This window comes from Hyaena hyaena, unplaced genomic scaffold (genome assembly GCF_003009895.1).
Source record: "Hyaena hyaena isolate Hyena2069 unplaced genomic scaffold, ASM300989v1 scaffold_1401, whole genome shotgun sequence".
Lineage (NCBI taxonomy): Eukaryota > Metazoa > Chordata > Mammalia > Carnivora > Hyaenidae > Hyaena > Hyaena hyaena.
Genome location: NW_024082034.1, coordinates 295,044 through 366,316, shown reverse-complemented (window position 1 = coordinate 366,316; position 71,273 = coordinate 295,044). Strand labels below are relative to the sequence as shown.

Below are 71,273 nucleotides of genomic sequence, written 5' to 3'. Positions count from 1 at the left end.
GACAACAGTATGGAGAGTCCTCAAAAATTTAACAGTAGAACTGCCCTATGATCCAGCATTTACACTACTGGGTATTTACCCCAAAATTACAAAAACACTAATTCAAAGGAATACACACACCCCTATGTTTATAGCAGCATTATTTACAATAGCCAAACTGTGGAAGCAGCCCAAGTGGCCACTGACTGATGAATGGATAAAGAAGAGGTGGTATATATACATACAATGGAATACTACTCAGTCATAAAGAAGAAAGATCTTGCCATTTGCAACATGAATAGAGCTAGGGAGTATAATGCTAAATGAAATAAGTTAGACGTTTATCATATGATCTTACTTATATGTGGGATTTAAGAAACAAAACAAATGAGCAAAGGAAAACAAAAGAGACTGAGAGAGAGAGAGAGAGAAACCAAGAAAGGGACTCAACTATAGAAAACAAACTGATGGTTACCAGAGGGAGGTTGATGTCCATATGGGGGAAATAAGTGTTAGGGATTAAAGAATGCACTTGTGGCGATGAAAAAATAAAGTAAAATAAAATGAAAAACTACAACAACAATCAGAACAAAAAGCAAGAGCAAAAAATAATTTCTGTTTTGCTCTAATGTTTGCTGAAATATTTCCTATAAGCTGCAAGCCAGAATTTGTGTTTTTAATAAAGAAAGTCATAGAGCCTTGTAGAAAAAGGTACTTCCAAATACAGACCTTTAAAAGAATTAACTCTTGGATAGAAGCATCTGAGCTGGAATCACTTAGGCAACTTTTAGACCACATCAGGAGACTAAGTCAGGATTTCCAGAACCCTTTTTAGTTGGGAAACAGATGGCTTCATCAGATTATGAATCCAGGATATGGAATGGAATAAGAATTAATTATATAGAACTGAATGAAATGATGAGAAAAAAATTTATTATGGTTGTTTGGAATATTGCTGATGTTGGGTTTTTTTTTTTATTAAAAACTTTCTTTTAATGTTTATTTTTGAGAGAGAGAGAGAGACAGAGACAGAGTGTGAGTAGGGGAGGGGAAGAGAGAGAGGAAGACCTAGAATCTGAAGAAGGCCCTAGGCTCTGAGTTGTCAGCACAGAGCCCGATGTGGGGCTCGAACCTACGAACCACGAGATCATGACCTGAGCCGAAGTAGGACACTCAACTGACTGAGCCACACAGGTTCCCTGCTGATGTTATTGTAATGCACTATTTTCCAGATATATTAGGAAGCCCTTTCTATTTCTCTTTATGCTCTAAGTGACCCATGGCAATTGGGTAGACTCATAAACTAAAATGAAACTTAGAAGTGATATCAAGATTCATGAACTCCTATGATTCAGAAATTCGGAGTCTCTTTTTCATGGCAATACAGTTATTTGCACAGGTGTAATAAGAATCTGTCTTCCTTTCTACCATAACCTAATTAAACAAATTGATCAAACAACCAAGGCCTTTCTGGAGTATCATGGTTGAGAACAATGTTTTTTCCATCAGGCATGACAAGCCACTGTGAAGGAACAAAGTTTGGTTGTGCTTGTGGAACCATTACTTACTATGACCTCCCTGGACAACTGGCCAAAGTGCCTGGTTTACAGGGTTCAGCCTCACCATTGGTCAGGAAGGTCACTTCCTTGCAGGCCAGAAAACGTAAGTCATTTTGGGAACCTTGAGAAAAGAAGAATTCATCTACATTTGCAATTAAAACGTTTAGAGTTTTTTATGCTCATTTCTTAGGGAAGAGCAAATAGACATTTTAAAACGTCCAATCTGAAAAACCTTATGAAAACTTTCAGATGGAAGTTAATTTTATAATCGTTCAATATTGTGTTACTCTAGATAGCACAAAACAAATTTAAAGAAACGCTCTTGACGCTCTTACTGCACCTATGCACATAATCAGGCCAAAGACTGTTCTGAGAACAGTCTTATTTTGTGATCAAGAATAATCTTTATTGAGATTATTATGATGACAGGTTGGGGAGACTGTCAGGGAAAATTATAAAACACTTGAACTGGGCAAAATGATATTAGTGGGTGTCCTGTCTAGCCTACCCATGTCAGTTTTCTTTGACCAGGCTCTTTTCTTTTTCCATTAAGCTTATTTATTTTTGAGAGGGGTGGGGAAGACAGAGAGGGAGGGAGACAGAGGATACAAAGCAGCCTCTGTGCTAACAGCAGAGAGCCTGATGCGGGGCTCAAACTTAGGAATCGTGAGATCATGACCTGAGCCGAAGTAGGATGCTTAACTGATTGAGCCTCCCGGGTAGCCCTTAAGTTTTTATTTTAAGTCCAGTTGGTTAACATACAGTGTAATATGAGTTTTAGATGTACAATATAGTGAGTCAACAATTCCATACATCAGCCAATACTCGTCGTGATAAGTGTGCTCCTTAATCCCTGTGAACTCTGCTCTGGTACCGTCAGTTTATTCTCTATAGTCAAGGGTCTGTTTCTTGGCTTCTCTCTCTCATATTCCCTTTGTTCATTTGTTTTGTTTCTTAAATTCTGCATATGGTATTTGTCTTTCTCTGCTAACTTATTTCACTGAGCATTATATTCCCTAGCTCCATCCATGTCATTGCAAATGGCAAGGTTTCATTCTTTCTTATGGCTGAGTAATATTCCATGGTGTATATATACCGCCTCTTCTTTATCCATTCATCTATCAAAGTATATTTGGGCTGCTTCCACAGCTTGGCTATTGTAAATAATGCTGCTATAAACATAGGGGTGTGTGCATTCCTTTGAATTAGTGTTTTTGTAATTTTGGGGTAAATACCCAGTAGTGTAATTGTTGGATCATAGGGTAGTTTTATTGTTAACTTTTTGAGGAACCTTCATACTGTCTTCCACAGTAGCCACACCAATTTGCATTCCCATCAACAGTGCATGAGGGTTCCTTTTTCTCTACATTTTCATCAACATCTGTTGTTTCTTATATTGTTGATTCTAGCCATTCTGACAGGTGTGAAGTGATATTTCATTGTAGTTTTGATTTTCATTTCCTGATGATGAGTGATGTGGAGCATCTTTTCATGTGTCTGTTGATCATCTGGATGTCTTTGGAGAAATGTCTGTTCATGTCTTCTGCCCATTTTTAAATTGGATTATTTGTTTTTGAGGTGTTGAGTTTTATAAATTCTTTATACATTTTGGATATTAACCCTTTATTGGATATGTCATTTGCAAATATCTTCTCCCATTCCATCAGTTGCCTTTTAGCCTTGTTGATTGTTTCTGAGTAGTCTATTTTCCAACTCTGTGAAAGTTAACTTATAAAACTGATAATACAAATGTTTCCAGTCTATAGCTCTGAAAATGATGTCTAATATTGGCAATGCAAGTAGACATTGTTAGTAGGTGATATAAATCTCTTAAGTCAAATCCTCCTTATAAGGATATTAATGTAATATCTTAGTGGTTCTTTTATTAATAAATTAAATAAAATCTTTGCCAAGTATTTCATATTTGTATGAAGGTCATGATTAATCATCTTTTAAAAAATTGTCCTTTAACATCTTTATTGTCATTGTAATGAAATTTTGGGAAAGAGCAGCAATAAATTCATGTATTTAATCTACATTTTAAAAATTTATTTATTATTTTTTTAACGTTTATTTCTTTAGTTTTTTTAATGTTTTATCTATTTCTGAGAGCGAGAAAGAGGGCTTTCTTGACACGGGACTTGAACTCAGAAGCCATGGGATTATGACTTGAGCTGAAGTTGGATGCTTAACCAACTGAGCCACCCAGGCGCCCCTCTAATCAACATTTTAAAACTGAAAGTTCTGTGCAGGAATTTTAGTTTATAGGTACTTAAAGTTATCAAACTTTTTCTTCATTGGTTCAAAGGTTTATGTCATACAAAGGTCTTCCTGACCCTAAGATTAATTTAAAAAATAAAAAGAAAACCTCATGTAGTTACTTCTAGAAACTTTACACTTACATTTTTAAGCCTATAAACTTTTTGATTTGGCTTAATTATTTCCACAAATGTTTCACTGATTGTCCCAGCACCATTTCAAATCATTTCCCCACTAATTTAAAATTCCATTTTGCTATGAAAATGGGAAAATGGGGGTTCCTGGATGGCCCATTTGGTTAAATGTCTGACTCTTGATTTCAGCTCAGGTCATGATCTCATTGTTCGTGAGTTTGAGACCCATATCGGGCTCTGCGCTCACAATGCAGGGCCTGTTTAGGATTCTCTCTCTCTGCCCCTCCCCAGCTTGTGCCCTTGTATACACTCTCTAAATAAATAAACATATAAAAAAGAGAGAAAGTGGGAAAATGTTCACATTCACTTTATATATAAACTTAGGAAGAATGGATATTTTTATAATGTTGAGTTCTCCTGTATAAGAACTGTGTAGGATTTTCCATTAATCCAAGTATTATCTCATATATGAGTTTAGTGGATATCTATGTCTTATTCTTGATTTTAGTAGAAATACTTTTAATGTTTTGTCAATAACTGATTAGTTTTTAGTCTAATATATCTTGCTAAGAAGTCAGCCACCTAAGTTGATTTTGCTGAGTCTTTAAGTTAGCATCAGAAATGGTAGGACATGATGAAATATATAACATCATTTGCATAAACTAAGAATATAGTGCCAGAAAACAATGCACATGTTGCAAAAATATGTTTACACTAAGCTTATTAAAATGGGAGCTTATGGAGGAAAGGGAATGAGAATACAAAGATTGAAAGGAAAAATATATTCATACCAAAAACCTAACCCATGAAACTTTGAAAGAAAAAAAGTACAAGTTTTGTTCCTTTAGTATTTAATTAAAATTGCCTGTGAAATCATCTGGGCCTATAGCTTTTATGAGAAAGGGAGTTTCTTTAGACAACTTCCTTAATTTCAACCAAAGCCATTGGTTTCTCTAGATTTCAGTCTGTTCTGTGATAAGTTTTGATTTCTAATATTTTACCTAAAAATCTTCCATTTCTTGAAGAAATAATCATACTTTTATTTCCTCTAAGTCACTAGCTATTTCCTCATTCTAATTTTAATTTTGTATATGTATGCATTCTTAATTCTTCTTTATTTCATTAGCTGGTGGTTTCTCTGTTTTATTTTAAAGCTCCAATACTGTATTTATTTATTTATTTATTTATTTATTTATTTATTTATTTATTTAACGTTTATTAATTTATTTTTGAGGAGCAGAAGCACAGGGAAAGAGGGAGAGAGAGAATCCCAAGCAGGCTCCACAGTCAGCACAGAGCCCAGCTACCATGAGATCATGAATTCAGCTGAGTCACAAGCTCAGCTAACTGAGCCACCATGTGCCCACCAACCCTTTATTTATTAAGAAGTTTTTAAATGTTTATTTATTTTAGAGAGAGAGAGAGAGAGAGACAGACAGACAGAGCACTAGCAGGGGAGGGGCAGACGCAGACACACACACACACACACACACACACACACACACTCACACACACACACACACTCTGAAGCAGGCTCCAGGCTCTGAACTGTCAGCACAGAGCCTGACACAGGGCTTGAACCCACAACAGTGAGATCATGACATGAGCTGAAATTGGACACTTAACCAACTGAGACACCCAGGCGCCCCTCCAACCTTATATTTTTAAAGATTTGCTCTATTTATTTTCAATGACAATAATTTCTGTTTCTGCTTTGTCAGTTCCTTCTTCCTATTATTTTTATCCTTATTTTGCTATTTTTTCTAACATTTAAATTCTTAATTACTTCTACACCTTGTTGAATAATCATAATTATTAATTTACATATTAATTATATTTTACATATTTATTAATTACTTAAGGATATGAATATTTTCTTTGAGCTCTGTTTTAATCATATCCCTTAGGATTTTGTACGTAGTGTTATTAAAAATATTTTTCTAATTGTGATATAATTATAGATGCATGAGTTGCAAAAATAGTACAGAGAGGTCCCGAGTACCCATCACCTAGCTTCTCCCACTGGTGACATCACCTGTAACTATAGAGCATTCTCAAAATCAGGTAACTGGTTATCACAATATATACCATTGACTACAAATCTTCCTTGGATTTCACCATTTGTTGCATACCCTCTCATTTGTATGTCTTTGTGTAAAGTTCTGTGTTATTTAATCACATGTATAGATTCATACAACCACTGTGACAGTCAAGACATGGGCTGTTCTATCTCCACAAAAAGACTCTCTCATATTGTCCCTTTATAGTCACATCGTCCTGCTCCTTCCTAACCTCTGGCAACCATTGATGTGTCCTCCACCTCCATAATTTTGTCATTTAGATAATGCCATATAGATGGAACCATGTAATATTTTTGTTCCATGCAACTTTTGAGACTGCTTTTTTTCACTTAGCTTAATGCCCTAAGATCCATCCAATCATTTTGAGTATGAACAGTTTTTTTCTTTAGTTGCTGGCTAGCATTCTGTTGTATGAATGTACCAGAGTTTGTTTAACCCTTCATCTGTTGAAGGTCATTGGGATTTTTTTAGCCTTTGGCTATTAGAAATAAAGCAGCTATGAACATTCGTGTACGGTTTTTGTGTGAATATAAGGTTCCATTTCTCTGGGAAAAAATACCTAGGAGGGTGATTACTGGATCGTATGATAAGTGTATGTTTAATTTTTTAAGAAGCTGCCAGACTCGTTTCCAGAGTGGCTCTACCATTTTATATTTCCACCAAAAATGTGCAAGTGATCTAGTATCTCCAGAGGGTTGTCCATACTTGGTATTATCAGATTTTTAATTTTAGCCATACTAACAAGTATATTAGCATACTTTTTGAGCAGATTATTACTATGATTAAAATTGCATTTTCCCAGTGGCTAGTGATCCTGAACATCTTTTAATGTGTTTATTGGTAAAGGGTCTATTCAAGTTTTTCACCCATTTTCTAGCTAGACTGTTGAGTGTAGAGAATCCTTTCCATATTTTGTATATGAGTCTTTGCTGGGATATATGATTTGCAAAAGTTTTCTACCATGTAGTCATTATATTATCATCATTGTCTAACCATTTTGCTACTTCAGTTTTGATTTACTGTTTGCTCAAAAAAATTTTTTAAGAGAGTTAATGTACCAGAAAAAGAATGGAATTTATAATGATACACTGTCAGTCAGGAGACCAGTCCTCCAGTTATCCGGGGCTGATAAGGAAGGTGTCTTGCTTCAGTAGGGCCTTTAGCTGAGTCTTCAAGAATAGGTAGGGCTTGGGGGGAAATATCTGTAGTGATTACAGCAACCTTGAGGATTATCAATTAGGGGCTATAAAACAGTGAGAGTCCCAAAGTGCACAATAGCAGAAATTTTCTGAAGACATACTCAGGCATTATCTTGATATCCTAAATTAGGTGTTGCAATGCCCACATCATCTGAGGAGCAGCACCCTTGCAGAGGTGGCCTCTTCTGTGGGCCAAAGGTCTCTAGCTATTGCTGTGTGGCAGGAATATTTCTTAACGCTGGCTGGAGGTCTCCTTAGAAGGGCCATAAATGAAAGCATGGTCAAGGCGGGGCTGATAACTGTGGTGTGTGAAGTTCAGAGTAGTAATTACCTTACTTGCACAGCTCAGTAACTCAGAGAACATAGTGTGAAGTGAAGAGGGAAAGGAGAACAGCATGAGACCAGATCCTACCAGGCTGGAGAAAGTCTGATGGAGGCCACGTGGTCATCAAAGAAGAATGAGCTCCTGGAATGTGCAACCTGACTTGACCCCTCACTTCCAACATCACAACAGCACCACGCCAATCAAAATTGAGCAGAATTAGTTAGGAAAGAGTCAGTAAAGCAGGCTTTTTGGAGGACCGACTTGGAGAAGTTCATAAGAATTTTCTAGTAAGGGAAGTACTACGCATTTATTTTCAGTGAAAACGGGAAGAACAATAGTGTAGTTCAGTATAGTCACTGAGATACTGGCAGTCTGCACGGAGGCCACCCTGGTTATGTGTTTGAGAGCTCTTTATTGGTTATCTATTGCTGAATTACAAATCACCCCATAACTTAGTGGCTTTAAGCAACATAAACTTCTATTATCTCATAGTTTTTATGGGTCTATGGGTCAGGAGCTTGAGAGGGACTTAAGGACTGAAGGGACTTAAGGTTCAGTCCTTAGCTGGACTGAAGGACCTGCTTTCCCATCCAAGTACTAACCAGGCCCGACCCTGCTTAGCTTCCGAGATCAGACGAGATCGGGCGCGTTCAGGGTGGTATGGCCGTAGACTGAAGGACCTGCTTTCAAAGGTGGCTCACCGGCTGCTGGTAAAAGGCCTCAGTTGCTTTCCATGTGGACCTCTCCACAGGGCCACTCAAGTGTCCTTGTGACATAGCGACTGGTTTTCCTCAGATTGAGTCATCCAAGAGAGAACCCAAGGAGGCAATTGTAATGTACCCTTGTAGGACCTACCTTCAGAAGTCACATACCCCCACCTCTGCTACCAGTCCACGTTCAAGGGGAGGGAAATTAGGCTTTGGAAGGAAGGTATGTCAAAGGATTTGCCAAAGGATTTAAAAACCACCACAGCTTTCTTTTCTGCTAGGTCTCCATCCTTCTTCTTCTCTGTCTTCATCTATGTGGTCTTATTACTACTCTGTTGCCTTACCCTGTACCCTTACTCCCAGAGTCCAGGATCTCTGCCAGAGTGGTGTGTGTGTGTGTGTGTGTGTGTGTGTGTGTGTGTGTGTGGGCATGCGCGTGTGTGCTCGTTGTGTCTCACACTAGTTAGAGAAAACAAAGGATTTAATTGGCTGATAAATAAAAAGCCCAAGGTTAGGACTGATGTCAGGCAGGGCTGGATCCTGACAACAAACAGTGGAGCATCTCTTCATCTCTTGCCTCTGCTTTCCTCCATGTAGGCTTCATTTCAGTAAGACTCCCTCAATGTGACGGCTCTCAGCAACTCCAGGCTGACATTCTACCCCTTGAGTATCCCCAAAGGGTAGAGAGCCTCTCTTTCTCAGTAGCTTAAATGAAAACCCCAAGATTATGCATTTGTGTCAGGTCTAATGACCTTGGGTTTGTTTGGCCAGGCCTGTGCTGTATGCCAACCCTGGAACTGACTGGGGATGAGGGAGGTAAGAACTGTCTGAAGCACATGGACTAAGTATTATTATCAGAAGAAAGGGGACCAGACTTGGAACAAGCAAAGTGGCAGTGATGTGCTACACTGATAGTGAAGACTGAAGGAGATAAAGTATATAAACTGCCTGGCACTTGATGGAAATTTTTTTCTGGATTCTTCTATTTTTCCCTCTGTCTGTATTTAATCATTTGATAAGTCCCACAGATTTTCCTTTAGCATTGCTGGTTGCCACATCCCCTCCTCCTCCTCCAAAGCACTGCCTTGCTATGGCCTCTCACTGCTGCTCTCATGGACCAGGCTGGAGCACCATCCCTCTGACCCTGCCTCCATCTCTCTCAGAGCATAGAACTTCACTTGGGCGATCCTGGGAGATCCATCATTTCCATACACTTTCCAATGTCTGCTTGGCTACAGAAGAACATGCAGATAGTTTATAGCAGAGAAAGCTGGCTGCCAGTGGGTGGTAGAGCTAGCTAGCTGGGATGGAGTGGAGATGCATGGTGGCCATGGAACTGGACTCCATGGTTCTCAATGCAGCCCTGGGGACTAGAGCATCTATGATCTGAAGGAGACCAGATGACCAGAGTGTACAAGAGCTTCTCAGCTTCCACATTCAAGCAGCTCCATCCTCCATTTCCCCCCAGAGGAGAAACAATGGCTTCCATTCTTTGATCTAAAATGGAAAGTGCCTGGCTAACCTTCCCAGGGTCTCCACAAGATATCATCTCTGAAAGGGTATTCATAGTTAAGCTAGATGGAGTTTGATTTTGCGCAGGATCATTTGTTTAAATTTTTCCACTTTTAAACTAGTTTTTTTTTTTTAAATTTTTAAATCATGGAATATGTCAAACATCTATGGAAGTAGCAAGGATAGTTGAATGACCATCACCCGGCTTCAGGATTTGTTAGGTCATGCCTCGTCTTATTTTGTCTCCATTCCTATAGTTCCTCACCTCTCCAATTAGCTTGAAGCAAAAGCCAGATAGTATGTACTTTCTCCATAAATATTTCAGTGTGTATTTTTAAAAGATAAGAACTCTTAAAATACATGACCATAATGCCATAGTCACACCTAAAAGTTTAATAGGATTTCTGGCAATATCAAATGTTGTCAGTGCGAATTTCCCTAGTTATCTCATATGCTTCTCTGTTTGTTCTAGTTTATTTTGTTTTTACAGTTTATTTGAATTAGGATTCAAAGGAAGGCCATATAGCATAATTAGCTGGTATGTCTTCTGAGTTTCTTTTAGGCTACAGTTTCCCTCTGTCTGCCTTTTTTGTTCCTTGCAATTTATTTGTTGAGGAAACTGGGCTGTTTGTCCTGCAGTTCCTTATAGTCTGGGGTTTTGCTGATTGCATCCCTCAAATGTCTAACATGTCCCTCTGCCCCTACGTGTCCTGTAAATATGTAGTTAGATCCAGAGACTTGACTAGATTCTATGCGGATCTTTTGGTGAGGTCACTTGATAGGTGGGTTGTGTTTTGTACCCACTGCCAGCATGCATAGCGCTTATGACACTGGACACTGGGAACTAGAAGTCTGCCACTGGTGTCACCCCAAGCTGATTCCTCCATTGCTACCATTTCAAAAAATGGAACTTGCATTATCCATCTTTCTCACCTAGTTCCCTTTCCAGATCTCTTTACTTGGTCTAATTGAGGGAATCTTGGTCTCATACCTGGAGCTTGCATGCAAGGTAGGCTGGGGAAGCTATTTCTTTCTTCTATGAATACCTGGGAGAGATGGAATTCCCAATGCAGGAATTCCCTAAATTTGGGAGCCTTGTTCATAAGGTGGCAGACAGCCACAGATGTGATGGAGGTGCACGGGGGCATCTAACACAATGGTAAGACTGAGCCCTAAATGGTGGGGGTTCAAAAAGGACCTCCCCTGGGGTGTGTGGTTTGGGGGGGATGGGACTGGTTGGACTTAGACCTCATATTCGTGGGCTTTTCAACTTTTGACACTATTACTGAGTGAAGTTACAGAGAGACGTGGGACAGAATGGAGTTCGTTCTCTACCTTTAAACCTGTGCACCACGACTGGCCCAGACTGCCCCAGGTACACTCTGAATTTGGAAATTTTATAAATGCTAAAGTTATCCTGGAACTAGCACTACATAATTATATTGTATTTTTGTGTACTAACCTATTTGTTATCTGCAGCCCTTTAAAATAAACTGCAACTGGGGTGCCTGGGTGGCTTAGTCGGTTGAGTGTCCGACTTTCGCTTAGGTCATGATCTCGTGGTTCGTGGATTCGAGCCCCGCGTCGGGCTCTGTGCTGACTGCCAGCTCAGAGCCTGGAGCCTGTTTTGGTCTGTGACTCCCTCTCTCTCTGACCCTCCCCTGTTCACGCTGTCTCTCTCTCTCTCTCTCCTAGAAATAAAATAAATAAATAAATAAAATAAACTGCAACTTTTGTTAATTTAGAACTGGTGTTTTTCTATTGAGGCATCTTAAGAAGAAATGGCCAGGATAGCCTTTAAGAGGCTCAGTACACATGGAGGAGGACACTTGTGGGGATGAGCACTGGGTGTTATGTGGAAACCAATTTGACAATAAACTATTTGTAAAAAAAAAAAAAAAAAAGAGGCTCAGTACTCAAAGAAGGGGGGATTTTGTGGGTTGTGGACGGGGGTAGAGAGGGCCGTAAATTTTGTGTCTGAAGGATTGGTCGGGTTTTGATTATTCTGAAGAGAATGGGCGATATCACCATGGATGTGTCCCTCCCAGAGTGAATCAAGTCCCTTTTCTCAAAGGGACACTTATCCCTTTCCTTGTCCCCACTGTCCCTGAAAGGAAAGCCACTTCTGTGACATGGGTGATCAGCACGTCCCCACCACCTGCACTGGCTCAGTCCTGCAGGTTCCCGCTCAGGGTGGGATGTGGGGCTGGGGCTCCACCTGAGATTAGGAAAGACTCAGCTCTGTCGATGGAAGCAGGCTGGGGCCACTATTCCTGTCAGTGTTGGTGTGGACAGGGGACATTTAGGGGAATGAAGCAATGTTTAATTGCAGGGCAGTGTTGAGCTGTTTCATTTGCACCTGAAAAGAACAATAATGCTGTCCTAATTAATTGAGACAGAAGTTATAAATCAGGGCTTCCAGAGAGGTCCCTGGGGTTCACCTTGTCAGGATTTTCTTACAGGAGGGTTTTGGAGGCTGCCCAAAGAATGACATTTTGGGGGCTTTGGGGGTTTAGAGTCTGAAGTCCATCCACCTGCCAGCCCTGGGATGACAGGTCATTGTGTCGTAGACTCCGGGTTCTCAATCAGTACCGCGTGCATGTGTGTGTGTGTGTGAGAGAGAGAGACAGAGAGAGAGAATCTGCACTTGGGTTTCCACCCCCAAAATATCAGAGGGGCTCTGCTATAGCTCCTCCCTCTGCCACGTAGTGCTCCATGGCTTTCTGCCATAGCTGAGTCACCCTTCCTAATTTCTGTTAAATGCTTCCTAATGACCCCTGAACTTCAGCTTCTTCTGTTTCTCTGTCACCCACACTATGTCAGCAATGAAGTCATGTTGATTCCACTCCTGAGGTGACTCTCAGAGCTCTGTTTTTATTAACCCACATATAAATTGGTTTCTTATATGCCAGACACTGTTCAAATCTCTTTGTAAAAGTAATATATACAGTAATCCTCTTTATCCGTGGGGGATATGTTCCAATACCCCGAGTGGATGCCTGAAATCACGTGTAGTACTGAACCCTATATAGATAAGGCTTTTCTCCTATATGTACAATACTTAGGATAAAGTTTAATTCATAAATTGGGCACAGTAAGACATTAACAGTAACTAATAATAAAATAGAACCATTTATAACATACTGTAATAAAAGTTATGTGAATGTGATCTCTCCAAATACTGTATTATACTGTACTCACCCCTCGTCATGATGTGAGACGATAAAAAGCCTCCATGATGACTCGGCCTGAAGAGACTGACACGGGCACCCTGATGTAGCGTTAAGCTACTATTGACCTGCAGATTCTTCAGGAGGAAGAGTCTTCTGCTTCTGGCGGGTAACTGAAACCTCAGAAAGTGAAACTACGGATAAAGAGGACTACTGTATCTCTTCTAAGGATGCCAATTAGATGGATTAGATTCATTTAAGCCTCACAAAAAGTCTATGATGAAATGTCAGCCCTGATTTGCAGAGGAGTAAAGTGAGGCACAGAGAAGTTGTACAAGTTGTCTTAACCTCACAGAACTAGGGAGTAGCATAGATGGGAACTGAACCCAGGCCACGTGGCTCCAGAGCTTGGGAGCTCAGCCACTCACCCCACTGCCTCTCCTCAGGAAGAGCCTAGACTCGGCCTCAGCACTTCCTGCCTGAGTCCCTGCACGTGGCCAGCGGAACTTTTGAAAACGTGTAGTTACGTAACACAAACACGTTAATAAGGTGTATTACTGTAGAGTGTATTTTGAAATACTGTAACCCTCCAGGTCGAAAACCATAGAAAGCAAAAAAAAAAAAAAACCAAAAAAAACCCCAACCTTTTCAAGTTGGTTGGCCCAGGGAATTGCAAGATGTAGTGAAGCTATTTCCATAGCTCAGTGGCACCAGGTGAGCTCGTAAATAGATAACCTCCCTCCTTTTTCAATCCCGTGGGGCTCTCAGGGTTGTTGAAACGCTTTGGAAATTCAGTGAGTGAGTCTGTTGCTAGTGCCCCGTTCTGTTAACAGGCACTGTTGTTAGAGATGAGAGTCATTTTCACATCCCGTAACAATGGCATCCGAGAGTCAGTTAAGTGGCAAAGCTTGCAGTAGCGTTCCAAAAATGGAACAGACGTCAATAGCTTCGGACTGGAGGTGAGAGGTGCTAAAATGCCATAAAGAAGGCTGAATAAGCACCGGGATACACGCCGCTGCCCACTTAGAAGCAAGCCCTCTGCAAAACAGCGGAGATGGTGCCCAGAAAGGAAAACTGGCTGAAGCCAAAAGCCTGCTTCTCAGGTTACAGATTTATGCAGAGTAAGGAACCCTCCCATTTTACATAGACTTCTTTGGGAAGATTAGGCTTGTACATGTTAATTTCTAATTGAAGGTGACTGCCCTGTGGTCAGCTCCAATGGGTGTTTTTCATTCTTTTCTCTTCTTACCACTGAGAGAATGGCTTTCAGATTAGTTCTGCTAACAGGCTGATCCTGCCCCTATAAGGCTCACAAACCTCATGCGGCTCCTCATGAGGTTCTGGTGGTCAAGCTCTTCAATCAGAACGGGGCTGAGTCTCCCCATGAGACCAGAGACACCCAAGGTGGGGGACCTGACTCCTCCTCATGCACTCACACCAGCGGGGCCACACTTCGAGTCCCCATCAGAATCTAACCATTGGGTGAGGCATTTATGTATTGGGAGTGGACATCATCTGTAGGGGTCCCAGTACCTGGGATGGGTTAGGATGGGAGCTCCTGGATGCCCAACAGGTATCTTGCTAGTTCTGTGCTTCATTAAACGTTTATGTGATGGATGAGTGAACAGCCCTTATAAGGTTCTTTGCCTTTGACTTCTCTATTCTCAGGACCAGACTCCAAGGCAAAGGCGAAAAGGTCTCTAAAATCTCAGGCAGTACTGGGTTTCATTGCCTTGGTCTAGACCAGGCAAATGACCTGGGTAATAAAAAAAAATCCATTAAACATTTCTTATATTTGTCTGAGGCAGAGTTTCTCAACTTTGTCACTGTCGACATATTGTGTGCTGGATAATTCTTCTGTGTGTGGGAGCTGTCCTGTGCATTGCAGGGTGTTAGGCAGCAGCCCTGGCCTGCAGTCGCCAGTAGCACCCCTGAGTCAAGTTATTAAATCAAACATGTCTCCAGACATCGCCAAATGCCTCCGGGCAGGGGCTAGATTACCTTCAGGTTAGAGATAATGGTCTAGGGCAGGGAGTCCCAGCTCCGGTGGCTTATTAGATTCAGGTGGGGAGCTTTACAAACTGATGCCTGGGTCCCACCTGGACACACTTGGGCGTAACTGGTTCTGAGGAGCGGCCTGGGTAGAGGGACTTCTGTGAGCTCCGCAGGGGGTTCTAATGCTTAGCCAGGTCTGAGAGCCACTGATCTGGTCCTCGGCAGTCTACAAATTTTATACGCATTACAAGCTTCACAGCACACCTGGGCGGGAGGTGAGGTAGATTGCTAGTGGGGCTTTTCTGACGTGAGAAGTGAGATCCAGAGGCCTGTGGTATTGCCCTGTGAGTGGTGGAGTGAGAACTGGAGCTCAGCTCCTCTGGCTCCTAACCCAGTCACTCTTCCAAGGGGCAGGGCACAGCCTAAGGGGAATTGATGTTGAAGGGGGTCCTAGATGGAAGACTTCCGTTTTGCAGTGGTTTTCCCCTATCCTGGTGTCTCATCTGCTCACCCGCCTTTCAGCTTTCCTGAGTGTCTCTATATAAAGGCACACTAGCAGTCATTTACACTTTAGGGCAAACATGAGGCTGCTTTCCCTCTTCTAGACGGTTCTGCAAGTTATGCCTCATCGATCATAGTGAAAAAGAAGGCTTTACATCAGCTCATAAATGAGGTGGGAATGGCTTTGAGGTGTTAACCTGTGTGCTCATGACACCTCTGAAATCAAGTCCAACTGGTAATTGCCTTGGATTAAGGTTCACCTCATTCTAACTTTGGTTTACAATTCTATCCAGTTCCGTCTCATTCATGAGTCATTTTTAGAGCATCTCCTATGTGTACAGTATGGAGATGGAGATCGCTGGTGGTCGGATCTCCTTAACTTGGCTTTAAGTTCCCAGGGTGGAGGGCATCTTTTCCTGCTTGTGGCATTCACTACATTTTGGTCCTAACTGGACATGTAATAGGCAAGATACTTAATACAAGGATAATCAAATGTCAGCTCACATGTCCTGAACCCACAGGCCTGGGCCCCTGGGGAAAGACCTCACAGGTGCGAGGTCAGGACTAAATCTGCAGGTTTGTGGATGATATTCCTCCCTCAGCCCGGGGGGTGGCAGCAGGAGACGCTGGCTTCAGAAGCCACCGAGAAAGCGTTGAGCACAGTAGAGTTTTAAAGCTTCTTCAGAACAGATATACTGAGCAGAAATCACTTTTATTGGGATGGCTTCGTTTTAAGAAAAAGAAAAGAGACAAAGCCAAGAGAGAGACTGCTAACAGATGCCCAGGAGTGGCTGGACATTTCTGCCCCATGCTGTGCAGAGAAGGGGATTCTGGCCCACACGTCCATGCCACTCATTCCTCAAGATCAAGGTCTGCTCAGGCGTCAGTGCACTTTCTTGAATACTTGCTTGCAGACCACACCCTGCACTCTCATCTCCTGAAACAAAAGCAGATGCTTGTCATTGGCCAGAGCAAGGTCACACCTGGGGCTCAGTGAATGCAGGGGCAGGAACTTCGAAAATACTCAGTGCCTGTTATTTTTCCTCAAGAGTAGGTTCGAACTAACCAATTCCTTAGAAAGTCAGTTAAACTGGATCAGTGGAGATTGGGCCCTGCTATGCCCTGTAGGCAGAGCTGGCTGGGAAACAAATGTGGCTCAAAGCTGGCCAGCAGGACCCTCTGATGCCTCCCTTCCCCCTACTACAAGGGGCCAAAAGGCTTTAAGAACCTCAGTCCTGAGCCCAGGACAGAGTCTGTGCCCAAGCTTGGAAGAAATCAGGCCCAGACACATGGGGATTCAGTTGGTCGCCACAGGCCGAAGCTGCAAACTGTGGAATTCTAAGCTTCAGCTGCGTATTAGAATACCTGAGGAGTCTGAAAAATGCCTGAGTCCCAGGCTAGCCCAGTAACTCAATGTTTTATCAATGTCTCAGTGGGTGGAGCCTTGGAATTGCTATTAGTAAAAGCTCCCAGGTAGTACTAAAATGCAGCCCAGGAAGCCCATGCCTCGCTTACAGGACAGCCCCTGCTGAGTGGCCGGGGGAATGACAGCACAATGTCACCACACATTCCAAGTTCTTGTTTTGTTGCATTTTGTGTTTTGAAGGAGGCTGGAAATCTGAATACTTATGTGACATCTCCTCATTTTTAAACTGTTGCCTGAAGAAGTCTGAAGCTCACTGATGGCCAAATAAAAGAGGCCCGAGGCCCCTCCCCACATTCGCAATCTCTGGCACAGAGTCACAGAACTCCTGAGCTGAAAGAGCCAGTGGAGATCACATAATCTACCTTCGTTGCTCTGCAGTTGAGGAAATAGAGGCCCAGGGAGAAGGCTGGCGCAAGGTCAGGCGTGGCAGCCCAGGCTCTCCCTCTGCCTTAGCCTAAGCTGCCTCTGAAAGTAACGCCCTCGCGCCTCTTCTCAGCACTCACATGGACCCGGATCTTCGCTGAAAACCTAAGTGGTAGGATGGCATTTTGCAGATGAGGCTCAGGGAAGGAAGGTACTTACTCAGAGGTACCCAGTGAATCAGGAGTTGAACCCAGGTCACCTGGACCAGGTTCTTTTCTCAGAAGGAAGGTAGTCGGGGAGTTCCAAGGGGACAGGAGTGATGGCAGGTCTCCTTTTGGGGGACATGTTAACAGTTATTTTAGCTCTATAGGTGCTAAGCCTCTTACTCTGGACTTGTGAGTGCTTTTCCCAGACAATGGATGGAGTAGAAATAGCTTTGACCAGAGTTCCCAGGCCAGAGGCCCCCACCTGAACTGAGAAAGGCTTCTCTTCCCCTGACCTAGACCGTTGAGATCATGTCTTAGAGAAGCTTAAAGAATTCTCCTTGATTCTAGCCTGCCACAGCTTGGCATGGTGAACACAGACATCGTTTGGGAGCAAATTTCAGTTCTTCCATTTTCTAGCTGTGTAATTTGGCTGTGAGACTCCATGTTCTCATCCCCAAAATAGGACCCCTAATAGTACTTGACCCATAGGGCTACTGGAAGAACAGAAAGAGATACGGAATACGAAAGAGTTTAGCTCCATTTTTTTTTTTTAAATTTTTACTGTTTTATTTATTTTTGAGAGAGAGATAGAGACAGCGTGAGCAGGGGAGGGTCAGAGAAAGAGGGAGACACAGAATTAGAAGCAGGCTCCAGGCTCTGTCAGCTCTGAGCTGTCAGCACAGAGCCCGACGTGGGGCCCGAACCCACGAGCCATGAGATCATGACCTGAGCCGAAGTCGGATGCTTAACCGACTGAGCCATCCAGGTGCCCCTAGCTCCATTTTTGATGCTTAGCAGACGCATTTCTCACTTCATGTCTGTCTCTGACTGGACAGCTGAGTCAGCCTAGACCTTGAAAACTCAGTGCTCAGGTTTTTGTTTTTTTTAAATTTTTTTTAAAAAATTTATTTATTTTTGAGAGAGAGATAGAGTGTGAGCAGGGGAGGAGGAGAGAGAGGGAGACAAAGAATCCGAAGCAGGCTCCAGGCTCTGAGCTGTCAGCACACAGCCTGATGTGGGGCTCGAACTCATGAGACATGAGATCATGGCCTGAGCCGAAGTCAGATGCTCAACCGACTGAGCCACCCAGGTGCCCCAGTGCTCAGTTTTTCAAAAGCCACTCAAGGGTCTCCTCCAGGCCCTTGGAAGAGAAGCTTCAGAGCAGAACCAAGGCCTAGCCACAGGGTATTCTTCCAAGATTGACTGGACCTCACCAGTGATTAAGCCTCTGGGCCCAGCTCTGCCCCCCTCTCCCCACCAGCAACCTACCAGGTGCAGCTCGTCACCCTCAATCCACTGGGTCCAGCCACGTCCCTCCTTTTCACCCTTCTGCACACACTCGAGCTTGTCCCCATCCCAGCTCACCGTGGTCTGCCAAGCAAAGGAACATAGTTGTCAGTCTTGAGCAAGCAGCCCCGACCTTGATAACCCAGGGTATGCTCAAGTCAATTTCATTACGGAACATTTGCAGCCGAACTCTGTCCACCATGTGTCTTATTACAATATGCAAATAAGTTTTATTATTATTTTTTTAATGTTTATTTATTTTTGAGAGAAAGACAGACTGTGAGTGGGGGAGGGATAGAGAGAGAAGGAGACACGAATCCGAAGCAGGCTACAGGCTCTGAGGTGTCAGCACAAAGCCCCATGCGGGGCTTGAACTCACTAACTGTGAGATCATGATCTGAGCCAGAGTTGGAAGCTGAACCGAATGAGACACCCAGGCATCCCTATTTTATCATTTTTTAAAGTATTTATTTATTTTGGAGAGAGAGAGAATGTGTGTGCGCATGCGAGGAGGTTAGGGGCAGAGAGAGACAGTGAGAATCCCAAGCAGACTCTATGCTATCAGTGCAGAGCCCGACATGAAGCTTGATCTAACAACAGTGAGATCATGACCTGAGCTGAAATCAAGAGTCGGATGCTTAACCAACTGAACCACCTAGGTGCCCTTGCCAATCAGTTTTAAAATTTACAAAAACTTCCCTAAATTTCACTTAAAGGGGTAATTAGGAGAGAAAACGTTATTAGGGTGGGGCTCTCGGAGCTGGGGCTGAGTAAGGGGCTGCGAAAGGAGGAGAGGCTTCCGAGGGTTGAGTGCACATCAGGTGGGCAGAGAGAGGCTATAGTCCTGAATCTTGCAGGCGAGGTTGACTTCTTCGAGTACCCTGCCTGTTTCCAGACCTTACTACCTTCCTTTTTTCCTTCCTCTCTTCCTCCCTTCCTCCCTTCCCTTATTTCAACACTTGCAAGGTCTTAGAACACCTAAAAACCTCGAGCCCTGCCCTCAAAGAGCTTTTCATCTTCTGGAGAATGACCTTAGCTATAAATAACCAACTGTAGGTACAAATGGCAGCTCTTCTAGGTACTCTCTGTGTGGTCACTAAATCCTCAGGACTGTCCATTTGGAGCATGGATTAGCTGCTCTGATTTCCAGGGCAGGTTAAGGGACTGGCCAGGTTCACCCAGATGGTCAACGGTAGAGCCAGGTCAGAATACAGATGGGCCTCTGAAGCCCTCCTCCCCACCTAGACTACACTGTTTCCCTAGGTGCCCAGTGTCACCAGACGTACAGGCCAGATACTGTGGGGTCCCAGATGAGAGCCAGGGAAGAGGAAGGTCTGGGAGGAGGTAGCACCAGGGCTGGGCCTTGAAGGAGAGGAGAATGAAGCTGGAGTGGAAGAAAGGGGGTGCTGGGGGATCACCAGAGGATGAAGGCACTGAGATGGGACAGCCTCAGGCATGTTCAGGAGGCTCCTCAGGCAGGTTCCTGGGAACCATGGGGGAATGAGGCAGCTCCCACTGCCCTGCCGGTGCTCATTGCCACCCGACTCCCCACCGCTGAACCCTCGCATCTTCCTTAAGCCCTCTGTGCCCTTCCCAGGTGCTGGGCATGCTGAAGGGGATTCAGACAGCAGGAGGAGGGGAGCCACAGGGCTTAATCTAGGCCCACGAGAAACTTCACAGTCCTACTGGAGTGGCAAAGGCTCACTCAGAAATATAGGGCTTAAGTTTTGGAATTTATTTTTTTTAAATATTTATTTATTTTGGTGACAGCACAAGCTGGGGAGAGGCAGAGAAAGGCGGGCAGAGGATCTGAAGCGGGCTCTGCGCTGACAGGCTGATAGCAGTGAACCTGATGTGGGGCTCAAACTCACAAACTATGAGATCATGACTTGAGCCGAAGTCGGACACTCAACCAACTGAGCCACCCACGTGCCCCAATTTTAGGAATTTAGAAGCATTAGACTCACAGTCTAGGCTGGGATCTGTGTGCAGGCACAGTGGGCACCTCCCATATTTGCAGCTACCCACCTCCCCTTGCACAGCCTTTCCATATGTGGCAATCCCGCATTATGAGCCCTGCCTCCCCACTGCTGCTTTTAAAACTCCATTTTCCCCTTGTTCACTGTAGGGCTCAAGGCAATTCTGTCCCATCACTGGGCCCCTGTGTTCCCATCTGTCATAGGAAAGGGTCAGAGGCCATTAACTCACAGGCCTTGGCTTTACAGAGGCAAGTTTCTAGGATTCATGTGTTCCTGGCCACGTTCAGCTGTCCAGCTGATAGTCAGGACAGTCAGCAACAGCCCGATAAGGATTTAGGAGAGAAGTCTGGGAGATGGGTATGGAGTGAGCAGGGCCACTTTCTATAGGAGGATCACTTCCTCCTTCTCCACACCCCTAGTCATCCCCCGCAGGCTCACTGATGACTGCTGCCCTCTGCTGTCAGGATGAAGCCTGCAATGCAACACAGGCACAGGGGGACAGGTGGTGCCAGCTGTGTGCAGGAATAAATATGATGTTCTGTCCTGGAGGCTGTTTCCAGAGGGAGACGGAGCACTGGAGAACCTGGGGTGGGAACGTTCCTTTCTGGGGTCTAGAGATCATTCAGGGCACATGTCCAGCCAAAGAGAAGCTCCCACCTTCAAATCAGAACATAATGAAGTTGAAGTCTGATGAGGCGCGTCATGGGCAAAGACTACTAATGAATAACCCAAGTCACAAGACAAGATGCTCGTTCACTGGGCACCCTGTCCATGCCAGGCTTGTGAAGGGAAATGGGGATGGAGAAATCAGAGATTCCTCGACTTCCAGGAGCTCATAAGACTACTTGGCTTCCTCATCAACTGAACTTCTCTTTGTGTGTTTATCTAGATGTCTACTCAGCATACTAAAGGCTCCGGACTCAATCTGAGGCTAAGAAAAGATTGCTGGTTTCCAGTTACAATACACACACTTCTGCCTCTGCCAGATATATTAGAGTCAATAAGCACATTCAGGCCCTCTGTGCTGGAAAATACAGAAATGCTCAAAGGAGAACACAGTAATAAAAAGAATACCTATAATCTTGCTTCCTCAGAGGTAATTACTCTAACATTTTGGTGTTAGATATAATACATGTATATATTTCTGTTTTTAAAAAATTAGGATTGCATCGTTTATGGTTTTATACCCTAGTTTCTTCATTTAATAGAAGCAATTTTCCACTTCAATAAATATACCCCATAAGCATTATTTTAATTGTTACATAATATTAAGGGAATGGCTATATAATTTGTGGGACCCTGCAGAAAATGAAAATGAGGAGCTCTTTAGAAAAATGACTAGGAATTTTAAGACGGTGACAGCACGCATTAAACCAAGTGAGGGGCCTTCTGTCCCCTGTGGCCTCTGTGATTGCACTTTGTCACAGGACCATGAAGCTAAGCCTGCTAGTATTACATCATATACACATACTATTATTTAGCCCATCTGTATTCTTGGACATTTAGGCTATTTATTATTCTGTGCTATTACAAATAAGACTGCCTGGTATTCCCAGTTTTGAACACGTCAATTTCTTGGAATAAATTTACAGAAGCAGACCTGTTGCATTAAAGAGTATGCATATTTTTAAGACTTTTGATAACTATTGCCAATTTGATCCCCAGAAAGCTCACACCTGTTTACCGTCCAACACCAATATCAGGGCACGAGCTTGAAAAAGATGTTCATTAATGGTAAGGCAGGCTTTGCTCCTGAACTAACGTGTTACCTTTTCCAGATCATTTGACGTCTTTTAACAGGGACCATTTGGATATAAATAATAAAATACCTTACCAAAATAATGATGGGTAGCAGAATTTCAGGCATCATGAGAAATGGCGGGCTAGAGGGAGTGGGCAGAAGGATCTTTGGGCATAGAGAACCCTTTCTTAGAGCCCTACAATCAAGCCTATTAAAGAGAAGAATACCTAACACACAAATGCTATGGTAGTTTCCAAAGGAGACACTATCTCAACCCCAAGTTCTGTTGACTCTGACCCTGGTTGGTAAGTTGGACAGAACAGAAATTATTCTCATCTGTACTGGATATATACAGGGGAGGCTGAGCTCAGAGATGTTGAGGTACTTTCTCAGGGTCACCAGGCTAACAAGGAAAGAATCTGGGCTGAACCATGAGGCTTGCATGACTCTGTGTCCCTGTTTCCCAGCCTGGGGCAGGGCCCCCAGCAGGTGCCTGCTAATGTCTCTGGGGGCCGCAGATACAATAGGCATTTTGCTGAGACTCTGAGAAGCTCCCACAAGAACACCTTTCAATTCAGTCCAACCACTGTTGGGTGTGGGTGCTGGAAGCCAGAAATGGGTCCTAAAGGGATCATCGCTGAAAACGGCAGGTGGAGAAGTGCCAGGCGGGTACAGCCTGGTGTAGCTGGCTCTGGGATTAGGGGAAAACCAGGGGCTGTGGTGCCTGGAGGGGCTCCTCCTTCTCACAGGAAACATAAACGAGCTTTTTTTTTTTTTTTTTTTTTTTTTAAGTGGGAAGGCATTCCAAACAGTGAGGAAGGACAAGCTGGCCAGTGCCATAAAAGTTATCCTGGAGTTAAGGAGAGGGGGGAATGAGGCCGGGGGAGTCGACGGGGCCACAGTGCCAGGCTAAAAACTGGGACTGTGGCCCTCAGCATGTTTCCAATGCCTGCCAGTGCCACCCGCACCCTCACACAGCCCACTGGCTTGGATCTGCTGGTGGAACCTATTGGCCAGGGAACCCACTGAGCCGTCCTCCAGGCTAAAGAGGGCAGGGAGCTCCGCCATCCTGTACACAGGGCTCCTGGTACCTGACCCCTCCCACCACCCACTCACCACCTGTAGCAGGTTGACCCAGTACTGTCAGCCATGACCATGTGCCTAGGAGTCGACAGACCTGGGACCTCTGTATCTAGCCGTGAGGAATGACTCTGGGCAATGGGAGTAACCTGAACTTCAGCACCCTCATCTACAAAAGAGAGATTGATGGGTCACATATCCACACCCTTGTGAAGTCCCCTCCTGCACTGACTCTGGGCTTGACCGTGTGACTTCCTTTGGCCCATGGGACATTAGCAAGCATAAGGCACGCAGCGCTTTTAAAAGCGCTTGTATGCTGGGGGCTTGGCCTTTCAGAACCCTCCCCTGTGGGAACCAAGTTGCTGTGATTTGAGGCAGGCCAGGCTACTCTGGGGAGAAAGGCCACGGGGAAAAGCCCTGGAGAACAAGAGAGAGGTCACTGAAGGAGAACTGAGGCACCCCAACTGAGCCTTCAGCTAAAAATGCGGTCACATGAAACTGAAGAACTGCCCAATCGACCTACAGAGTCAGGAGAATGAACGGTTGTTGTTTTAACTTATTAGGTTGGGGGTGGCTTGCTATATGGCATTAAGTAACCAAAAGACCTACTTTACCAGGTTGTGCTGAGAACGAGAGAAAATATACATAAAATGCATAGGGCTGGCCTATGAGGCCCAAATAATAGTCATCAAGATGTCCAGAGTTAAGACGGAGATGGGATTTGCTTGTCCAAGCTGGACAATAACTAAATGTCTCTTAATGTAAGTTGGAAGCTTGCAAAGCAGTGATGGATTAATGTTTCAGAAACTCCTTCCCTTCTAGGAGACCGGGACCCAAGAGGAGAGACCTTGCAGGTCTCACCTTGCAGATGTTGCTGAGCCAGATGCCCAGGAGCACTGCGATGTCCACTGCCCTAAAACTTTTTTTTTAAATTTTTTTAATGTTTTATTTATTTCTAGGAGAGAGAGAGAGAGACAGTGTGAGCAGAGGAGGGTCAGAGAGAGAGGGAGTCACAGACTGAAACAGGCTCCAGGCTCTGAGCTGGCAGTCAGCACAGAGCCCGACGCGGGGCTCAAACCCACGAACCGCGAGATCATGACCTGAGCGAAAGTCAGACGCTTAACCGACTAAGTCACCCAGGCACCCCCACTGCCCTAAAACTTAATTAGATTTTGTTTAAGCTGAAGATCAATTTGGTGACTCTCGACTCATAGCAGTGATGGTTCCAAAAAGGTGATTTAGTTCTCCCACTTGGCTAGCCCAAGTTCACTTTCGGTGGGCATGGGTTTTTCGATTTAAGCTTTTGTATCCTTTGGGAATAAACCATCCCTTCTCCAGAGGACCAGATTTGTCCTAAGACCAGAAAAGGGGGGTGCGGAGCCAGGGAGGAGGATGCTTACCCAAGAACAGATGAGGGGAAATACGGAAAGAAGTGCTATGTTGGAAGGGGACTGGGTAACAAACAATGGTCACTTGTTTTCTTCTGATAACTCCTGATGGCAATCTTTCCTAGGACCTAAGAACTCATCCTGTGATCTCCTCTGTGGTAAGAGCCAGCCACTTTGCTAGACCAGGAGCAGTGAAATCTGGGACAAGGATTTGGCTTGCCCTGTGAATGCCGTGTCTGAAAGGGTCCTTAAGAGGTCATTCATCGCGGGTTCCCAGCTCAGACACTCTCCACTGCTTAATCCCTTTAACCAGGGTCTAATGGTGAAATGTCAGGGAAGAGAATGTTCTTGATGCTTTCCAAGTGGCATGGGAAGGCAGGTACGTGTCGGGGCTGAGGAGGACACGGTACAAACCATGGGGACAGGCAGTGTTGCCTGCACCCTCACTGTGGGCTCTGGGCCTCCACCTTGGAAACGAAGCCCAGACAGTTCCAAGGACAAGGGGAGTCTGGCCACCTTCAATTCCTCTCCTCACAGCAATCCTCACCACACGGACCACCTGCAAGTGTGCAAAAGGGCTGGAGTCCAGGGCAGCTGGTTGTAAAGTGAAGTCAGTCCAGTAACTTTTCTATTAAAAACAAATAACCTCTAACACTTTGGCTCTGTCAGCAGCTTTCCCAGAAAGACATGCACCAACAGATGAATGAAGACAGCTTTGCATCACTCTGACAAGGGACTGCCACTTCAAAAGCCATTATCCAGCCCCCCGACCACTTAGAAATCCCAGCTGGCACTGCTGCAGGGGGACCAGTGACACAGAAAATCCGGCTTCGGCAGGCAGCCTGAGGAAGCGTGTCCCAGGGGTCCCGAGCCCCCCTTGCCCTGTGCAGGTGACCTATACTGGGAGTGACAGACTAGTCCCACTAAATGGACCCATCTCTTGTCAGTGACCTGGCCTGGTCCACAAATAGTGGGATTCAACTTGTCTCTTAAGAATTTGTGACATTTGTTAAAGCTCCCACATGTCCCAAACACCCATTCCAACAAGCGGGGAAGGATGGACCACTGACCCCTCCACACTTGCCCACGCAGCTCCAGGAAGCCCTGTGCTATGGACCCACCTCCCAGAGGCGGCTGGGACTGAATCTTCCTGTCTCTGTGGTTACAGAGCGAAGTCAGAAGGGAGGTCTCGTCCATAGTGCTTCTTTCTGCGAAGGCCAGAGCCAGGATTGACCCAGATCTGACTCCAATGCCTGTGCTCTTTAAATTCTGGAGGGGGTGGGGGATTGAAAGACCAGACAGTGACCAGACACTTCCTGTACATCATGTGAATTGCTACAAGATGCAAATTCGCCATTCCTCCTGGAGTCTGATTTTAAAGTACGCTTCACCCTCTGAGGGTTTCTGGGCCAGTAAGACGGGTCACAGCCTCTGATGCCTGTGTTAAATACGTGAGCAAATGAGAAGGTCAGGAAAGGTAATGGAGAGCCTGTCAAATGCCAGGTACTTCCATGTTTCATTTGACTTTCAAGCTCGAGAGCTGACAAAAATTAGACTTGGTCAGGTAACCGGCCTACGTCTCGTAGGGGTTATGGGCTGAGCCATCACCTGGACCCAGTTCTTTCTGGCAGAGAAGTCCAGTAGCTGCCCATGAGGGTGGGCCCGGTGAGCGACGTACTCACTCTCTTCTGATCCACTCCTAGGAGGCTGGCAATTATCTAAAATCAGCATATTCGGGGGGGGGGAAGCCAATTCTCTCCAAAAGCAGATTAAAACTAAATTAATAAGGCCTTAACATGTGAACGAGTAATTAGAGACATAAAAGCTGTTACAAGCAACTACTATAAACCAGTAAAGCCACAACAAGTCCTTGGTGGGCATGAAAGAATGCAATTCTAATGCCATGAAGGAGCTAACCGCAAATGATAACACAGTTCTTAGGACAAACAAAATGATACAATGTTACAGCTAATCCTGACATGTCATTCTTAAAATTCCTTCAACATTTCTGGAAAGCGCCCAGGATCAATTTTAAAACAAGAAGCCCTCAGAGAGCTCAAGACCCTGTGAGGCCAAGGTTCTGGATGGGGAGGAGGGAAATGGGGCTGGAGAAAGTCACAGGGCTCATGAGGAACTGTGCTCAGTCAATCTAGGGACCCAGCACTGAGTGTGCCAGTCTAGGCGCCCTAAGGCAGGGCTGGACCCAAGCTATACCATGGAGTGACTCAGCCTAGAGGGAAGGCAGATATGTAAACTGGCATTGACACCACCAGTGTTCTGACTTGGGGTGTGTGGTGGGTACCCAATCCAACCTGGAGGGACAGGGAAGGCTTTCCAGGGGAAGTAATAGCACCACTGTCATTGTCACCGTGACCATCATCCCCTAACAAGATGTGCTGAATACTCACTACGCACTGGGCAGGGTATTAAACACAGCATGGGTCCTATCTTCCTGGAGCAGTTACACTTCTCCCATTTTACAGATGTGGAGACTGAGGCTTTCAGGTCACCCAGCCACAACGTGGGGAGATGAGATCTGACTCTCACTGGACTAGAGTCCATGTTCCTGCCTACTGTGCTCTGCAGTTACCTGGTCTAAGCTGACCTTTGAATGAGCAGTAGGATTCTCCAACATGGTTCCGTGCAAAGAAACATTTGGCAATTGTGGGTTCGACAGCTGCACACTAGCCTTGGGGACTGGAAACAGAGGCAGGTGAGGGGAGGACCCTACTCTCCAGAGCACACAGACTATTAGAGAAGAAGACAAGCAGAGAATTCCAGTAGGATGGCAAGTGCTGGGTAGAGGCAGGTGATGGTCGTTGGAGAAGTGGGAAGGCATCTATCTCATCAGTCTCTCAAAGGGGAGGACAGAGATCTAACAGGGAAGGCTTCCTGGAGGGGATAATTACTGCTGAAGGAATGCTGGAATTGACACTGGAAAACACCATGAGAGTTAGGTTGAGAAGTAGAAATTGGAAAAGAGGGATGAGGGAATCCCAGACAGAACAGACCGGACAGAGGCAGGGAGGCCAGAGGCTGCATGCGGGAGGCTTCTACATGAGCTTTGCCCAGCTGGCCTCTCTTGGCAACAGCCTCCACAAGGAGCCTGACCTCGCTCCTCCAACCTCAGAACTTACTGGGGAGATGACTCAGCCTCTTTTCCCTCACTTTACATCTTTGTGGCTCCAATCAGCCAGACTTGGTGCAACGGACAGTCTGGATGTGTGCTTGTCTGGCAGGCAGAGCCAGCCTGCTAGTTGACCTGAGGCAAGGAATCAGCTTATTATCAAGTTCACAGGCCGTGGGGGGTGGGGGGGGGTGCTGTTGGGAGGTGGTGGGGAAGGATGGAAAGGAGGGGCCATCCCCCAAGAGTGCTCGGAGCGGTTCTGAAGGGCAGTCCACCAAAGCCTCGTCACTTCCACAAGAGCGTCTGGTTTCTACTTTTTATCTTTCAAGGCAAACAGACACAACCAGCTCCCAGAAGAGAAGACATGCTAGCTCAGGAACTGAGGTCAGGGTCTCTTGACTGAGAGCTCTTTGGGGTCTGGGATCCTTTAAGTCACTGCAGGATACCAACCCCCACCAAAGAATCCAAGGCAGAGAACATGTGTACCGCCATTTGCTGAATGAATGAACAAATGGCAGAAAAACATTCTAGGGTACTCTTGTGAGTACTAGGGTACTTTTACTTTTAGACAAAACATCCCGGGCAATGTAGCTGTTGATTCTCCCAAAGGGTAGCCGTACAGAAATGTGTTAGCTGTTGTGTGACACTGGCCTGAACTCCTGAGGCCTGGAGCCATCACGCCCAGGGCCACACAAGCCAGGAGGAGCATTAGTCATGGTTTCAATCCCCTTCTGCCCAACTCAGAACCTGCAGCCTGCCCTCTCTTACCACATGAGCATCTCGCTGCCATGGATGCTCTCACTGCCAAGCAGTACCGGGCAGGCTGAGGGCCTGGGGGTGGCCCACCCACCAGACAGGAGCTTGCCTGCTTGCACTGGGCATTTGCAGGGACGAACTGATGAGAGTCTTGGAGAGATGAAGGCCTGAGCCCCAATCCATCCCTATTTTTCTCTAGCAGAGAGACCTGGGCAATGTTCCCCACCTTGTGAGCCTCTGGTTCTTCATCTGCAAAGTGGGGCTGAATGAGTCCTGGTGCAGAACAAGAGCAACAGGATGAAATGAAACAAGGGGTCGCAAGAACCCACTTCAGCCCTGGACACATACAATGCTGGGTAAGCAGTAGTTCCCTCTGCTTTTGGCTTTGCCCAGCCTATTCTCTATGGCTGTGGAGAGGCACGTGCGCTTGCAGGCCAGGCTGCACGAGGCAGCTCTGCTAGCTCTTCTCTGGGTGGCCAGGTAACCTACATGCACATCACCCCATCCAGAATTTGTCTTCTGGAGGACACAGGTTACATGATGAAAGAATCAATAGTAAGAGCTCATACTGATGGAGTTGATGATTACAGGCTTTCCCACACCTAATCCTCACCATGGAGTAGTAAGTATCTCTTTGTAATTATCCCCATTTCACAGTAAGTAGAGGCACAGAGCAGTGAAATAACTTGGGTAAGGCCACCTAGTTGGTAAGTGGCATAGATGGGACTCCAAAGACAATGGTCTGGCTCCAGAGCTGAACCAGTTATGTCCTGGCCACACAGCCAGGTGCTGCCTCAGAGGGAGCTGGGCTGTGGACAGCCTCCACGGTTGAGGAGAATGAGATGCAAACCAGACCCCCACCCCTCTGCACCTGATAATTCCATTCATGACCCTGCTACCTCACTGGGGACACTATAGTTGACATTTCAAAAGCCTCACAGAGAAATTATTCCAGAGTTGTGACCCTCACATAACAATGATGCTACCTCTGTCTGGTAACAATCTGGACTCAAGACTGCCAGGATCCCAGCTGAGGCTCCACCAGCTCTCTTAGCTCAGACAAGTGATATCTGTGCCGGCTTTCATTTATTTCATGTAGAAGAGAGGAAGAATTTTGGCATCTTCCTTATAGAACTGTGAGGATTAAAGAATTAATGCACGGAGGGGAGCCTGGGTGACTCAGTCGGTTAAGCATTGACTCTTGATTTCGGCTCAGGTCATGATCTCATGGTTTGTGAGTTCGAGCTCTGCGTTAGGCTCTGTGCTGACAGCATGGAGCCTGCTTGGGATTCTCTCCCTCTCTCTTCCCCTCCCTTGCTTTCTTTCTCTCTTTCTCTCAAAATAGATAAACATTAAAAAAAAAAAAAAGAACTAAAGGAAATGGAAAGTGCCTAGAATTCATAACACAAGGGAAATACTTAACAAACCCTAGCTATTATTAAGTGGCAGATAGAACTTGCAGTGATATGATCTACCAATTATATTGTTTGAAGTTCTTTTATTTTTACTTAATACTCATTTGACAAACACACTGGGGCCCTCTGTGTTAGGCACTGGACATGCAAAGTGTGGGTCCCCCTGTCTAGAATCTCAAATGCATTAATAAGTGTCACAGGCATCCCGGGAGCAATGGGTGCAGAGGGGGACAGTGAAGCAAAAGGAGAGGATGAGGTGGGATGAGGAGTCAGGACAAGGTTGGTGGAACAGTTAAGCCTGGGCTGGTCTTGACCAATGGGTAATTATTCTCCCAGCGGAAAAAGCAGGGGACTTATCTCAAGGAAGTGAACAGAGAGATGCCAAGGAGAAGGGCAAGTGAAGTCACCTGCAAAGGGTGGAATGGGCCCAAGGGTATGGAGTGAGGTAGGGATTAGAAATGGAGCCATGTCCTGAAAAGTCCACCTCTGGCCTTTGCCTGCCAGCACTGGGGAGCCCCTGGAGAGCTGAGCCAGGGAGTGATACACCAGATTCCTTTTTTATAATGTGAAGGATAGGCTGAAGTGTTGAGGATGGTGGAAGGGAGATCAATGTGAAGAAATAATTCATGGTAAGACTATCCAATGGAATAAAAACAGTCTCTTCAGCACATAATGTTGGGAAAACTGGACAGCAACATGCAGAAGAATGAACCTGGACCACTTTCTTACACCATACACAAAGATAAACTCAAAGTGGATGAAAGGCCTAAATATAAGGCAGGAAGCCATCAATATTCTAGAGGAGAAAGCAGACAAAAATCTCTTTGACCTCGGCCATAGCACCTTCTTACTACATGTCTCCAGAGGTAAGGGAAACAAAAGGAAAAATGAACTATTGAGGCCTCATCAAGATAAAAACTTCTGCACAGTGAAGGAAACAATATGCAAAACTAAAAGTTAACCAACAGAATGGGAGAAGATATTTGCAAATAACATAACAGATACAAGATTAGTATCCAAAATCTATAAAGAACTTATCAAACTCAACACCCAAATAACAAATTCAGTGAAGAAATGGGCAAAAGACATGAATAGACACTTTTCCAAAGAAGATATCCAGACGGCTGACACATGAAAAAATGCTCAACGTCACTCACTTATCTTTAGGGAAATACAAATAAAAACCACAATGAGATACCACCTCATACCAGTCAGAATGGCCAACATTAACAACTCAGGCAACAGTAGATGTTGGCGAGGATGCAGAGAAAGAGGTCACTTTTGCACTACTGGTGGGAAGGCAAACTGGTGCAGCTACTGGGGAAAACAATATGGAGATCCCTCAAAAAGTTACAAATAGAACTACCTTAGACCCAGCAATTGCACTACTAGGTATTTATCCAAAGGATACATGTGTGCTGTTTCCAAGGGGCACATGCACCTCAATGTTTATAGCAGTGCTATCAACAATAGCCAAAGTATGGAAAGAGCCCAAGTGTCCATCAATAGATGAACGGATAAAGAAGATGTGGTATATATATGTGTGTGTGTGTATGTATATATATGTATATGTATGTATACAATGGAGTATTATTTGGCAATCAAAAAGAATGAAATCTAATGGAGTATTACTTGGCACAATCAAAAAGAATGAAATCTTGCCATTTGCAGCAATGTAGATGGAACTAGAGTGTATTATGCTAAGCGAAATTAGAGAAAGACAAATATCATACGACTTCATACGTGGAATGAAGTGGAATTTAAGATACAAAACAGATGAACTAAGGGAAGGGAAGCAAAATATAAAAATAGGGAGGGGGACAAAACATAAAAGACTCTTAAATATAGAGAACAAACTGAGGGTTGCTGGAGGGGTTGTTGGTAGGGGTTAAATGGGTAAGGGGCATTAAGGAGGGCATTTGTTGGAATGAGCACTGGGGATGTGATACATAGGGGATGAATCACTGGAATCTACTCCTAAAATCATTATTGCACTCTATGCTAACTTGGATGTAAATTAAAAAATTAAAAAATATATTTAAAAAAGGAAAAAAAAAAGAAATAATTCATAGAAAGTGCTGAGCCTGGTACACAAAAGTAAGGACAAGGGGTGTTATAATTATTATTATTACAGGCAAGAGATATTCAGAGCTGGGGGAATGGGGGAATGGGGGAAGGGAAAGAGATGCTAAGAAGCAGAATCTACGGAGCTTGTTGACTGGTTGCCCATAACCACTTTTGATTTATCCTCATGGTGATCATTTACATGGTGACACAGTGGTCTGTGGAATTAAAAAGACGAAGTCACTCTGACCACCTGTGGTTATGTGGCACTTAGGAACACCAGCAGGAGGCAGTTAGTTCTGTAAACCACTCAGTCTGGAGTCAGAGAGGTGTGAAGTTGAATCCCAAGGCTATGGTTAACCAGCAGCATGGTGTAGCACCCGAGAGTCCCTGTCTGTAAAACGGGAGTAGCACCTCCTCTCTGGGGTTGTTGGAGGATTAAAGAACATATGTAAAGGGCAAAGCCTGTCACACGGAAGCCCCCAGCATGGGGCTGTGCGTATATGCAAGTTGGTGAGGGTTCTTACCGCACAGATACAAATACCTTTGTACAAACAGATGTAGCTTTCCTTTGAACTACTGTCTTGGAGTATAATCATGTAAGTGGGATCTCGGAGCCAGAGAGTAAGACAATGTTTCTGACCCATTGCACACTGTCAGACAGGCTTTCCCCACCCCCTCATTTCCTGAGTGCAGAACCAGTTATGTTGTGAAGACTTGTAAGGGTGGGTTTTGCAACCTGGGTTCTCCTCCATCTCTACCCTCATACTTTTCATGCCCATCTTGTTTACACAGTTCTTCCCCAGAGTCTCCTCTGCTGTCTTTGGACCCTAGGGTCAGGGAAGAAAGAAGCTGGCGGCGGGGGGAAGGGAAGGAGGGAAGGACAGACTCACTAATCACCTGCATCAAAGACAACCAGCCCTCTAAGGTATTTGCTTATGAAAGGAAGCACCTAGAAAAGGCCTGAAATATTTAACCAAAATAAATGTGCTCTAATGTTGGAATTTCAGGCATCGTGATCAAGACTTTGAATTCTTGTTTAGAGGACAAGGGGTGGTGTGTGTGTGTATGTGTGTGTGCGCACACCCATGCTCTAGCACAAATCAATTTGTACAACGTAGATGAGCTACACAAATGCTTCCCAAGGATGAAGCTGTTGTGAATCAAGCACAGTGTGGGTTGTCAGAGTTTTTATTCAACTCCAAGTCAAATATGAATAAGTCCGCAAGGCCACATGAGAGGTTACATTAGGACCTGAGTCGCAGGAGCTGGTTACCAGAAAAGCTTCCCACGGGGCCAAGGGGCCCGGAAGGCAGTCATCAGCTTACAGCCTCCGGATGCCCAGAGGGGAGGGCAGAGGGGGTTTCCTGCCCACTCAGGTCTTCCGGATCCATGCCTTGTGACCACTTCAGCCAAGAGAATATGGCAAAATACTGCTATGTGACTTTGGAGGCGAGGAAGATTACAACCATGTCATACCCCTGTGCCTTTTGCTCTCGGCTCTCTCATTCTCGGGGCCCAGCCGCCGTGCTCTGAGGAGGCTTGAACAGCCAGAAGACAGTGCGTATGAGGGGCCATATGGAAGGTGGGTCTTCCAGTTCCCTGCAGACAAGATATGCTGCAGGGACCGGCCACCTCCTTTTGCCCAAATTGCAGATTTGTGAACAAAATAAATAGCTGCTATGGCTAAGAGTTTTGGAGCCCTGGGTTTTGGAGTGGTTTGTTACACAGCAATAGAAAAATGTAATAATTCATCATCGCACTTAATTGTCACGATAATCTCATCAGTGCTACTACCCCTGGCTTATTTTTATAGATGAGATTTTTAAGCCTGAATTACCTTCACCAAGGAAGCACAGCTGGAAGGTGGGTCCAAGATTCAAACCCAGGTTCACCTCAAGGCCAAAAGCTCCTGAGTGCTCTGTCGTAGCCCATCCCTGTCCACATACTACTGTCTCTGTGGCACCCAGCGCACACATTCCTGGGGTCATTTACTCGGATGCTCAGTTGCAAAGCCATCATGGTTCGCTGCCAGGTTGGTGTCCCCAAGCAGGCTCCATCCGCAGGGTCTGGATTGCATCTCTCCACTCTCGTTCAGCCCCCAGAGCTAGGCACCCAGAGCCCCAGTGCAGGCTTGTCACACTCAGTCATGACCAGCACACCACAGGGTCCTGGGCATGGGCCAGCCCACTTCCTCATTTTTCATTCTTAGGAGCTATCAAAAACCCAGTCTTTGAACCAGCAGCATCAGCAACATTTGGGAACTAATTAGGAAAACACGTCCTTGGGCTCCACTGCAGACCTTCCGAATTGGAAACTTAGGGGGGGTGGGCAGCTCCAGTTTGAGGACTACTGCTCTAACTATTGATGTGGTTCTTTAACCCATGATCTGTGGACTCTGAAGGTCTGAGAATGTCTTTAGTGACAGGAAACTGGTTCCAATAGCTTAAGGGGCAAGAGAGAGAATGCCCTGGCTGGCTCGAGTACATGGAAAGTCTTGGAGATGTGCTAGAGTAAGGGGCTCCAGCAAGCCCCCAGTGCTGCAGTTTCTCTCTCTCATTTCTGCTTCCCTTCTGTTGCATTTCTCCATGCAGCCATGGGAGATAGCATGGCAGTTGACATCCCACCAGCTTAGGAACTTTAGAAGGACTAGAACACAGCTTTCTGCCAGGGTCCCTAAATTAAACCCCAGGAAAGGGTGAGATGAAGCAATCATGTGACAGGTCACAGGACCCTGTCATCACCCTGGTTTAAGATGCTCATCCCACGGGAGACTCGTACTGTGACTTGTAGCTGCACCGACCCCATGAGGTGAGTAAGGGTATAACTCCCAACAGAACAGGAGGTGCTTTTTGGGTGGGTGGGGAGAGCAATGTTGGACAGAAAAACAAACAGCGGTAACTCCCCCAACCAACACCAGCTCATCGTAAATAATTATGCTTTGCCCGCAATCTAAGGCATCACAAGAGCTTTGGGCCCTTTATTGCCCACAGTATTGTGGCTTCATAAGGGCCTGTCCCCTGTGCTATCTCTATGGTCTTCCGAATTTGCCTTGTGAGACAGGCAGAGCAGCAATCATGATGCCCATTTTGCAGATGTGAAGACAGAGGCAGCGTGTCCAGTCATTTAAGGTCACTGTCAGTTGGGTAATGGAGGAGGATGCAAGTTCAGACGTCAGACTCTAGGACCAACACTCCCCTCCTCATCTGTGCACTCGCCTCCAGCCTGCGATGGGCTCATGATGAGGACCTGAGGTGCTGACCCTCAGCAGAGCTCTGTGGGAGACCTTGTAATACAGACCTTTATAAATAGACCAGACCAGTTAGAATCCATCCTCTGCCACCAGCTGGCTGGGTGACCTGGGGCTAAAAAGTTTCTTCACCTCTCTGGGCCTCAGATTTTCATCTGCAAAATGGGCATAATGACACGTAGAAAACTGCATCTGTCGTGGAGATGGAAAGAGAAAGAGTGCTAACATCCTTTGCATGGCTTTAGTGCTTGTTATTTTTCTTTGTTCCTGCTGAACAAAAAACAAAACCTAACACAGCACTGTGATTCTTGAAAGCTACTTTGTGCATTTTATTTTGGCTGCTTAAATTCTTCTGTTTGTAATCCTCAAAAGCATGCTGCTCACACCGATTTCAAAGGTCGGAGAACTTTAGCTACGACATGAAAGAGACTCCGTGTTTCCATTCTGGAAAGGACCCAGAGGAGGGCTGGGGGCCTGATCTGTGCCCCTTGGAAGGTGCCCAAATCTGAGGGCATTCATAGCTCTGTGAGCCATGAGAGTTAATTCTGCCATCGGCATTGTGTTTAAAATATGAACCAGAAAAAAACCCATTAATGAGTCGAGAACAGGATCAGAAAGCTGGCAAGAGTTTAAACCAAAGTATTAAGAGCAGTTTGGTGGATTTCATATATAATTAGATGGACACATGGATGGATGGGTGCATGGAAGGAAGGAAAGAAGTCAGGGTGGGAAGGGAAGGAAACACAGATGGTTAAAAAAGAGAGACTTCAAAAAATCTATAAGCACGGATATGGAAAGATGCCTAAGAAGTAGCATTAAGTGAGAAAACAGCGCGCCAAGGAGTGATTCCTTTCTTTCCTTTTTTTTTACCGATCAATAGATAGACAGCTTCTATATTAGAGGGAGATTTCTGACAGATCCACCAGAAACAGTGGCAGGGATACCCTCCGTGGGGTGGGAATGAGGCCAAGTGGGGGAAGGGGCCCTTTCCTTTGCACTCTACTGTCGCTATTTGAATTCTCTTTTTCCTTTTACAATAAAAACAAAGAAAGCAATAGAGGGGGATGGAGGGCTGCCGGCCCCGAAGGCAGGCTCCGCGGAAGGGGTCATCCTGAGTTCACAGCTGGATCTGAGGGAGAAGCCTCAGTCAGGGGAAGAGGCACCAGGTTCCCAAATGAACAAAGGTGCCCCCTCCAGGGAAAACTGGCCCCAGTGTCCGAGGTGGGATGACAAAAGGCCCTTCTGCCACCGCTGTGCGGGACCGGGCTCATGGCTGTGATTCCTGACCCAGACTGTCTTCTCCCACAAAAGCTACTCATGCTGGCGAGAGTTGGGAACAAAGAAGCCCATCATTCTTCATTCCAAGGGATTCCCTGGCCTGGGAGCAGAGAACACTATCTGAGGCTGAGGAGCACCCTCCTCCTTCAAGCTCCCCAACCCCCCCACAGCTACCTGTGCTGGATTTAATACACAATATTGGCTTCAAACTGGGCCTGAGATTTGCTTTTAATGGCTAAAGGCGTGCAGGAGGCAGCGGAGAAAAGCTAAGCCCCATCTTCACACATTTCTTCCAAAATGACAGCTCTGCTGCTTGCAGGTCACATAAAATCTGAATAGAACAGACTGGAAATGTGAGCTGAGTGATCCCGGGCCATACAGATCTACATCCTCCACCTCTCAGCCTGGGGAGCGACCGGTGAGCCATTCCAGGGGGCTCTGGGCAAGGAAAGCAATGTTCCTGGGGGTCAGAAGATGGACTAACCCAGCCAGTAGCCCGGGGCCCTCTGCAGCTGATTGTACAGTTTCCCACTGTCTACAGATATGTTTCTTTCCTCCAGAGCAGTAGTTCTCAAACTTCAGCCGCAACACAGCCATGTGGCACCCGTACGGAACCCTAAGCCACTGGCCCCACTCCCACTGATTCGGTAGGCCAGCGACGTGGCTGGAGAATTTGTGTTTCTAGAACAAGTTTGTGTGCTGCTGTGGCTGGCCTCCGCTTGGGGACCCTCTGCTTTAAAGAACCCGCAGTGCAAACAAAGACAAAGGGCTCCTTGATCCTGGACTTCAGGTTAACAGGGTGGGGTGAGACCTATGGTGATCTGAAGAACATCCCAGCTAAAGGGACAACTGTGACAGTGTCCCAGGGGTCAACACGACACAGGAAGAAATGCGCACCCAGTGTTTGCAGCCACCTTGAATTCGTTGGTAAGAACAGGCAGAAATACGGATTTTTCTATGAAATCTTACAATCTTTGGCAACTGGCTCTGAAAATTTTCAAACACTGTGCAGGCCAAACAAAAATACATGTGCAGGCCAGATTTTGCCCTCTGGCAGCTGTGCTAGAACACACACAGCATTCCCGCAGAAAGAGGCAGAATCAGAGGTCTCTGAGCCAGCAAGCCCCTGGACCCTTTGGAGAAGGACAGCAGTCTGCCCACGCCTCTCCCAGCAAGGGGTCCCTGAAGCCTGTTAGGGTCATCCCGAGGCTCCCTACTGGGTCCTCAGCACTCTAGAATCCCCAGCCACATCTGGCACTCTAGAGTTTGTGGACTGCACCCCTCTCACTTCCCAGACCCTCTCACAAGCAGGCCTTTTCTGACTCCTAGACCTTCATGCATGTGGTTCCCTCTGGCTGGAATGTACTTCTCCCTTGTCCACATATGCCCTAATTCTTACTTGTCTTTCAAGGCGCGCCTCAGCCAAGTACTTCGCTGACCACTGCTCCCTTACCTCTCCCACCGCCCCCCCCCCCCCCACACTGTGTTCCTCAGCCCACTGTGCTGCCATCGCTGACAACTCCAGGAGGCTTCTGTGTCTCCACGGCTGAGCCCAGAGGAAGGATCGTGAAGATCTGAAATAGCTTTTACCAACTTCTGTTCTCTTGGCCTTGGCCTTCCTCTTGTCCCTTTTCTGCTTGCTGGTTATTTCCTGTCTATGCTACAAGCCACAGTTCAGCCTCCTTCCTGTGAGAATCTTCCCTGACCTCCCAGACCCAGGAGGGGGTCTTTCTCTGGCTGCCCTGCCCCCATCAGCACACCATCACAGGATGACTGGCCTCCCCCATTCCACGAGGGCAGGAATCGCGTGCAGTTCATCTCAGGAGCACAGGGGCTGCACAGATAGGGGAAGCGCCCTGAAGTGCTTGTTGGACCAAGAAGGGAATGAAAAAAACGGATGAATGATCCCAGGTGAGCAATGAGACCCATGTAACGTGCTGGGAAGGAAATGTTGGAATCAAGCCCACCCTGTGCCAAGAACAGACTGGCCTCCTCCGGGCCGCTGCTCCTGGCTGGTGTGTGCAGAGGGTGTGGAGCAGAAGGGGTAGTGGTAAAGGTTAGCTTTGGCCACCACCTCGCCCAGGTCCCCTGGGGGCCCTGGAGACCTCAGCCAGTGCGACCTCTTGGCAGGCAGCTCCTCTGCCCTTGCAAGCCTCAGGTGGGACAGGCGCTACAATACGATTATCTTCCACCCTCCCTTGGCTATGCCCTTGGCTGTAGGTCTCCATCCAGTTGGTGGCCAGAGAAGAAGTGCTTCTCTGTGATGCAAAGGGTCAAGGAAGGCTGGAGCAGAGGGGCCATCCACACACCCCCCCCGCCCCCCAAACAGCGCAGGCAAGGTGAGTGCCATACACTCGGGAGAAGGGGTGTCCAGAGTCCTGGGACAGCAAAGGTGATCATGAGTCCTAGTCCAATGTCATTAGTTTGCTCAGCTGCTGGGCTCTCTGATCTGTTCACCTGGATTGTCCTGATGTCCTAATGCTGAGATGAGAAAAGGAGGTGGCCACGTGTCCCTTCCTTTGTGTCTGAAACCTTCCCTTCTGCTACCCCTTTCCTCCTGTATAGAAGTCACCTCCTCCAGAAGTCCTTCTGGATTCCCCTCCTTTAGATGCTTTTCTTTGTCATCACGAATCACACTATGTTCTGTCTGTATGTCTGTTTTCACCACAAAGACTGTGAGTTTCTGGACATCAGGGATTGCAACACCCTCCTCCACTTCCCTGTCTCTGCCCTGGCGCCGTGATTAGTGTGTGAGGAATGCGGGAGGTGCAGTGCAGCGGTTAATGGCAGGAGCCGCTCGGGAGCCCACAGACCACATTTAAATTCTCCCGGGGCCACTTACTTAACTTCCCTAACGTCGCAACAAGAAATCTTGTCTCCGTTTTCTTATCTGTGAAACGGGATTGAAAACGGTATTGTGAAGACTGAGTTAAAATAAAATGGTAATAGTATGTGTAATAGTGCATAGTAAGCATTTGGTGAGTGCTAGCTAGTATTACCAGGTGATCAATATACATCTCACACAGTAATGAATGAGGGAGGGAAGGCAAGACAGAAGACAATTAGCCAAGTAAGTACAAGCGGGCACATTCCAGAGGTTGCAGGGTCCCAAAACAGAGATGTCTGATGTGCCCCGTGAGTACCCTAAGAGTGAGCCGGGGGCAAGAAGTGTCCTTACGTTCCATGCAGCAGGCCAGGGAGCAGATCATGGACAGTAATCTGAAAGACAGAGCCCCCACCTCACCCAAGCAGACCCTATCTACGGGTCTCCTTTCCCACTCTGAGCCTCTTTGAGGATTAAGAGGCTGCGGGGCCTTTTTAAGGCACAGCCTGACATGTTCCTATGCCAATATTGGCCTCTCCAAGGACACCCTCTGCTTACCCCCTCTTCTGTCATCATTCCAAACAGCAGACCCAGACATCAACTCCTGATGACCTTCAGATGAATCAACAAGGTGGGGGTGAGTTGTCCAGGACTGAGGTTCCTTATCTTCACACACTGGCACTTTCAACCACAGTCCCAGCTAACCTCTGGCACCTGGCTTCTGCAAAGGCGACCAGCAGAGAGGGGCCCCGTAGAGACCAGGAGGGTGAGCTTTAAAGTGCAAAGGACTAGGGTTCATATCTCACCTCTTACAAGTCTCTTCCCTTCTTGGAGCCTCACTCATTGTATATTACAGAGCCATGGATCCCTCACTCATTGGGCTATGGTGTAAAATAGTGGTTGGTGGAGGGTACACAGCAGACACTCAGTAAATGTTGGGAGGGGGAGGGGAGGAAGAGGCGGGGCTCAGTCAGTAAGTAAGACAGCTCCCTGAGGGTGAGCATATACTAGCTCTGGACCCAAGGGATGCCGGAAGCACCCAGACCTTCCAGTGACCTGAGAATGCTGATAGAGACTTGGGGCTGACCTTCCAGAATTTGCTGTGGAAACGCTAATTGGGGCCTCTGGGTCATCAGCTTCCCACCCTTGGGGATAGGCTGCTCACTTCCCTTCCCCTCCTGCACTAATGCATCCTCTAGCCTGGGCTGCCGTGGCACTGACCTACAGAGTAGGGGTTGGCTGCAAGCTTCAAAGGAAGCTCTTTAGGCAGTGGAATATAGGGTGGAGGAAGGGGATGGCCAGGAGCCAAATCTCAGTTTGGGGATGAGGTGGGGGTAGGTCAGAGGCTTCCAGGAGATCATGATATCCCCTGCTTCCTAGAGTGACTGCATGCTAGCTTATACAGGAAGTTTTACACTTCAAAAGAGTTCCCTGTGTTTCTTCTTTCTTTGCTTCTTTCCTTCATCCTTCCTCCACCAGGCCACAGTACAGGCAGAGGAAAACAGAATCAAAAGACTTGCCTGGAATTCCAGCCCACCCCCTTCCTAGCTACCCTGGGCATGCTACTCATCTCTGAGACTGTTTCCTCATCTGTAAAATGGTCATACTCATACCACCCTCATAGGTAGTGGCGAGGGATTAGGTGAAGTCAAATGTATGAAACAGCTGTCTCAGTGCCTGGACACAACAGAGACTCAACAATCTGTACTTTCATAACCATTACTATCCTGTGTGGACAGAGGGGGATGCTTGATGAGTAGGTGCTGCCTACCTTGTGGCCTGGGAGTATAAAGATCCTTGGTCCCTAAGAACATAAGGGCCCTGGCCTCCCTCCCAGATGTAGTAGTCCAGCCCTTGGGCAGGCCCCTTGGGCAAATCCTCACCATGCACTTGCGGTCATCTATGCCCGTCAGATCCTCCTCAAACTCCTTCCCAACCTGGAAGTCCATGATATAGTTCCTGAAAGTACTCAGCGTGCGGATGATCATATGGTCGCCGTCCTGCACAATCTCTTTGTCTGGCTTCAGCAAGTTGGCAATTTTGCGCAAGGCCACATTGACATCTGCAGGAGGTGAGGGGGTAAAGGGGACAGAGAATTGGCAGGAAAATTCAGATAACCGTCTCCAAGGTAGCCGAGGCCTCAGGAGCCGGCTCCTCCCCGGGGCAGAACCTTTGGGGTTTCCTGTTCGCTGAGCTCTGTCTCAGCCAGTAGCCGGTTCTGTGCATTCTTGTTTCTTTTTGCAACAAAGTTTTTCTGGCCTTCTGCTGACCCTTTACAAACAAAAACTAGCAAACTAAACCTAGCTTTCCTAATGAAGTTATCCACGTCTAGAGCCAACTGTTAGATGTTTACCACCGATTAGCCCTAACAGCCCCCACCCTCCCAGTCGGCGGCCGGAGCCCTGTGGCTGCCCGGCGCACGGGGCGGCGGCTAGCCCCGGCGGAGGCTGGCGGGCCACCGGCTGGGGAGGGCTCTGGGGAGCCCAGCCCTCGGCCCCGAGCGGCAGGCCGAGCAGCAGCTTACCGAGGGCGCGCAGGTACTCCTCGAAATTCTCATTTGCCAACATCTTCCAGTACCCGGTGAAGTCGACCGGCATTTCGGGGGCTACTGGGGCGGGACGGCCACGGAGCGGGCACGAGCAGCTCTGGGCTCTGCTGGCGCAGCGGCTACGTACGCGATCCGGGTGGTGGGCGGCCCGGAAATGTGCACCCTCCGGGGGCAGGGGGTTCTGAGGGGCGGCGACAGCTGGATTTCAGGCGCGCACAAAGCCCGCGGGAGGAGCCCTCGCAGCCGTCGCTCCTCCCCCTTCGCGGGGCGGGGCGGGACTGGGGCAGGTGGCGTTGGAGGGCCAGGTTTGTACCTGGCCCGCAGCCACCTTCATTCTGTGACCTGAAGGCCACTTCCAGATGAAGGAGGTAGAGATGGGGGTGAGGAGGAGGGAGGCGCTTTAGCGGCTCTAACTCTGGGTCCTGAGGGATTCCTTCCAATGCCTTGAACTTCTCACATTCAGCAGCCGCTTGAGGGTTAAGACAGTCTCTGGGTTGCTGGAGTGATTAGGAAAGGGGCCACTCACTGATCTTTGCTCGTGGCCAGTAGGGCTGGTGAGCGGCCAGGGTCAGAAAAACTGGGGAGTTGCATTCTGAGCAAGAAAAGTGGGCACTTTTCCGCATCTATCCCCCAAATAAAAGCAAGGTTGATGTTGTTTGAAGTAAGTGTGGCTAAAAAGGCCCTCTGGGTGGTTCCGATGCACAGTGAAGTTTGACATCTCCTGCTTTATGCAAATGTAAGCAATGATCAATATACTGTTGATTTTTTCCCCTCCCTTTTCTTTTTTTTTTTTTATTTTTTTTTAATGTTTTATTTATTTCTAGGAGAGAGATAGAGACAGCATGAGCAGGGGAGGGTCAGAGAGAGAGGGAATCACAGACTCTGAAACAGGCTCCAGGCTCTGAGCTGGCAGTCAGCACAGAGCCCGATGCGGGGCTCGAACCCACGAACGGCGAGATCATGACCCAAGCGAAAGTCGGACGCTTAACCGACTAAGCCACCCAGGCGCCCCTCCCCTCCCTTTTCATCTTATGGCAGTGAAGTATCCCGTAGTGTTCTCGCTTTGCTTTTTTTCACTTAATATATTCTGGAGACCTTTCTACTTCTATACCTAGAAAATGTCATTCTTTTGCGGGATATTCCATTGTTTATCTGGCTTGCCCACCACACCGATTGATATTTATGTTGTTTCCAATCCTTTGCTATTAGAAACAGTTTCACAGTGAAGATCTTTGATCACATTTCATTTCCCACTGGGTAGGTATGTCATAGTGCTTTAAAACCTCTGCCTCTGCCAGTAAGATGACATAATCGTGTGGGTTGACTTTTTGACCCTACATTAAAGACTAAATATCTCTTATAAATTGCTTTTTGCACAAATCAAAGCCTGGGTGACGCAGGTACATTCTCTTCCTCCCCCAGCACTGCCAAGGCTCCCCCACCCCCCAGCCTGGGCTCATGCTGGTCCTCACACTGCATCTTGCTGAGTTAGGAAAAAAATGCCTCTTCCTCAGAGTCGGGGCAGCTTCATGGCAGGGAGTGCCTTGAAATTTAAGCTCCTCTTGCCCAGCTTGCTCTACAGCAGGGTTTCCCATCTATGGCACTGTTGTCATTATGGGCCACACAAGTCTCTGTTGGGGGGGGGGGCTGTCCTATGATGGAAGGATGTTTAGCAGCATTCTTGGCTTCAACCCACTGGATCTCCCCTTTCCCCACAAGGATGCCTCCAGACATCACCAAGTGCCTGGGAGAGGGTACAGAATCACACTGCTCCAGACAGCCGTCCCCCTATCAGGTGGGTTTCCCACCTTGTCTCACCTGGCTCTGCAATGCTCAGGCCATCCATTGTTCACATAGATCCTGGCTCTGCCTCCCTCCCCTAGCCAGCTCAGGCAGCCTGTCCCAGCCCTGCCCAACCTCAAGTGCAAGAAGAAACCCCTGTGGTTCAGTCAGGTGGTTGGGTGGATCCTGGCATGGACTGGGCTCTCTGTGGCATCTACTGAGGGCCAGCCATAACCCTGAGCTTCCTTGTCACCCCGACTCACCAGAACAGAGTATCAGCCAAAGGCTTAAGCAGTGAACTGGCCATTTCTTGGTTACCCACAACTAGTCTAAATCCTTCTTCCCGCTCCTCTGAGCCATCCAGCTCAGCCAGCTGGATTTCTCACCCATCCCAGCCTTTTCCCTCCGTGCTAAGTCTCCCTTAGTGCTGAGATGGTGTATGCCAAGTGCCCCGCACAGCACCTGGCGCACGGCAGTGCCTGGCCCAGTCAGTTCTGGCCCTTTGCTATGCACAGAGTGGTCCCTTCATGCTCCAGGCAGAGGCATGCCCTCCTCACCTGTCTGGTCGTCCTCCGTCCATCCTAAAGAACCAACATCTGGCTACTCCTCCCTCTGGCTACTTTGCACATGTCGTGCTCACCTGACCTTACTCTTCTGAGCTGGCCAGCTGGACACATGGCACTGAATTCAGCCTGGTTGTTGTGCATTTGTCCCCCTGGGGGTCAGTATACTCTTGCCCTCTGGGTCTCCTCCAAAGAGGGCTCTCCCAAGTGTGTCCCCTGCTGGCTGTGCTGTCCCATGCAGTTGGGGGGTGGTTGTGAGAGCAGGCTTTAGGGGCAGAGTTCTTGGTTTGAAAGTGAATGTGTCACTGTCTAGCTGAGTGAGCTTAGGTAAGTTGCTTATCCCTTCTGTACCTTAGTTCCCATATCTGTAAAATGGGGACATTCTGACTACCTACCTCTTAAGGAGGTGAGAAGCAAAGGAAACAACAGATATAAAGGCCATGACACAGAGTATTCCTCCAGACACACTGCTATTTGAGCCAGAGAGAGGGGGCCTTATGAGTGAGGGAAAAGGCAAGGGAAATAAGGGGGCTGACTTATGTCCCCTTCTGGGCCCTTAAGGTCCGTCTAATGAATAGAAATGAAAAGTACTTGGTGAGTGTCATGAAATCATTAGGTATCATCATGGTTATCCTTCTTTGGCCCACTGTCATGGTTAATTTAATGCATTATTCAGTATTTTTTGGAGTTTCTTTTTGTCTGGAGTGCTGTCACTTGGGATATGTAAAGCAAAGAGAGTAACAGTGTTTAAAGAAGGTGGGGGGTGTCGTGTGGAGTTGGCAATCAGCGAGGGCTTCTGGAGGGGGTGAGACTCTGGCTGGATCTTTTTGTTTTCTTAATTTTTTAAAAATGTTCATTTATTTTTTAGAGAGAGAGAGAGAGAGACACCATGAACAAGGGAGGGCAGAGAGAGAGAGGGAGACCCAGAATGTGAAGCAGGCTCCAGGCTCTGAGCTGCCAGCACAGAGCCTCACGTGGGGCCCAAACTCATGGAGTGTGAGATCATGATCTGAGCGGAAGGGCTTAACCAACTGAGCTACCCAGGAGCCCTTGATTGGATCTTGACAATAGCCAGGAAGAGGGGAGGAGAGGCCAGGGGGAGGGAGAGAGGGGAACAAAGGAATGCTGAGGGAGGAGCAGGCTTGTTACTGACTGAAAGGGAGAGAGAGATGAGCACTCTAAAACATCCTAACAGGGCTTGTTTCATTCATACGTCTTAAGAACAACAGTTCCACGATCAGTCCCAAAGAGCCACCAAAACCTTGGAGAAGAGGAAGCAGGACAGTGGGGAGCCACTCTGAGGCTATGTGTATACACTGGCACTGGTAGGGGTCATGAGCAATCCTGGAGTGGAGGGAAGGAGGACAGGAGAAAGCCAAGGGCCCCCGGGGTGAGCTCCTGGGGAGAGGAGAGCTCAGAGGAGCTAAGGAGGAAATGTGCTTTTCATTCTTTAGGGGATCAGTCTGCTCCATGGGGATAAATTAGAGCTCAGGGAGCCATCTCCATGAAATGACTCATTGATTGCCCATGACCCTTATAATCGCCTTGTGTGGTGGGCAGTCCTGTCCCTGAGTCACTGAGAGGTCAAAGCAGCTTGCCGGGTGTCCCTAGTTGTTGGGGCAACAGATATTCCTCAGGGAGAAGGGGTTGGAACAGAGAGCCCTGGAACAGACCCTCAGGCTCTGTCTCTCCCCAAAAGATGCTCCTCAAACTATGCAGGGGCAGAAAGAACCTTCCAGCCCCAGCCCCAGCCCCACCCTCTCTACAGGTCTCCCACACCCAGAGACTTGAGTCTCCCAGCAGGAGACAGGTGGCTCCATATTCCTCCCTCGTGTTTATAAAGAAAGCCTTCCTCATCGGACACCACACCCCTGCTTCTCTTCTGAAGGGCTCATTTTATTTTGGAGACTTAAAAAAAACATCTTCTCTTTTCCTGTGTTCCAATATGTCTCTGGAGTTATTTTATGGAGAACGATCCGGCTCCCATCCCTGAGCTGTCATGGTGTCATCTGTGAGGTCAATGTCTGAAGGGATGAGAGTGGCCCGACAAAGTTGCCTTCCTGTGTTGGGCCGTGTTCAGGAGTGAGAGGGTTTGTCAAGAGGCCTCTGGGGCTGAGGAAGCACCGAGGTCTACTGAGGATGGTTTTCTTCGTTGGGCTCATGAATATGCAGATGTGCAAATGACACACCAGGTCTACAAGCAGCTGAATCTTACACCCACTTTGTGAGGGTCGCCTGGGATTTATTTTTGTCTAGAGAATGGTTCCGCAGAATGGGTCAGTCACCTTTCATCGACACACGATTGTTTCTATAAATTGTGACATACACTGCATGGAGAGTGTCTCCTTTCCTACCCTTTCCTTTCTTTTTTATTTTCCTTTCTTCCCTCTCATTCTTTTTATTTTTCTTTCTTAACTATTTTATTATGGACAATTTTGAACCTACATAAACACAGAGAGGATTGTGTATGGAACTTGCATGGATTCACTACCAGCTTGAACAGTTATGAACCCATGACCAATCCTGTTTCATCTATATTCCCACGCACACCCCATTTCCAAAATTATTTGGAGGCAAAGACCAGACATCTACAGATCACTTCATCTGGAAACGTTTCATGAAGTATCTCTAAAAGACTCATTAAAAACAATAACACAACACCATTAGCACAACTAAAAACCAATAATACAATTCCTTAATGTCAGAAAGTGCTCACTTATCTTGTAATTTTTTTTTTTTAGTTTGAGTAAGGATCCGAACAAGTTTCATACATTGCCTTTGGTTGATATTTATCTTTTATTTTCGGTTTATCCTTGCATTTAAAAATATAAATATAGGGACACCTGGGTGGCTCAGTTGGTTGAGCCTCTGACTTTGGCTCAGGTCATGATCTTGCAGTCTGTGAGGTCGAGCTTTGTGCTGACAGCTCAGAGCCTGGAGCCTGCTTCAGATTCCATGTTTCTCTCTCTCTCTGCCCCTCCCCCACTGATGCTTTGTCTCTTTCTCTCTCAAAAATAAATAAAACATTTCAAAAACATTAAAAAATATATAAATATAAATATAGTCATATTTTCCCTTACTTAGACGAGTAGTGGCATATACTTTTTTTTAACTTAATAAAATCAGTCACAGTAATACAGAGAGAGCTTCGTCCTTCCCTTCTGTGGCAGCAGAGCGCTCCATTGTGTGGCTGTGCCATAGCCCATTGAACACCCCCCCCCATGATGACTGTGTCCAGACTTTTGCTGTAATAAATGGGGCTGCAATGAACAGGTTAAGTCTTCTTATGTTTTAGCGAGTGTATCTTTGGGATAGATTCCTAGAGGTGGGATTGCTGTGTCATAGGACAAAGACTTTAAGTACTTTTGCTAGATATTGCCAGATTTCCTCCCTAGGATTGTACCATTTCACCAGCAGTGATGCATGATAGAATCTGTTTCCTCACTAACAGATTGTGTTATCAAAAGCTTGGATTTTTGCTGGTTGAAAAAGGGTATCTCAGAGCAGTTTGTCTTGCCTTTGGGGAGGATTTTTGATGCCACGAGGTGAGCAGTCGTTGTCTTCTGTGGCCAGGATTGTAACAGCCCCAGTTGATGCCCTCTGTGCATGTGAATGACCATCCCTACAGGGTAGAACTGCTGAGCACAGATACGACTTCTGAGCTTGTTTTATTAAGTTGTGTTTATAAACCTCATCTGCCTGTTACCTCATGTGAATAACTACTCAGTGTAACATGAATGCCAGAAATGGTGTATGAGACTCAGGTCTCCAAGGAGAACAGGGCCTCCCAGGGTCTGAAAAGGTGGGACGTGCCCCATGGGCCCCATCTATGTCCATCATCTTGGGAGGCTTCCCACTGAGTCATGCCAGTGCCCAGTTTTAGGGAAGGGGGGTTACTTTCATATGTCTTCCTGCTATCCCAGCTGCAGGGTGGTGTGGCAGCTCCCCAGGGTTGCTGCTGATGGCGAGAGCACCTTGGAAAAGATGGTATGGAAGGTGACTCCTGACAAGGGTCTTGTCTACAATGAGGATGTGGCCCAGTGGGCAGATCCAGGTCACTCAATGGGGAGATGTTGGTGGTGGTGGAGTTTTATGAACAAAATGCTTTCTACTTTATCTACCCTGCCCACCTCTGCAGTCTTATATCATTTTTACAAAGATATCTGGGTCCCAACATTTCAATCCTCTATCCCCATAGACCTTTATTTGCAAGGAGAATGCCTCCTGGAAATGAAGCCTGGGTCCCGTGGAATCCTGTGGTTTTGGTGAGAGTGGGCAAAGATGTGGGAGTGGGGGGATCAGCCATAAACTGGTGGAAGCCCTCGAACGTGAGTTCCAAGGCTGTGCCTTGGGGACTTGAGGAGGTGGCTGTGCTGGAGGTCTCTGGACCCGACGGCCCTCTACAGGGGTGGAGATCTTCTGGAGTAGAAGCTCACCAACCAGATGACAGGACTGGGAGTGTTCTAGTGGAGTTACAGACGTCTAACAGGATGGTCCCCTGGGCATTGGTTCAGCTGGGGGACAGCATCTTGTAGAGCAGCACAGCTGGTAGGTAATCAGAAGAGGTCATTCTCCTCTGATTTCAGTCTTTAAATGACCATTTCATCCTCTGGGAAATATGGTAGATGGAATGACCAGAGATGTCATGATCCCATGCTTGCCATGTCCTGATGGCAATATGGGATTGTTTTTTGGTCAGAAGCTATTTTACTAAAAGAATTTTTAAGTGAGATGTCACTAGCATTTAGATTGTACCAGGGTCGCTAAAAGGTGGGAAAAGGGTCAATGTAATTTATCTGCCCAACAGCTGGCCAGTCAGTATACCTCGCTTGGGACATGCCCATAAAGGGACAAAGATGGGTGGAGGGGGCAGCTTATCTGAGAAGCTGGGCAGCTAGGAGCAGCCATTGCTGAGTTTTACATCCAAGACTAAGTAAAGGCAGATTTTTGACACACGTGTGTTTGCTTTGTTTCCAATAGGCCCGTGGACCAGTGGCTGTTTAAAGGTGGCCCACGTTTTTGTTTTTGTTTTTGAAATCACTTTTCTTAAGCAGTCTTTCTTAACTACTTGAGGGGCTGAGATCTAACAGGAGATTTATAAATTTTGTGTTTTCACTTTGATCATAACTCATCAAATATATTTTTGGCCAGTGATAAATTTGAAAAAAAAATCACCTATATATATTCACAACTTTCCCCACTTCCCTACTTTTTATGGAAGATGGTGGTTTTGTGTACTTTACCCTGGGCCTTCTTATGGAGCTAATAAGAGGTGCTGGGTGAAGGAGAGGACTGGAGGCAGCCCAGAGAGGCTGACTTAGGGGACAGAGAAGGACCAGGCAGCTGCCTTTGGAAGAAGAGAAGAGACCAGAAAGGGTGAGGGATAGTAGAAGTGGGTGAGGAGATGAAGTCCTTGCAGAGCTGAGGACTCTCAGAAATAATTGTTATGACCATATATGCACTTTGTGCTGATTATTGAACTCTGGCTAAGATATGACTCTGCTGGGTCCTGGTTTTCAGGAGAAAATGAGGTTTAGGGAGGTTTTGTGATTTGTGCGAGGTCACATGTGTGGAGTGGCAGAGCTGGGGACTGAATTTGTGTCTGGTTCTGTCTGACCCCAAAGCCCAAGGTCTTAACCAGCTACTGTTTCCTAGTAAGGCAAAGAACTATGGGGGCCTTGACATCCTAGATCTGATAAATAAGTCCGCAGAAGAAAATCCCGGAAAGAAAGTACGTCTCCTAAGTCATCATCAATATGGAAGCAGAACTTGACTTCCCATGTGGAATGAAAGCGCAGGGTATATATTCTAAGCAGAAAAATCTATAAACGGTTAAAGATTAATGCACCTTAGTGAGGCTCTGGCCAGATTTAAAAAGAACAAATCTTACTAGACCAATGTTTTTGCGTTCTTGGGGCAGAATTATACAATGAGGGATGTAAGGGAGACAGCTGGTCAAACACACATTGATTTCTAGGAAGCACGTGACCGAACCCTCTGAGGGCTGCCCTGAGAGCAAGTACAGAGCAGGGCTGTGCTGACCTGTGGGGAGGGGGAGGTGGCCTCAGAGGCGAGGCCGGTGGAGGAGGGGCGAGGGAAGGGGTGTAAGGTAGAGCAGGATCCCTGATCGGTTCTGGACTGACCTCAAAGCCTTAGCCTAGGTCCTGTCTCTTTAGAAACTCTGGAGGGTGAAAATGCTTTTTAAGTAGCCGGTGGAAGGGAAAGCCAAAAAGGGAAGAAATAGGCAAGGAGCACATTGATTTGGGGACAGAAAACACATTCCAAATTGCGTTATAATAGTCTTTGTGAAGACCCTTCCCATCTGTGAGCTTCCTTCTTGCTCCATGCCTGCCCACTGCCCCTGGAATGACAGAATCCAGTGGAATAGCACACCTGGATTTTAGAGTCAGACTGCTTTTGAATCTCAGGCCCACTGTTTCCTAGCTGTGTGATCCTGGGCAAGTCCCTTGATGTCTCTGAGATATCATCTCATAGAGTAGTTTTGAGGATTCTGGAACACATGTCCTCAGTAAATTCTAGCTTCCTTCTCTTCTTTGTCATCCAAGGCCTTTGACCATGTGGCCTCTGTTTTCATTCTGTCTTGTCTGTACTTCTTTCCCTTGTAATAAGTCATGTCACCCTTCCTTTGTCTGCCCCCCCCACCCCCCAGTGGCTTAGTGTCCTAAGCTCTCAGCCCAGCCTTACTCTCTTAGATCCTTTGGCCTAAACATGCTTCTTCCCTTCCCCTGGATTCTAAGAGCCCAGGCTCTGCTGGTCATGATGTTTCTTCCACACTGCCTCAGGAGGACAGAGCCCTTTCTCATGTGCATACATGGGGCACACCTGTTGATGCTCTGTGGCCAGAGACTGCATCATAATTCCTTCCATAATCTTCATAGCACCTTGTCACGAGCTGGACACACAGGAACATGAGCTCAGCAGCTACTCAGCAGAAGACTGGGGGTCAGGTGTCAAAGCTGTGTGTTTATGGGTGGATCGTTTTTACAAAAGCTTACTGAGCACCTCGTAGGTGCCTGGAGCTGGGCGAGGTGCTGAGGATGAAGCCCAGAGTGAGACGCCGCCCTAAGGAACGTGGGTCTAGTGGGAGACCGTAGCGTGAAACGAGCAGAGGCTTGGGCTGAGTGCTTCCAGGACACGCGGGCGCTTGAGCGTGGGGACAGAGTTTAGAAGGATGAGCAGGGCTTTGCCAGACAGTGGGGTGGAGAGGACACTCCCAAGAGGGGATGGCACATGCAAAAGCAGGGAGGTGTAGCAAAGCCTGGGATCTTCAGGGAAAGTGGGATAATCAAAAGTGGTGGCAGCATGGTTGAGGCGGAGCCGTGGGGGCTGAGGGATGGCCTGGTCTGACACAGTGCAAGAGAATGTGGAGCAATGAGTAGGGCCAGGTCATGGAGAACCTTCTCTGCTGGGACAAGCCATGCAGACTCTACCTGTAGGGAATGGGGAGTCACTGACGGGTGTAAGCACAGGAGTATCACCACAGAGGAAAAGGGTAAAGGAGAGGTCTGCAGTCTGGTAACAGGCCTAACAGGTCGGGGAGGGAGCCTTTGTGCAAGCCTGCCAGCCAGCCCAATACGATGCCTTCCCCTTTGCTCGGAGCGGGTGCAGTGGGCTGGAGAGCGGCTCATTCTGCCTGCCAGGAGAGTTTAAGAGCTGCACGGTGGCAAGCTCAGTTGTCCTGTTGTGGTGTCACCATGTCCCTGGGCTCCAGGTAGGAGAGTGGGATGTGAAAGCCATCTGCCCACCTGTCCATATATCCACCATCCGACCAAACGACCTGCTTTCTTCCACCTGTCAAACATACCAGGAACAATGTTTGCCTGCAAACTGCTACGTCTCTCTATGGTGAAGGAGTTCCTGAAATTCATTATCACAAATTATCTATAGAAATAAAGAGATGGATATTGCTTTGGTTTGTATGAAAGATAATGAAGGTGACTCCCTGCAAAATAAGAAAATGAGAATTTCAGCAGTTCTATGAGTCTCCTTTAAAAAAATCAATTTACTCAGGGTTGCCTGGGTAGCTCAGTTGTTTAAGTGTCTGACTCTGGATTTCAGCTCAGGTCATGATCTCACCTTTTGTGAGTTCGAGCCCTCGATTGGGCTCTGGAGCCTGCTTGGTATTCTCTCTTTCTCTCTGCCTCTCCCACAGTCACATGCATGCACTCTCTCTCTCAAAATAAACATTAAAAAACAGAGAAAATCTTAAAAAAATCTAGTGTCTACAATCATCAATTAGAATAAAAAGTACACACAGCATTTAACCCAGAAATACTTGGGAATCTATCCCACAAAAGCACTGGTTTATAAGGGCTTATGCAGAAGGTTATTTATTGCAGCATTGTTTGTAACAGAAAAAAACTGGGGGAAATGTTAGATAAGAACCTCCTAACGTCCTTTGAGTAGTGTTCCACATGTTACTAAGTGTATATGTATAAGACGGATTGTATGTGTAAACATGCTTCGAAAACACTGGTCCATACAATGTTAAACAGGTGTGCTTTTCATGGGCTTCTCAGAGCTATTAAGATCCTTATTAGGTATTATTTTCTGAAATATTTACTGAGCCAGGAGTTGTGCTAGGGGCAAAGAGCAATGATCAAGACAAATTCTTGCTTCTGGAGAACTTTGAACGCATCATTTCCAGAGCGATGAAATTCTCTTACAAGAGAAGGGTAGGGAGTGGGCAGGTCTAACTTCCTGCAAGAGAGCAAGGCGAGGCAGAGAAAAGAAGACAAAATGGGAATCAGCCCAAAGAAGGGATGCAGAGAGACAGCATTCATGGGCGGGCGGGGAGTGGGGGTGTCGTGGGGACCACACAGGGAAAGCGCTGATGGAAGGAGAGGTGTGGATGTGGGACGCTGAGCAAAGCAGGGCTGCAGCAGTGCGCCGTGGGGCCTGGGGGCTTGGGGGCTGGGGCAGCCCCCCAGGAGTCAGGTCTTCACTCCAAGAGCGAAGGAAGCAAAGGAAGCTTAGATGTTAAAAAAAATACCTTTATTGAGGTATCATTTAAATACCACAACGTTTATCCACTCAATGTGCATGGTTTGATGAGTTTTAGTAAATTTATAGAGTTGTGCGACCATCACCACAATCTAGTTTTGGAACATTTCAATCTCCCCCCGTCCCTCTCCCCGCCCCCTTCCCCCAAGTTCCCTGCGCCCGCCTGCAGTCAGCCAGCCTTCACTCTCACCTTCGTGCAACCGCTGGTCAGCTTTGTGCCTCTATCTATAGTTTTGCCTTTTCTAGAAATTTCATATAAATGGAATCCTACAATTTTGTTGTCTTATTGTCTGGCTCCTTTCACTTAGTAGGTTTCTGAGAGTCATCTGTTTACTGCAGGTATCTATCACTGGTTCCTTCTTTTAGTTGCTGGATAATTTTCCAATGCAGGGATACAATACATTTATTATCTGTTTACCAGTTGAAGAACATCTGAATTCTCCCAGTTTTTGAATGGGAGAATTCCCATTCAAATGAATACTACAATGAATACTGCTGCCATAAATATGGATATACAAGTGAGTGGACACATGTTTGCATCTCTTTGGACAGATTCTTGTCAAAAAAAAATTTTTTTTAATGTTTATTTATTTTTGAGAGAGAGAGAGAGAAAGAGAGAGAGAGAGAATCAGCTGGGGAAGCGCAGAGATAGGGAGACACAGAATCTGAAACAGGCTCTAGGCTCTGAGCTGTCTGTCAGTGCCGAGCCTAATGTGGGGCTTGAACCCACGAAATGGGAGACCATGACCTGAGCTGAAGTCAGATGCTTAACTGACTGAGCCACCCAGGCGCCCCTGGAAAGATTCTTAAGAATGGAATTTTGTTGGCAGATTTTAACCACTCATGGAGGTGCAAAGTGGTCTCTCAAGACTGATAGTGCCAAGTATCTGCTGTGTGCTCATTTGTCATCCATATATCTTCTTTGGTTAAGTGTCTAGTTTCTGGGATTCCACATCTGGTGGCTCTCTTGAAGGACTCTCAGGACTCTGGGGCCATATCCTCATGGCAGTGGGTCATTACAGTGAAAGGACACAGCAGGGACCAGCCAGGGGAAAAGACACACCAGGTCGAGCACAGGGGAGTCCACGTGAAGGTTTCCAAAATTCTCCTCTGGGGGTGGGGGCCGGGACCACACAGAACACACTTCTCCTTCTACCACTGAAATGCAGCAACAGTCTGCAGTGTTTCCACCAAGGGAAGTCTGTTTGAGACTCTGAACCCAGGGGTTTTATTGTGGGCCAGTGATGCAGGCACTTTGCCTGCCAGACCAGCCACGATTTCTGAAACTCCAAGCTCATAGGAGAGCAGGTATTCACTATAAGTCACACTGTTTGTACCAGTCTAGGCAGGCTGGGGCAGCAGGGTTCAGTGCTCCAGGTAGACAACACGCCTTCTCAGTTAGAATAGTAGGCAGCAATCCAAAAGCCAGTTTCTCGGATACTGGCCCAAGGCCAGTGTCATCAGCAGGCTTTTTCTAAACAGCCATGTCAGGCCTACTATGTTAACTAGCTTTCTCCAACACACATCTAGTCCAATCTTTGGATCATTTTTAATTGGATTTTTAGTCTTCTTTTTTTTTAATGTTTATTTATTTTGAGAGAGAAAGGGAATTGGGAAAGACAGAGAGAGAGAAAGAGAGACCGGTGATATAGCAAAGACAATGGGGAGAAAGAGAATCCCAAGCAGGGTCTGTGCTGTCAGTGGAAAGCCCAACTCAGGGCTCAATCCCGAGAACCACACAATCATGACTTGAGCCTAAATCAAGAATCAGATGCCTATGGGGTGCCTGGGTGGCTCAATCAGAAAAGCTTCCAACTCTTGATTTTGGTTCAGATCATGATCTCACGGTTCTCGAGTTTGAGCCCCTCATCGGGCTCTGTGCTGACAGTGTGGATTCTGCTTGGGATTCTCTCTCTCTCTCTCTCTCTCTCTCAAAATAAATAAATAAAATACATTAAAAATAAAAGAGTCAGGTGCTTATCTGACTGAGCCACTGGAGCACTCCAAGTCTTCTTATTTTTGAATTTGTTGGAGATCTTTACATATTCTGGACATAAGTCAGTTACTAGATTTACATTTCTGTAAATGCGTTCTCCAAGTCTGTGACTTGTCTTCCATTTTCTTAATGGTGTCTGTGGAAGAGTCTGGGCAGGAGGCATTATGACCAGGTCTGTGTGCAATCACAAAACTGCCCTGGTTCATTTGTGAGGAACAGACTGCAGGGGCCCACCATGGTTGGGGAGATCCATTACAGTAGCCTGGCTATGAGTTGATGGTGGTCTGGGCTGGGGATGCCTGAAGGGATGGAGAGAAGAGGCTGCGTGTGAGGAATGCACAGAAAGTAAGACCAGAAGGGCATGTAGACACACAATATGGATTTTACCAGAAGGAAAGCTGGGCTCTCCAGACTGGTCCACAGGACACCATATTATTATAATTATTGTTTTTAATAGTGAAACCCCCATTAATTTCTGGGATTTTAGCATTCTGATAATTTAAGAAAGGGTTCCTTTCTGGGTTTCACAGTCTGTGGTGCCATGAACAAGACTTTCTGGGGTTATTTTAGCAATTCTTTTTTTTTTTTTTTAATGTTTTATTTATTTCTAGGAGAGAGAGAGACAGCGTGAGCAGAGGAGGGTCAGAGAGAGAGGGAGACACAGACTCCGAAATAGGCTCCAGGCTCTGAGCTGGCAGTCAGCACAGAGCCCGACGCAGGGCTCGAACCCACGAACGGCGAGATCATGACCCAAGCGAAAGTCGGACGCTTAACTGACTAAGCCACCCAGGCGCCCCTATTTTAGCAATTCTAAACTGTTCTGAAGTGTGCGGCGATGTGCCTTACTATAGATTGTTTATTAGTCACACACGGGTATCCGTAATGTGAACTTTGGTCCAAGAAAATAAAGTCATGACTGAAATTGAACACAGGGGGTGCATGGAGACCCTTGCAAAGAGTGAAGGCAGAGACGCTGTTAGCATAGGGAGTGCAAGGCCAGGGATGAGGAAGTTTATGTTCATGTATTAACCCAATTATCAAACAGACCTTGCCAATCTGGAGCACTAGTGGTTTAAAATGGGATTTCACATCATTCTGTTCCAAGGGACACCGACAGTATCATAAATGGAAAGTTCTTTCCTCGGGCTGGAATGCAGAGCTCCTCTCCTTTGGACAGCGCCTGCTGTCACAGGAGAACCTTTATTTAAGGCTGGAAATTCTACTTACCCAGGAGGCCAAAACACTGGGCTTCTGTTCTTGCAAAATAAACAAAACACCTTGGCAAACTAGATGCAAAGAAGGCCTGAGGGAATGGAAAGGAATGTGAAATCAGGTATGCGGGTCAGTGTCAATGCAATAAATCAGGAGTGTGGTGGTGATACATATTTTCTCCTCTGATACTAAAAAAAGGGAGGCTACATGAATCAATGAGACAAAGAGTCTAGATATTGAGAGAGATATATATGCATGTGTACGTGTGTGTGTGTGTGTGTATTTATATCTACTTTATTATAAAATAGATTTTGTTGTGTTGTTTTCTTTTAGAAGGAGACAATGTAAAGGCTCAGAAATGGTGGGAGCCACATGAGACAGCCATGAATCAGAGAGATGAGGGCATCTCGTCCGAGCCTAGGTGGGCCCGGTGCCCTGAACCTATGGAAAGGTGGGGCAGGGCGAAGGTGGCATGCCAGGGTGCCTGCTGTGAGGTGCACACTGCAAGAGTAAACCCCTTCCTTAAGGACTTGATGAATCTAGATCATCATGCTGCTCACTCTGCCCTCTCCTGCCTCAGGGCTTTTGCATATGTTATTCATGCTGCCTGAAAGCCCAGGGGCCTCCACCCATCCCCAAGTCTTGTGAATTTCATCTTTCCATTCTCAAATCCATCCTCTCTTCCCTGCTTTCTATACTCTGTTAGCAGGAGGAATCACTGATGTGTTATGGAGTCTAAACTTTGTACAATTTTGAAGGCCACTTTTCAGAAAAAGAATAAAAGTCATGAATGTGAAATTAGATCCCCACATGATTAAAGGCCCCTCCGGGGTGTTGGAAAGGGCTCAAGCAAGTGAGGGACTAGCTTTAGCTTCCTTAACTTCGTGCGAAGCTGGGCCTCTAGGGCTGCATGGCACACTGTGTATGGGTCTTGACGACCCTCATTCTAGTCTGTAGTCTAATGTGTAGTCATGTGAATATTTGATTCCTCTCCACCTTCCCACCAGACTGCAAGCCTCCCCAGAGGAGAGGCTGTTTTGCTCATCATTATACTCCTAGTGTTATCTAGGGCCTGGTACATGAGAGGCGCTCAATAAATGCTTCGAATAAATGAATGCTGAATTTTGAATCACAATAATTATAATCACAGAACTTCTAGCTTCCACTCATTGAGAGTCTCCACCTGCCAGGCTGTGGATGTCAGTTCAGTACTGAGGGTGCCGGGTTTGCTCGAAGTCTCAGCCTGTAAAAACACGGGAGAGAAAGCCACAATGGGCACGTGGAAGTAAGGGAGACTGAAGTTGAGGGTGCCTCTGGGTCAAGGACCTGGCTTCTCATTCCCACTGTCAACAGCACTGTGTCCCCCAGAATAGACATGACTTGATGAGTGGTGGGGACTCCTCTCAAACTAGTCCTTAATTCTAAAGACAGTATTCTAAAGCTGCTGCTTGTGGATCTTTCCTGTTGAGAAATGGAGGAAACCCTCCTCACACTCATACCCCCACCCCAGCCATGTCCTTGAACCAGTGGGTCTCAGCCAGCATAATTATTTTGTGCCCCAGGGGGGCATTTGGAAGGGTCCAGGGTCCTTGTTGTTGTTACATTTACAGATGGTGGGAAGTACCCCTAGTATCTAAGGCGACGCTGCTCAGCATCCGAATTGCACTGGGAAGCCAGTGCTGGGAGGACAGCAGAGGATGATCTGACCCAGAACGACAATATTGCTCAAGTTGAGAAATCCTGCCTCAAACCCACACGATCCCTCTCTACCCTGTTTTTGCTGGACACTACAGCTTTTTGCATCCTTTCTTTATTTTTTTTTAATATTTTTATTTATTTCTAGGAGAGAGAGAGAGAGAGACAGCATGAGCAGGGGAGGGTCAGAGAGAGAGGGAGACACAGACTCTGAAACAGGCTCCAGGCTCTGTGCTGGCAGTCAACACAGAGCCCGACGCGGGGCTCGAACCATGAACTGTGAGATCATGACCTAAGCAAAAGTCGGACGCTTAACCGACTAAGCCACCCAGGTGCCCCGCATCCTTTCTTTCTTTAAAGTTTATTTATTTTGGGAGAGAGAATAAGCAGGGAAGGGGCAGAGAAAGAGAGAGAGGGAGAGGGAGGATCCCAAGCAGGCTCAGTGCAGAGCTGGACATGGGGCTCGATCCCACGAACTGCGAGATCACAACCTGGGCTGAAATAAGGAATCAGATGCTTAACCCACAGAGCCACCCAGGTGCCTGAGCTGTTTGCTTTCTATACTCCATACAGAATAGTGGGAAACTGTTGCTCAGAGGTAAGGAGAGAGATATTCACCAGAGTAAACATCATGCAATTTCAATCAGATATTCAGTTTATTAAAAACTAAAACTAGTATTTATTGTAACAGGCACTGTTCTAGGTCATGTTGAATGGCTTGGGAATCTTATGAAAATGCAGATTCTGAGTTAGTAGGTCTGGGGTGGGGCCTGAGAGTCTGCATTTCTATCCCAGGGTATGCAAACCCTGGGTCCTGTGACCATGTTTGTAACAGCACACTTCTGGGCACAAAGGATACATCAATAAACATAATAAAGACCCTCTGCCGTTGGAGAGCTTCCAGTGTGGCTAGCAGTGAATTGGACCCAAAGAAGGGTGGGCAGGGCAGGCTGAAGCGGGGCACTCAGAGCCTGAGAAAACCAGAGCTAGACGAGAATTTTTTTTAATGTTTTTGTTTTGTTTTGTTTTAAATTTCTGAGAGAGAGAGAGAGACACAGCGTGAGCAGGGGAGGGTCAGAGAGAGAGGGAGACACAGAATCCAAAGCAGGCTCTGGGCTCTGAGCTGTCAGCACAGAGCCCGATGCGGGGCTTGAACCCACAAACCGAGATATCATGACCTGAGCCGAAGTCAGACACCTAACCGACTGAGCCACCCAGGTGAATTTAAAGACTGTCTAATCCAGGGTGCCTGGGTGGCTCAGTTGGTTAAGCCTCCGACTTTGGCTCAGGTTTGTGGGTTCGAGCCCCGCGTCGGGCTCTGTGCTGATAGCTCGGAGCCCAGAGCCTGCTTCAGATTCTGTGTCTCTCTCCCTCTCTCTCTCTCTCTGCCCCTCCCCCACTCACATTCTCTCTCTCGAAAATGAATAAACATTAAAAATTAAAAAAAAAAGACTGTCTAGTGAAACTGCCCCATTTTAGAGTTTGGGAAACTGAGGCTTACAGTGGGGAAAGGAGCTGGTCAAAGTCACACAGCTGGCTGTGAACAAGGCTGTTTGATTCCTATTCCCCTGGATTATCAGGGTTCTTAGAGACCCCGTGGGGTGCAGAGCTCAGTCAGAGTGGGGAACGGCTAGCAGATTTAGAGCTTGCAGGGGGGTGGAGGTGTAGGGGAGTCCCACCTCCCGCCCACCAGGAGGGCCCCACTACTCTAGACCCAGGAATCCTGATTGCCTACTTTACTCCTCTTTATCATGCCACACACATGAACACTGGGATATGTTTGGGGAGATACTAGATTCTTCCTGACTGGCCCTTTGTTTTTCTGCATGACTAAATCCATAGCAAGGATGAATGAGGGTGAAAATATGGAGCAGCAGTAAATTCTGAATGCATCCGGTCATTTGGTCAGTAAGTGTAAAGAGCAAACTCAAACAGAATTAGGCCAATTAAAACCTCTTCTTAATCAGGAGTGGAATGAAAATCCTGAACACACATGAGGTGTCTTTTCTCATCCTTCAGAGCCCACCTGAACAGAGCCATCGACCCAGAGCTTCAGATTAGAGCCCTCTTTGCAAGATGTTGAAAACAATTGCTTCTCCATTGCTAGTAGCTGGGAATATAAACTTTTATGAATTCATATCAGTTCCACTGCAACAGTAGCAAATTTCATAGAGTAGCTAAAAAGAAGAGCAACATCTGGTATATCAGGCATTAATAATATAACAAAGGAAGAAAAAAGAGAAACTTTTCATTAGTATTTTTGATGTCAATTTATTATTTATCCCTTTACCAGTATTCAAATAGGCAGGTAGTCATAAAACATTCAAAAAGATCTTTTAAAATAGTCAAGGCATCTGTTTTACCTCCGTTCCTTTTTGGAAATTTGGAAATCAGGAGTCCTGGCATTTATTTAAAAAGTCCTGTTAAAAAGATATTTTGATATCTGCCGTATCAAAAATATTGTTTGAGCGTCACTACTTAGAAAGATTTTAGTTTAAATTTTATCTACAGTCTGGGCAGGCAGACAGTGGTTCTTAAGGGAAGATTCAAAGTAAATGGGCAAAGTGCTGTTTCCAAATGCTTGACTCCTCAATTAGCAGTATTTTGTTGCAACAAGGCGTTGACAGAGCCCACCGTTTGGTAATTAGCATCCTGTCAAGTCTCTCCAATCAAGACCAGCAGGCTGCACCTGGTCCTAGTTAACAAACGTGCGTGGGCCATTCTGATCTGACCCTCAGGGGCCCGCGCCTCTTGCAGAACCACCTTCAGCGCGCATGGCACAATCAGCGTTTACCAAATAAGAAGGCCTTGCACCGGGCAGTTCCGAGAGTTTTTGTCTAGCCCTAATGGCCTGTTGCACCATTTTAGCTTCTTCGATAAATGTCCATTCTTGTGTAGATGCCTGTTCCTCCCAAAAGAAGGTATCTCATCCTGGGAAAGAAGACCCCTCTGAAATAAAATCGTTGTCTATATAAAACAAAGGAAAAATGGAAAAGCAAAAAACAAAAAACAAAAAAACTACAAAAAACAAAGAAACCGAAGACCTTAGCTGCTCTTCACTGAGGAGGAGCTCGTGGAAGAGTGGCTGGGTCTCCCCAGCCTGTCGTTCCTTCATTTCTCTGGGTGCTGTTGTCTTTCTAGGAACTGTCCCCTGCGTAGAGGTTGTGCTCCTTGATGTAGGTGATGACGGCGTCTGGGAGCAGGTATTTGACGCTCTGCCCTTGGCTCAACGCCCTCCTGATATACGTGGAGCTGAGCTCATTCTGCACGGGCTCCCTGACCAAGTGAATGTTGTGCTGGTACCTCTGCAGGATGGCTGAAGCTGAGATGTATTCCTTTGGGTTGTGACCCGTCCTGCTCACACACACCATGCCAAACTTCTCCACTATTTCCTGGATATGTGCGTCTTTCCAGAGGTTGGGGGTCTGGAAGCTCTTCAGGAAGTCTGCCCCGCAGAGGAGCTTCAGCTCAGGCACAGCTGGAAAAACAAGGGTGGATCCCTACAAGGTTACAGGAGGGTCACGGCCAGTAAAGATAACATCATATTCCATTTGAAAAGGGCAAAAAGTGCTTTTCTTGGAGTGTATTGGGAAGTCAGCCGGCTACACTGTGTTCATGACTGAAGTGTGTAAGACGGTCTGAAGCTACTTCAGGGACATACAGTTGTAAGTAATAATCCAATCAATAAATGTTGTGTTTAATAGTGGCGAAGTACTCTGGTAAACAGAGGTGGAGGTTCTTCAAAAAATTAACATTAGAACTCCCCTATGACCCAGCAATAGCACTGCTAGGAATGTACCCAAGGGACACAGGAGTGCTGATGCAGAGGGGCACATGGACCCCAGTGTTCATAGCAGCACTTTCAACAATAGTGAAATCATGGAAAGAGCCTCAATGTCCATCAACTGACAGATGGATCAAACAAATGTGGTTTATACAATGGAATACTACATGGTGATGAGAAAGAATGAAATCTGGCCATTTGTAGCAACGTGGATGGACCTTGAGGGTGTTATGTTGAGTGAAATAATTCAGGCAGAGAAGGACAGATACCATATGTTTTCACTTATATGTGGAACAGGAGAAACTTAATGGAGGACCATGGGGGAGAGGAAGGGTAAAAATAGTTGGGGAGAGGGTGGGAGGCAAACCACGAGAGACTCTTGAATGCTGAGAACAAACTGAGGGCAGATGGGGGTGGGGGAGAGGGGAAGAGGGATGATGGGCATGGAGGAGGGCACTTGTTGGGATGAGCCCTGGGTGTTATATGGAAACCAACTTGACAATAAACTACAAAAGAAAAATAATAAATAGTGGCAAAGTGCCAAGAAATCAAAACAACTGTGTTGTTGTTGTTTTTCCTCAGTATTCTACCAAAAATTTGTCTGTGGTTGCTGAACCCCATGGCAGTGGTCCAAAGGTGGCTGTGAACCCTGTCTTCTGATAGAAGGTATGGTTGTAAAATCTCTAGTCCTAACAAGTTGTGGGTTTCAGGCAAATTGCTGCCTTTCTCAAAGTCTATTTCAGCCCTAACACCTGATACCTTTATAAGTAAAATCTCATTAAGGTTAACGAAAAAGGTTATTTGGATAACCAAAAGCCAGTGACCTTTTCATGTGTTCTCAATACAAAGCTCTAGAACAACTAATCAATGTGGATAATCCTCTGGCATCTGTTCTAACAGAATGATGGTTGTAATGATAAAAGAAAACCTAACGTTGACTGGGTGCTCATTACGAGCACTATCACTAAGCGCTTGATGTAGTTGCTCCTCAGAACAGTTTCATGAGGTAGGCATTATTGTTGTGCCCATGCTGCAGAGAGGGAAACAGGCACAGAGAGGCGACTGCTTGCCTCAAGTCACTCATTTAGGCACAATCAGGATCCAACCAGAGAGCCCGCCTCCAGGTGGGGCATTTGTAACTTCTGGGCTCTGTCGCCTCCTGCTGGAGGAAATTGTACATGCATCAGAACCAAGAAGCCCTTCCTTGATTTTCCTGGCACTTTTCAAAGGGCTAGTTTGGAAAGGAAAAAAAAATCAAGTCCAGGCTTGAAGCAAACACTAGGATCTCTGGTCCTTCCAGAAGCTGATTCTAGCTTCAGTAAATGGCAAAAGCTGTGTTTCTAGAGTGTTGGCATCTCTTGGTCACCATGAAACTTGAGTTGGGAGGGGGTTTAGGTATGCCACCTGCTGGGGAAACACCTGATATAAATGGTCAGTTGAAGCTCCTCTACTGTGGAGCTTGGGAAGGAATCTGGACATAGGCTCAGAGAGAGGAGTTTCCCAAGGAGCACCAGACCAGCTGTGGAATGGAAAGTGAGAAACAGGAGCTGTCCTGGAGGGGTGTGGGCACAGGCTGCTGTGGAGCTGGAGACCAGATGCATCCTTCTCTGAGCCTCACTTTTCCCGTCCATGAAAGACTTGTTTACTCCTTTTGAAGTTGGAGATATAATTACAGAAACAGAATTTTCAAACACTCTAGCAGCATACTATCCGTATAATGAAATGATATTCAAACATTTACTGATGCATTTATTCATACATTCTCCATGGTTAAGAACTAGAACTGTAAAGCCAGGCATCTTAGATTCAATCCCTGCCTCTGCCATTCAACAGCTGTGTGACCTCAACCTTAAAATGTGGATATTAACAGTACTTATCTTCTAGGGCTATTTTAGAATTGAATGAATTTATAAATGTAAAGTGCTTGTAACAGTAAGTGTGATAGCAGTTAACTGCCATTCCTCTGTCCACCTGCCTATCCGCTAATCCATTCATTGACACATCCATTCAACACTTGGAGTATTTTTAAAGTCAGTAAAACTGTTTAAAAATTACTCAGCCCACACTTTTCACTCATTTGAGCTGGCCCCTTACTCACAACGACTGTGGACTTGAACTATTCTGCATCTGTTTATTTATTTATTTTACTCCAGTTTATTTATTCAACCATTGTAATACAGCAAGAGACCAGGCTTGACCTTTCAAATGGCTGGGTGAAATGATGCACATTTAGCACATTAGAAATGATGTGTAGGGTCTCCTGATACCTGGAGCACCCTCTCCCCACCCCCCCACCCCCCACCCCCCACCCCCGTTCCACAGGTCAAAGAACAGAGGACATCCCCTTCTTCTGGCAGTGGATTTTTGTGGGTAAGTCCCACCTACTGGCTTTGATATTAGATACTTTTGATTTATTAACACTGACATAAGTACAATTCACTGTGTGCTCTTGCTGACCGGTGACACATGCCCACGCCTCCCTTTCCCCTAAATCAAAGGTGTGTCTGTGGGGTGATCACTTCTTCTGGCAGCACGTGTCTTGGACTCCAACTCTAGGCAGTCCTCAAAGAGACCATTACAGATGTCTTTCAAATCCATTCACATCACGGCTATGAGCTCTTCAGACTGAGTGACTGACTGTCCAAGTCCAAAGTATGTTAAGTCTAAAGTGCTGTATGAAGGCTGTGGATTTGATTCGTCTTAACCATGATATAGTGACCTAAATCTGCTGTCTGTGGGCATTTTGGGGGCACTGTGCTCTCTTGGAATAGCCACCGGCTTTGAAAAGTAGATGAAGCACAGATTTACATGAAAAGTGAGGGAAGTGCCAGCAAGACCTTTTTCTTTGAATGTCTAGCTGCCCTAATTCTTTATATCAAGAATAGCAGCCCTGAGGTCAGTCAGCCCTGGGTTCTGATTTCTTTTCTTTTCCTTTCTTTTCTTTCTCTCTCTCTCTCTCTCCTTAGTTTATTGTCAAGTTGGTTTCCATGTAACACCCAGTGCTCATCCCCACAAGTGCCCTCCTCCATGCCCATCTCCCCCCTTCTCCTCCCCCCCATCACTCCTCAGTTTGTTCTCAGCATTCAAGAGTCTCTCATGGTTTGCCTCCCTCCCTCTTCCCCCCCCCCAACTTCCCCCCTTCTTCTCTTCCATGGTCCTCTGTTAAGTTCCTTCTAATCCTCCTATACGTGCAAACATATGGTATTTGTCCTTCTCTGCCTGACGTATTTCGCTCAGCATGACACCCTCAAGGTCCATCCATGTTGCTACACATGGCCATTGTTTCTCATTGCCATGTAGTACTCCATTGTATAGATAAACCACATCTTCTTGATCCATTCATCCGTTGATGGACACTTAGGCTCTTTCCATGTTTTAGCTATTGTTGAGAGTGCTGCTATGAACGTTGGGGTCCATGTGCCCCTCTGCATCAGCACTCCTGTATCCCTTGGGTAAATTCCTAGCAGTGCTATTGCTGGGTCATAGGGAGGTTCTATTGTTAATTTTTTGAGGAACCTCCACACTCTTTTCCAGAGGGGCTGCACAGGTTTATATTCCCACCAACAGTGTAGGAGGGTGCCCATTTCTCCACAACCTTGCCAGCATCTAGAGTTCTCTGATTTGCTCATTTTAGCCACTCTGACCGGTGTGAGGAAAAACAAACAATCCAGTGAAGAAATGGGCAGAAGATATGAACAGACACTTCTCCAAAGAGGACATCCAGATGGCCAACAAACACATGAAACGATGCTCAGCATCCCTCCTCATCAGGGAAATACAAATCAAAACCTGGGTTCTGATTTTAGATCCGCCAGAACCCTGCGAGAATTACAGCAGATGGGCCTGTTTCCTCAGCTGTAAAAGGGGGCTGACCTCCCATGGAGGTTGTGGAAATTGAGGGGTGGACTGAATACATTGTGAATCTGCTGCCTAGTGCGGGGTATGGACCCAGCTATGCAGCCACACTCAGTAGTGTGGGACTTCCGGGGAAACAGGACACCAGAGCTGAAGCCAGGTATTAAAGGGCAGCACCCAAATTAACCAGACAAGGCCACCGTGGAATAATCAGTGCAAGAGGGAATCAGATGAGATGCCTGCTGTGGTGGCTGGAAAGGGAATCCTCTCTGAAGGTTGCCGAGATGTGCTTGGCCCCCTCAGCTAAGCGCAGGGACCCCCTTCACAAAAGACTGACACCTTCGGGCTGTTAGAGGACCGAGGGATCATCTGTCCCAAAGTGTCACAGCCAAGCAGTTGGGAATCTGGCAGTGGGCACGGATGGGTCAGTCAACAGAGGACTGCAAATCACACGAGTGATGAGCAGAGCAGGGCTCGGCAGCCGGAGTTTGCTGAGCTCAGCCCCCACGCTGCGGTCTCAGAGGACAACACACGATAAAATACACAGCACACAGAATGGTCCTTTAGAGATCTGTCGCTAGGAACATACAAGCCACCTTGTCAGAAGCCAAATCTACGCTGAGGAAGAACCGCACCTTCCCTTTTGTAATTTCTCTAGTTTCCCCTTCTCTGATCACAAACCTGAAATCTGCGTCCATTATAAAATGTATGAAAAACATGTATTTAAGGTAGAAAACAATTCTGCTTTCTACAAAAACTTCCACTCTTTTAGTGTATGTTTTCAGTTTTTTATATTGATTTAGACCTGCAAATAGAAGTGGAAATATATTTTACATGTTTTTTTTTAATATACTTGAGCTTTCATATACAGTCTCGTATCCTGATTTTTCCACTTCCCTCATAAGCCTTTCTCCAGAAACATTTTGTGTCAGTTATTCATCCTACGTACACAGAATAATTTAGTTAAATGTTCCTTTATATTTAAATGGAGGTTGCTTTGGTTTGCTGCCATTATAAAAATGGCTGTGATAAACATCTTTCTACATAAACCTTTGTCCCAATTTCTAATTATTTCCATAGTCTGATCCCTAGAAAGGGAATACATCACATAAAGGACATGAACAGTTTTAAAGTCCCTGATATATTTTAGTAAATTAAAAAAACTCACTTTTCATTCAACATTAAATTTTTTTCTTAACAGTTACTTTAGTAGAGAACAAGAGATGAGCAGGATTTGGGGTTTGAAGAGTGAGAAAGGGGATAAAGAACAGACTCCCAGCATTATAGGGCTAAGAAGAGTAGCCCCTAGAAAAATAAATCTGAAAAGAATGTGGGTGAGCTTTGGTGGAGGGAGGGAGGGAGAGAGTGAGCGTTTCTCTGTGAAAGCAGCTGGCATTTGTTTCACAGGAAAGGTGGGTCCCACAGGCAACCTGGCCTAACATGACAGATAGGTTTTCAAAAGAGGAGCCAAGAAGGGGACGGGGAGGAAGGGCAGTCCTGGCAAAGAGCTGGGATTGGGATTCTGGAAGCCACGTCTAGGGAGGTGAGGGCGGAAACCCTTAGTGTGGCATCCCTCCCACATCACTGGAGGCTCCCTGCCCATCCCTGGGAGCTCCAGCATTCCCTAACAGCAAGGGGTGCCCAGCACCGATGCTCTTTCCTGCCTCGGTGCCCGGCAGTGCCCCCAACCCCAGATAACCTATTGATCCTATGAGTCTTGGTACAAGTGTCTCTTCCTCCAGGCAGCCTTCCTAATCCACGTCTGGACTACCATTCACAGCCTGTCTGTAGCTTAGGTCAGGGGTTGGGTGGGGGTGGCCATCTTTGTTTTCCTCCTGAGTCCGGAGCCTGGCCTGGGGAGGCTCGGAGAGTGTGTTTTGAACCCTGGTAAGCGTAGCTGCTGAGCCAGAGATGATTCAGAAAGAAGGCTGAGAAATAACAGTGTCTGTGCTCATGAGTCAGGGGCAGGGGGTAAGAGAGGCAGACAGACCAGAGGAATACAGTGAACACTGTAAAGATGCTGTAACTCTTTAGATTCCTACTCTAGCTGCCGATCCCCAAATAGGCTGTAAAGCAAATCCCCAAGTGCCTGTTAAACAAACATGCAGATTCTCAGGACCCATTCCCACTCAGGAGGTCTGGGGTGTGGCCTGGGAAGCATGATAAGCCTCACAGGCGATTCTGCTGTGAGTGATCCTTTGACTAGTATTTGAGGCCTGCTGCTTCGTATTTTTAGGGCCCATGGGCATTTTTGAGTCTTCTTAGAAGTGTTTCCTAATCTATGTTCTGGGGGTGGGCACTGGTTCTGAGAAATACCAGTATGTGTTACAAAGGGTCCCATGATTAAAAGGTGATGATGGCAGTTGCCTTTCTTGTAGAGTCACAATGCACAGGATCGTAGTAAAGGCTCTGAAAAATCCCGATTTTCCAGTTAGCTTAGTTTAACTATGACGTTCCCAAGCCCTTCTGATCCAGACCTAGCATCCCACCACTGCAGTTGGGAGACCCTGGTTAGGAAACCCCACAGATTGGGCCCACTGAGGCTTCAGCCCAATGGGACCAGTGATTCCCTGCTCGTGTCACATCCTGCCCTTCCATGGCCAGGTGCTTCTGTTTATTCCCATGAGGGGCAAATAAACTTGACTCCTGGTACCAGGGCTGCCATCAGAGAGGGAAGGTACTTTGAAGTCACAGCTTTCAAAACCTTGAAGACAAGGTTTCATCAAACATGAGGAGCTGATAGCAGAGTAGAAACCCTGGGTTACACATTGAAAGGACAATCCACATGGACTTTTGACACCACCCGTGGCTGGCAGGAAGCACAGGGGAGACCTGCTTAGTGTCTGATGGTGGCTGCTGGTGTGTACAGTTCTGTTCCTGCTCAGTGACATGGTCTTCTCTGGTCTTCCTCTTGGCTTTATTTTCAAACTGCTTTAGATATTAGATATGAACGCCTTCTTAGTTCCCTGAACAGTCAGAGTAGCCGGCAACTACGGGGACCCATTAGAGGAAGAAGCCGGAGTGTGCTGAGGTTAGGGCAGGTGGTGTTTCCACACTTTGGCCACCAGGCGTGGCCACGATGCTCCTGCTCGGAGGGGGTGGACAGGGAAGGCCCTTTCAGGACTGTCCTCGAATATTCTAAATGCAGGTGGGTCATTCAGGTGAGCTCGTGCCTGAGGAGTGCCCCCTGGTGGAGCTGCCAGTCTGGGGAGATGTGTGGTCTCCCGTCCCCTGGCCCCTGAGACCACCAGCCACTGGGGTGGGTGGCGGCACACAGGCTCTTACTGGGGGGGCCAGACAACACACAGGCAGAGCTCGGGGGCCTGCCCGGCCTTCCCTGGCTCTAGGCACATCCCACCAGAGGGACAGGAGGAGGGACGGACCTCATTCCGTTTTCAACATGCTGATCCATAAGCCCACGTGACACAGGACCACCCTGTTTGTTCCGGTTCCATTGGTTATGGAATCTTCCTGTGTAACAGGCAGCAGCTATATGTTTGCTGTCCTTACAGGCACGGTTGGCACTGTCTGCGCTGTAGGTATGGGCAGTGGGTGTATCTCTGTTGTGTGTACACACATGTACACACAGCGGGTGTGACTGCTGCTGTCCAGCAAAAGAGACAAATACAATACAAGTTGGCTCCAAAAAAAAATCCTCTTAATTTCCCATTTTTAGTAAACCAGTGAGGAACACGGCTTCAAGTATAAGGGTTACAGTGGTACACTTTGTACCCAGGCTTTTAAAAGAACCCAGCATCACTCACCGATTATCCCTGTGTAGCCCTGACAGTAATCCTTGTCACAAGCATGAGTCACGAGAGTACGTAAACTCCTTTGGGGCAGAAAATCTTAAATTAGTGTAATAACTTACAAGGAGGTGGTGGCTAATTGTTTATTTTGACCTTTCAATCTAGGGAAGTGTCACCCCAACCAGGGGAGCCTCAAAATCCTTAGCTGTGCCTAGGGGTTGGCTCTCACACGGATCCGTACATCTCTCCCTCCGATGGATGAGAGGGTCTGCACCCACCTGTGGGGGCTGACGAGCGAGCCCTGCCGTGCTCCGGGCCTTCCGTCTGGGGCAGAGATCTGAGCAGTTCTCTGTGATGATGCCTGCATTGCAAACACACGGGCTCAGGGTGTGTCCGTCCCGCAAAGCCACCCAGGGGTCTCAGTTTTTTAAGTCTCAACCTGCTTTTGTCCGTTTGAGGTAGGTAGCTCGTTCCACAAATATTTGTGGAGGGCCTACCATGTGCCAGGCCTGTGCCAGGTGCTGGGACAGTAAGCAGGTGTGACTGGGTCCTCTTGACCATCCACTGCCTTCTCTGAGCCCTGGTGAAAGGGGCGGGGGGCGGGGAGTGAGCATATTTCTACTTTTTTAACATTGTCTTCAATATCTCACTTAAAAAAAAAAATTGAGTAGGGATTAAGGACATGGGCCTTTAGAATCTGACAGACCTGAGTCCAAAGTAAAAAATTTCATTTGTAAAGGGGCACCTGGGTGGCTCAGTCAGTTAAGTGTCCAACTTTTGATTTTCAGCTCAGGTCATGATCTCACGGTTTGTGAGTTTGAGTTCCACATCAGGCTCTATGTTGATACTGTGGAGCCTGCTTGGGATTCTCTCCCTCCCTCTCTCTCTGACTCTCCCCTGTTCTCTCTCTCTCTCAAAATAAATAAGTAAACATTAAAAAATTTCATTTGTAAAGCTGGGATAGTAATGTCTACTTTTTAGACCTTTGAGAAGGTAAATGAGCTAGTATACAGTAAGCACTGTCACAGTGCGTGGCCCGCCGCTCACTATTGTCATAAACTAGTATATCAGAACTCCATGGGTCAGAGTCTGGCTTGGAGCCAGACTGCCTGGGCCCACGCCCAGCTCCCCGACAGGCCAGCTGGGTGACCCTGGGCCTGTGTCTCCAGGTCTCTGTGTGGATGGTTCAGCACCTGCGTAACGAGGGATAATGGTCATATGTGCCTCTTCTGGAGGGTCACAAAGAATAAAGGAGTTACACACACAAAGGGCAGTGAACAGTGAGTAGGAAGGAGCAGCTCTAATTACATGTTAGCGTTTAGGCTCTGACTAGACTTACACCATCTTGGCATACCTAGCTCTTTTAGCAAACCAGTGTGCAAATCAAGAGATAGCTGATCAAACACAGGTAGTCACCATGTCTTATATCAATTCAATCTTCCACCGTCTGCCTACTGTCT

General features: G+C 46.6%; 2 protein-coding genes and 1 pseudogene across 5 annotated transcripts in view; all 3 read right to left on the bottom strand.

Moving 5' to 3' along the window:
• Nucleotides 1–8,102: 8,102 nt before the first annotated feature.
• LOC120225437 lies at nt 8,103–8,208 on the bottom strand (annotated as a pseudogene).
• Nucleotides 8,209–16,114: 7,906 nt separating this feature from the next.
• RBP1 (retinol binding protein 1) lies at nt 16,115–42,388 on the bottom strand. The gene is made up of 4 exons (XM_039223634.1): nt 42,130–42,388; nt 41,489–41,667; nt 18,686–18,787; nt 16,115–16,358 (listed from the first exon to the last, which is right to left on the bottom strand). Exons 1-4 carry the CDS (start codon nt 42,200–42,202, stop codon nt 16,305–16,307), a joined length of 408 nt encoding a protein of 135 aa, XP_039079565.1. The 5' UTR covers nt 42,203–42,388; the 3' UTR covers nt 16,115–16,304.
• Nucleotides 42,389–60,680: 18,292 nt separating this feature from the next.
• Nucleotides 60,681–71,273, bottom strand: part of NMNAT3 (nicotinamide nucleotide adenylyltransferase 3) — a 118,463-nt gene continuing 107,870 nt past the window's right edge. For all 4 annotated transcript variants that reach the window (XM_039223635.1, XM_039223637.1, XM_039223636.1 and 1 more), the window contains exons 4-5: nt 70,092–70,174; nt 60,681–61,903 (exon numbers count right to left, since the gene is read on the bottom strand). In XM_039223635.1, coding sequence (XP_039079566.1) covers nt 61,563–61,903; nt 70,092–70,174 — 424 coding nt within the window. In that variant the 3' untranslated portion in view covers nt 60,681–61,562. The remainder of the gene's footprint in view (nt 61,904–70,091; nt 70,175–71,273) is intronic.

Bases quoted from the DNA above. Each gene is read 5' to 3' on its own strand.
- RBP1 (XM_039223634.1), bottom strand. From the start codon at position 42,202: ATGCCGGTCGACTTCACCGGGTACTGGAAGATGTTGGCAAATGAGAAT. The intron at 41,668-42,129 runs GTAAGCTGCTGC...CACCTCCTGCAG, and splicing joins GGAGTACCTGCGCGCCCTCG to ATGTCAATGTGGCCTTGCGC. The intron at 18,788-41,488 runs GTGAGGATTTGC...TTTGCTTGGCAG, and splicing joins TAGATGACCGCAAGTGCATG to ACCACGGTGAGCTGGGATGG.